This window comes from Triticum urartu, chromosome 7 (genome assembly GCF_003073215.2).
Source record: "Triticum urartu cultivar G1812 chromosome 7, Tu2.1, whole genome shotgun sequence".
Lineage (NCBI taxonomy): Eukaryota > Viridiplantae > Streptophyta > Magnoliopsida > Poales > Poaceae > Triticum > Triticum urartu.
Window position 1 is genome coordinate 564,475,360 of NC_053028.1, and position 72,089 is coordinate 564,547,448.

Genomic DNA, 72,089 nt, shown 5'->3' on the forward strand with positions numbered 1-72,089 from the left:
TCTCCCTAGGATTTTCCCTAGGGAGATCCAATCTGCCCGGTCGTCGCCCCTAGGGGAAACCCTAGGGCGCCTCCCCCTCTCCCCTTGACCCTATATATAGTGGAGGGGTGGGAGGGCAGCCGCACCTCTTCCCTGGCGCAGCCCTCCCTCCTCCTACACCTCCTCCTCCTCCATAGTGCTTGGCGAAGCCCTGCTGGAGAACCACGAGCTCCATTGCCACCATGCCGTCGTGCTGCTGGAGTTCTCCCTCAACTTCTCCTCTCCCCTTGCTGGATCAAGAAGGAGGAGGCGTCCCCGGGCTGTACGTGTGTTGAACGCGGAGGCGCCGTCCGTTCGGCGCTAGATCGGAATCAGCCGCGATCTGAATCGCTGCGAGTACGACTCCTTCATCCGCGTTCTTGCAACGCTTCCGCTTAGCGATCTACAAGGGTATGTAGATGCACTCTCCTTCCCCTTGTTGCTAGATTACTCCATAGATTGATCTTGGTGATGCGTAGAAAATTTTAAATTTCTGCTACGATCCCCAACAAACCTGGGTAAAACATAGTCTCCTTCGTTCCTGTTACCATTGATCCGAGAATCCATAGCTCGGGACCCCCTACCCCGAGACCTGCCGGTTTTGACATCGACACTCCCCCTCCTTTATATACATGGGCAGGGGCACCCCAAAGCACAACAGACAATCTCTTAGCCGTGTGTGGTGCCCCCCTCCACAGTTTAACACCTCGGTCATATCGTCGTAGTGCTTAGGCGAAGCCCTGCGCCGGTAACTTCATCATTACCATCACCATGTCGTCATGCTGACGGAACTCTCCCTCATCCCTCTACTGGATCAAGAGCTCGAGGGACGTCATCGTGCTGAGCGTGTGCTGAACACGGAGGTGTCGTACGTTTGGTACTTGGATCGGTTGGATCGTGAAGACGTTCGACTACATCAACCGCGTTACTAAACGCTTCCGCTTTCGGTCTACGAGGGTATGTAGACACACTCTCGCCTCTTGTTGCTATGCATATCCTAGTTAGATCTTGCGTGATCGTAGGAAAATTTTGAATTACTACGTTCCCCAACAGTGGCATCCGAGCCAGGTCTATGCATAGATGATATATGCACGAGTAGAACACAATGAGTTGTGGGGGATAATAGTCATACTGCTTACCACCAATGTCTTACTTTGATTCGGCGGTATTGTTGGATGAAGCGGCCCGGACCGTCATTACATGAGTGCGTTCATGAGACTAGTTCTACCGACGTGCTTCGCACACAGGTGGCTAGCGGGTGTATGTTTCTCCAACTTTAGTTGAATCGAGTTTGACTATGACCGGTCCTTGTTGAAGGTTAAAACAGCACACTTGACGAAAAAAACGTTGTGGTTTGATGCGTAGGTAAGAACGGTTCTTGCTAGAAGCCCGTAGCAGCCATGTAAAAATTGCAACAACAAAGTAGAGGACGTCTAACTTGTTTTTGCAGTGCATGTTGTGATGTGATATGGTCAAGACATGATGAGATATAAATTGTTGTACGAGATGATCATGTTTGGTAAAAGTTATCGGCAACTGGCAGGAGCCTTATGGTTGTCGCTTTATTGTATGAAATGCAATTGCCATGTAATTGCTTTGTTTTATCAATAAGCGGTAGCGATAGTCGTAGAAGCAATAGTTGGCGAGACGACAACGATGCTACGATGGAGATCAAGATGTCAAGCCGGTGACGATGGAGATCATGACGGTGCTTTGGAGATGGAGATCAAAGGCACAAGATGATGATGGCCATATCATGTCACATATTTTGATTGCATGTGATGTTTATCCTTTATGCATCTTATTTTGCTTAGTACGACGGTAGCATTATAAGATGACCTCTCACTAAATTTCAAGGTATAAGTGTTCTCCTTGAATATGCACCATTGCTACAGTTCATCGTGCAGAGACACCATGTGATGATCGGGTGTGATAAGCTCTACGTTCACATACAATGGGTGCAAGCTAGTTTTGCACATGTAGAATACTCAGGTTAAACTTGACGATCCTAGCATGTGTAGATATGGCCTCGGAACACTGAGACCGAAAGGTCGAACGTGAATCATATAGTAGATATGATCAACATAGAGATGTTCACCATTGAAAACTACTCCATCTCACGTGATGATCGGACATGGTTTAGTCGATATGGATCACGTGATCATTTAGATGACTAGAGAGATGTCTATCTAAGTGGGAGTTCTTAAGTAATATGATTAATTAAACTTTAATTTATCATGAACTTAGTACCTGATAGTTTTTGCATATCTATGTTGTTGTAGATCAATGGCTCGTGCTACCGTTCCCTTGAATTTTAATGCGTTCCTAGAGAAAGCTAAGTTGAAAGATGATGGTAGCAACTACATAGACTGGGTCCGTAACTTGAGGATTATCCTCATTGCTGCACAAAAGAATTACGCCCTGGAAGCACCGCTAGGTGCAAGACCTGCTGCAGGAGCAACTCCGAACGTTATGAATGTTTGGCAGAGCAAAGCTGGTGACTACTCGATAGTTCAGTGTGCCATGCTTTAAGGCTTAGAATCGGGACTTCAAAGACGTTTTGAACGTCATGGAGCATATGAGATGTTTTAGGAGTTGAAGTTAATATTTCAAGCAAATGCCCGAGTTGAGAGATATGAAGTCTCCAACAAGTTCTATAGCTGCAAAATGGAGGAGAATAGTTCTGTCAGTGAACACATACTCAGAATGTCTGGGTACCACAACCACTTGACTTAGCTAGGAGTTAATCTTCCCGATGATAGTGTCATTGACAGAGTTCTTCAATCACTGCCACCAAGCTATAAAGGCTTCGTGATGAACTATAATATGCAAGAGATGGAAAAGACAATTCCCGAGCTCTTCACAATACTAAAGGCTGGGGAGGTAGAAATCAAGAAGGAGCATCCAAGTGTTGATGGTTAACAAGACCACTAGTTTCAAGAAAAAGGGCAAAGGGAAGAAGGGGAACTTCAAGATGAACAGCAAGCCAGTTGCTGCTCAAGGGAAGAAACCCAAGTCTGGACCTAAGCCTAAGACTGAGTGCTTCTACTACAAAGGGACTGGTCACTGGAAGCGGAACTGCCCCAAGTATTTGGCGGATAAGAAGGATGGCAAAGTGAAAGGTATATTTGATATACATGTTATTGATGCGTACCTTACTAATACTCATAGTAGCGTCTGGGTATTTGATACTGGTTCTGTTGCTCATATTTGCAACTCGAAACAGGGGCTACGGATTAAATGAAGATTGGCTAAGGATGAGGTGACGATGCGCGTGGGAAATGGTTCCAAAGCCGATGTGATCGCCGTCGGCACTCTACCTCTACATCTACCGTCGGGATTAGTTTTAGACCTAAATAATTGTTATTTGGTGCCAGCGTTGAGCATGAACGTTATATCTGGATCTTGTTTAATGCGAGACAGTTATTCATTTCAATCAGAGAATAATGGTTGTTCTATTTATATGAGTAATATCTTTTATGGTCATGCACCCTTGATGAGTGGTCTATTTTTGTTGAATCTCGATTGTAGTGATACACATATTCATAATATTGAAGACAAAAGATGCAAAGTTAATAATGATAGTGCAAATTATTTGTGGCACTGTCGTTTAGGCCATATTGGTGTAAAGCGCATGAAGAAACTCCATGTTGATGGGCTTTTGGAATCACTTGATGCTTGCGAACCATGCCTCATGGGCAAGATGACTAAGACTCCGTTCTCCAGAACAATGGAGCGAGCAACTGACTTATTGGAAATAATACATACTGATATATGTGGTCCGATGAGTGTTGAGGCTCACGGTGGGTATCGTTATTTTCTGACCTTCACAGATGATTTGAGCAGATATGGGTATATCTACTTAATGAAACATAAGTCTGAAACTTTTGAAAAGTTCAATGAATTTCATGGTGAAGTGGAAAATCATCTTAACAAGAAAATAAAGTTTCTACGATCGGATCGTGGAGGTGAATATTTGAGTTATGAGTTTGGTCTTCATTTGAAACAATGTGGAATAGTTTCGCAACTCACGCCACCTGGAACACCACAGCGTAATGGTGTGTCTGAATGTTGTAACCGTACTTTATTAGATATGGTGCGATCTATGATGTCTCTTACCGATTTACCACTATCGTTTTGGGGTTATGCTTTAGAGACGACTGCATTCACGTTAAATAGGGCACCATCTAAATCCGTTGAGACGACACCATATGAACTATGGTTTGGCAAGAAACCTAAGTTGTCGTTTCTTATAGTTTGGGGCTGCGATGCTTATGTGAAAAAGCTTCAACCTGGTAAGCTCGAACCCAAATCGAAGAAATGTGTCTTCATAGGATACTCAAAGGAGACTGTTAGGTACACCTTTTATCATAGATCCGAAGGCAAGATATTCGTTGCTAAGAATGGATCCTTTCTAGAGAAGGAGTTTCTCTTGAAAGAAGTGAGTGGGAGGAAAGTAGAACTTGATGAGGTAGTTGTACCTTCTCCCGAATTTGAAAGTAGTTCATCACAAAAATCAGTTCCAGTGATTCCTACACCAATTAGTGAGGAAGCTAATGATGATGATCATGAAACTTCAAATCAAGTTACTACCGAACCTCGTAGGTCAACCAGAGTACGATCTGCACCAGAGTGGTACGGTAACCCTGTTATGGAGGTCATGTTACTTGACCATGACAAACCTACAAACTATGAGGAAGCGACGATGAGCCCAGATTCCGCGAAATGGCTTGAGGCCATGAAATCTGAGATGCGATCCATGTATGAGAACAAAGTGTGGACTTCGGTTGACTTGCCCGATGATCGGCAAGTGATGTCTACTACACAACCTTCTTCTTGTAGATGTTGTTGGGCCTCCAAGTGCAGAGGTTTGTAGGACAGTATCAAATTTCCCTCAAGTGGATGACCTAAGGTTTATCAATCCGTGGGAGGCGTAGGATGAAGATGGTCTCTCTCAAACAACCCTGCAACCAAATAACAAAGAGTCTCTTGTGTCCCCAACACACCCAATACAATGGTAAATTGTATAGGTGCACTAGTTCGGCGAAGAGATGATGATACACGTGCAATATGGATGGTAGATATAGGTTTTTGTAATCTAAAAATATAAAACAGCAAGGTAACTAATGATAAAAGTGAGCCTAAACGGTATTGCAATGCTAGGAAACAAGGCCTAGGTTTCATACTTTCACTAGTGCAAGTTCTCTCAACAATAATAACATAATTGGATCATATAACTATCCCTCAACATGCAACAAAGAGTCACTCCAAAGTCACTAATAGCGGAGAACAAACGAAGAGATTATTGTAGGGTACGAAACCACCTCAAAGTTATCCTTTCCGATCGATCTATTCAAGAGTCCGTAGTAAAATAACACGAAGCTATTCTTTCCGTTCGATATATCCTAGAGTTCGTACTAGAATAACACCTTAAGACACAAATCAACCAAAACCCTAATGTCACCTAGATACTCCAATGTCACCTCAAGTATCTGTGGGTATGATTATACGATATGCATCACACAATCTCATATTCATCTATTCAACCAACACAAAGAACTTCAAAGAGTGCCCCAAAGTTTCTACCGGAGAGTCAAGACGAAAACGTGTGCCAACCCCTATGCATAAGTTCACGAGGTCACGGAACTCGCAAGTTGATCACCAAAACATACATCAACTGGATCACATGAATATCCCATTGTCACCACAGATAAGCACATGCAAGACATACATCAAGTGTTCTCAAATCCTTAAAGACACAATCCGATAAGATAACTTCAAAGGGGAAACTCAATTCATCACAAGGAGATAGAGGGGGAGAAACATCATAAGATCCAAGTATAATAGCAAAGCTCGTGATACATCAAGATCGTGCCAAATCAAGAACATGAGAGAGAGAGAGAGATCAAACACATAGCTACTGGTACATACCCTCAGCCCCGAGGGTGAACTACTCCCTCCTCATCATGGAGAGCGTCGGGATGATGAAGATGGCCACCGGAGAGGGATTCCCCCTCCGGCAGGGTGTCGGAACGGGTCTAGATTGGTTTTCGGTGGCTACAGAGGCTTGCGACGGCGGAACTCCTGATCTAGGTTATGTTCTGGAAGTTTGGGTATATATAAGAGATGTTGGCGTCGGGAACAAGTCAGGGGGGTCTCCGAGGCGGCTAGGAGGTAGGGGTGCGCCCAAGGGGGTAGGGCGCGCCCCCACCCTCGTGGGTGCCTCGGGACTCTTCTGGCCCATCTCCGATACTCCGTGGGCTTCTTCTGGTCCAAAAATAATCTCCGTGAAATTTCAGGTCAATTGGACTCTGTTTGGTTTTTCTTTCCTGCGATACTCAAAAACAAGGAGAAAACAGAAACTGGCACTGGGCTCTAAGTTAATAGATTAGTCCCAAAAATCATATAAAATAGCATATAAATGCATATAAAACATCCTAGATGGATAATATAATAGCATGGAACAACCAAAAATATAGATATGTTGGGGACGTATCAAGCAACCCCAAGCTTAATTCATGCTCGTCCTCGAGTAGGTAAATGATAAAAATAGAATTTTTGATGTGGAATGCTACCTAACATAATTTCCAATATAATTTTCTTTATTGTGGCATGAATATCAGATCCGAAAGATTCAAGACAAAAGTTTAATATTGACATAAAAACAATAATACTTCAAGCATACTAGCCAAGCAATCATGTCTTCTCAAGATAACATGTCCAAAGAAAGCTATCCCTACAAAATCATATAGTCTGGCTATGCTCTATCTTCATCACACAAAATATTTAAATCATGCACAACCCCGATGACAAGCCAAGTAATTGTTTCATACTTTTGATGTTCTCAAACCTTTTCAATCTTCACGCAATACATGAGCGTGAGCCATGGACATAGCACTACAGGTGGAATAGAATGGTGGTTGTGGAGAAGACAAAAAAAGAGAAGATAGTCTCACATCAACTAGGCGTATCAACGGGCTATGGATATGCCCATCAATAGATATCAACATGAGTGAGTAGGGATTGCCATGCAATGGATGCACTAGAGCTATAAGTGTATGAAAGCTCAAAAATGGTGTGCATCTAACTCGCTTGCTCACAAAGACCTAGGGCATTTTGAGGAAGCCCATCATTGGAATATACAAGCCAAGTTCTATAATGAAAGATTCCCACTAGTATATGAAAGTGACAACATAGGAGACTCTCTATCATGAAGATCATCGTGCTACTTTGAGGCACAAGTGTGGTAAAAGGATAGTAGCATTACCCCTTCTCTCTTTTTCTCTAATATTTTTTTGTTTTTTTGGGCCTTTTTTCATGGCCTCTTTTTCTTTTATTTTTCGTCCGGAGTCTCATCCCGACTTGTGGGGGAATCATAGTCTCCATCATCCTTTCCTCACATGGGACAATGCTCTAATAATGATCACCATCGCACTTTTATTTACTTACAACTCAAGAATTACAACTCGATACTTAGAACAAAATATGACTCTATATGAATGCCTCCGGCGGTGTACCGGGATGTGCAATGACTCATGAGTGACATGTATGAAAGAATTATGAACGGTGGCTTTGCCACAAATACGATGTCAACTACATGATCATGCAAAGCAATATGACAATGATGAAGCGTGTCATACTAAATGGAACGGTGGAAAGTTGCATGGCAGTATATCTCAGAAAGGGTATGAAAATGCCATAATAGGTAGGTATGGTGGCTGTTTTGAGGAAGGTATATGGTGGGTGTATGATACCGGCGAAAGGTGCGCGGTATTAGAGAGGCTAGCAATGGTGGAAGGGTGAGAGTGCGTATAATCCATGGACTCAACATTAGTCATAAAGAACTCACATACTTATTGCAAAAATCTATTAGTTATCGAAATGAAGTACTACGTGCATGCTCCTAGGGGGATAGATTGGTAGGAAAAGACCATCGCTCGTCCCCGACCGCCACTCATAAGGAAGACAATCAATAAATAAAGCATGCTCTGACTTCATCACATAACGGTTCACCATACGTGCATGCTACGGGAATCACAAACTTTAACACAAGTATCTCTCAAATTCACAACTACTCAACTAGCATGACTCTAATATCACCATCTTCATATCTCAAAACAATCATCAAGTATCAAACTTCTCATAGTATTCAATGCACTCTATATGTAAGTTTTTATTATACCCATCTTGAATGTCCATCATAGTAGGACTAATTTCATAACCAAAGCAAATTACCATGCTGTTCTAAAAGAATCTCAAAATAATATAAGAGAAGCATGAGAGTTCATATATATTCTTCAAAATAAAACCACCGTCGTGCTCTAAAAGGATATAAGCGAAGCACTAGAGCAAACGACAAACTACTCCAAAAGATATAAGTGAAGATCAATGAGTAGTCGAATAATTATGTAACTATATGAAGAATCTCTAATATTTAAGAATTTCAGATCTTAGTAATTTATTCAAACAGTAATCAAAAAAAATGACGCTCCAAGCAAAACAAATATCATGTGGTGAATAAAAATATAGCTCCAAGTAAAGTTACCGATGAACAAAGACGAAAGAGGGGATGTCATCCGGGGCATCCCCAAGCTTAGGCTCTTGTTTGTCCTTGAATATTACCTTGGAGTGCCTTGGGCATCCCCAAGCTTAGTCTCTTGCCACTCCTTATTCCATAATCCATCGAATCTTTACCCAAAACTTGAAAACTTCACAACACAAAACTTAACAGAAAACTTGTAAGCTCCGTTAGTATAAGAAAATAAATCACCACTTTTGGTACTGTTGTTAACTCATTCTAAATTCATATTGGTGTAATATCTACTGTATTCCAACTTCTCTATGGTTCATACCCTCATATACTACTCATAGATTCATCAAAATAAGCAAACAACACATAGAAAACAGAATCTGTCAAAAACAGAATAGTCTGTAGAAATCTGGAGGTTTTGAATACTTATGTAACTCCAAAAATCCTGAGAAATTAGGAAGTACTAAGAAATTTGTTCATTAATCTACTGCAAGTGGAATTGGTATTTTATCGTTCTCTGGTAAAAATGAAAATTATTCTTGTGAGCGCATACTTTCTGTTTTTTACAGCAAGATCAAATAACAATCACCCAAGAAGATTCTAAAGGCTTTACTTGGTACAAACACTAATTAAAACATAAAAAACACAATAATAACAGAGGATAGATGATTTATTTATTACTAAACAGGAACAAAAAGCAAGGAACGAAAATTGGTTTTCCTCCCAACAAGCGCTATCGTTAAACGCCCCTAGCTAGGCATGATGATTTCAATGATGCTCACATAAAAGATAATAATTGAAGCATAAAGAGAGCATCATGAAGAATATAACTAGCAAATTTAAGCCTAACCCACTTCCTATGCATAGGGATTTTGTGAGCAAACAATTTGTGGGAACAAGAATCAACTTGCATAGGAAGGTAAAACAAGCAAATCTTCAATATTTTCAACACATAGAGAGGAAACTTGATATTATTGCAACTCCTACAAGTATATATTCCTCTCTCATAATAATTTTCAGTAGCATCATGAATGAATTCAACAATATAACTGTCACATAAAGAATTCTTTTCATGATCTACAAGCATAAAAAATTTACTATTCTCCACATAAGCAAAATTCTTCTCATTCAGAATAGTGGGAGTATCATAAGAAACCCGAATACTATAAATGGTTTCCACATTAAAAGAGTAATGTTCAGAAAAAGGGTAATCATAATCATGATAAGTTTTATAAATATAATCATTACTACTTTTTATAGCATAAGTTCATCACAATAATCATCATAAGTAGCAACTTTGTTCTCATCATAATCAATTGAAACCTCTTCCAAAATAGTGGAATCATTACTAAATAAAGTCATGACCTCTCCAAATCCACTTTCATAATTGTCACGATAAGATTCAACACCCTCCAAAATAGTGGGGTCATTACTTCCTAAAGTTGACACTCTTCCAAACCCACTTTCATCAATATAACCATCATAAATAGGAGGCATGATATCATCATAATAAATTTGCATATCAAAACTTGGGAGGTTAGATATATCATGATCATGAAACATAGCATCCCCAAGCTTGGGACAAACATTAATTGCAGCAAATAAATTCTCGAACATGTCATTCTCATCAAACGTAGCATCCCCAAGATTGGGCCCTTGCATATCATAAGCATAATCACTCTCATCATTAATAGTATGGATAGCACCAATAGTATAGCAATTATCATCATCACAATGAGTAATATGAGCAACATCATTTGGGAGGGATACCTTTTTACCTTTGCTTGTCCGTCTTTTCTTTTTCTTCTTCTCATTATGTGTGGGTTTAATCCTCTTTTTGGAGCCCCTCATTATTTAAATTGGTTCAATAGAAAGCTCCTCCTCGTTACCTGATTCATCATAAGAAATAATAGGAGGATATTGGGAAGTCTCTTCCCTTTCATTAGTATTCTCTTCATCTTCTATTTGTTTTCTTGTCTTTATGTAATTGGCAATATAAGGATTTTCAATGCAATTCACCGCACAATACATATACATTTCCTCTAGATCAAAATCAAGAACCGTCTCAAGGGCAAATTATGGAATATTCTTAGTTATACGTTTCATTTCTTCATAACCCAGAAGCAAACTAAGTTCATTATGATGCGCAAGGTAAATCAAGTCATCACGATTTTTGGACACAATTTGATCATGAAACAATTTGCATTGGATATTTAAATGACCACGTTCATTGCAAAGTTCACAAGGATGGCTAAGAAAATTTAAATTTTCAGCACAAACATCTAGCCTTTCTTGCAACCATTTAGTTTCTAAATACTTATGCCTCTTGCAAAATATATCTTCCTTATTTGGTGTGTACTTGCAAACCCTATGCACTCCACAAAAATTTACATGCTTATAAGAGACATTTTCATCATGACTAGTGCAATCATCATTAGTACCATGGATGGTCAAAGAGTTTGTACTAAAAACATTGCAATCATGCTCATCATTCAAAGATTTGGTGCCAAACATTTTAATGCATTCTTCTTCTAGCATTTTGGCACAATTATCGAAATCCTTATTTTCATGAAAGATATTAAAAAGATGAAGCATACGAGGTATCCTCAATTCCATTTTTTTCTAATTTTCTTTTATAGACTAAACTAGTGATAAAACAAGAAACAAAAAGATTCGATTGCAAGATCTAAAGATATACCTTCAAGCTCTAACCTCCCCGAAAAGAGCTTGATGTCTACTACACAACCTTCGTCTTGTAGACGTTGTTGGGCCTCCAAGTGCAGAGGTTTGTATGACAGTAGCAAATTTCCCTCAAGTGGATAACCTAAGGTTTATCAATCCGTGGGAGGCGTAGGATGAAGATGGTCTCTTTCAGACAACCCTGCAACCAAATAACAAAGAGTCTCTTGTGTCCCCAACACATCCAATACAATGGTAAATTGTATAGGTGCACTAGTTCGGCGAAGAGATGATGATACACATGCAATATGGATGGTAGATATAGGTTTTTGTAATCTAAAAATATAAAAACAGCAAGGTAACTAATGATAAAAGTGAGCATAAACGGTATTGCAATGCTATGAAACAAGGCCTAGGGTTCATACTTTCACTAGTGCAAGTTCTCTCAACAATAATAACATAATTGGATCATATAACTATCCCTCAACATGCAACAATGAGTCACTCCAAAGTCACTAATAGGGGAGAACAAATGAAGAGATTATTGTAGGGTACGAAACCACCTCAAAGTTATCCTTTCCGATCGATCTATTCAAGAGTCCGTAGTAAAATAACACGAAGCTATTCTTTCCATTCGATCTATCCTAGAGTTCATACTAGAATAACACCTTAAGACACAAATCAACCAAAACCCTAATGTCACCTAGATACTCCAATGTCACCTCAAGTATCTGTGGGTATGATTATACGATATGCATCACACAATCTCATATTCATCTATTCAACCAACACAAAGAACTTCAAAGAGTGCCCCAAAGTTTCTACCGGAGTGTCAAGACGAAAACGTGTGCCAACCCCTATGCATAAGTTCACGAGGTCACGGAACTCGCAAGTTGATCACCAAATCATACATCAACTGGATCACATGAATATCCCATTGTCACCACAGATAAGCACATGCAAGACATACATCAAGTGTTCTCAAATCCTTAAAGACACAATCCGATAAGATAACTTCAAAGGGAAAACTCAATTCATCACAAGGAGATAGAGGGGGAGAAACATCATAAGATCCAAGTATAATAGCAAAGCTCGTGATACATCAAGATCGTGCCAAATCAAGAACATGAGAGAGAGAGAGATCAAACACATAGCTACCGGTACATACCCTCAGCCCCGAGGGTGAACTACTCCATCCTCGTCATGGAGAGCGCCGGGATGATGAAGATGGCCACCGGAGAGGGATTCCCCCCTCCGGCAGGGTGCCAGAACGGGTCTAGATTGGTTTTCGGTGGCTACAGAGGCTTGCGACGGCGGAACTCCTGATCTAGGTTATGTTCTGGAAGTTTGGGTATATATAAGAGATGTTGGCGTCGAGAACAAGTCAGGGGGGTCTCCGAGGCGTCCACGAGGTAGGGGGCGCCCAGGGGGTAGGGCGCGCCCTCACCCTCGTGGGTGCCTCGGGACTCTTCTGGCTCATCTCCGATACTCCGTGGACTTCTTCTGGTCCAAAAATAATCTCCATGAAATTTCAGGTCAATTGGACTCTATTTGGTTTTCCTTTTCTGCGATACTCAAAAATAAGGAAAAAAACAGAAACTAGCACTGGGCTCTAGGTTAATTGGTTAGTCCCAAAAATCATATAAAATAACATATAAATGCATATAAAACATCCTAGATGGATAATATAATAGCATGGAACAATCAAAAATTATAGATACGTTGGGGACGTATCAGCAAGCCATAGAAAAAAATGGATCTTCAAGAAGAAGACTGACGCTGACAGTAATGTTACTGTCTACAAAGCTCGACTTGTTGCAAAAGGTTTTCGATAAGTTCAAGGATTTGACTACGATGAGACCTTCTCACCCGCAGCGATGCTTAAGGATGTCCGAATCATGTTAGCAATTGCCGCATTTTATGATTATGAAATTTGGCAAATGGATGGCAAAATCGCATTCCTTAATGGATATCTTAAAGAAGATTTGTATATGATGCAACCAGAAGGTTTTGTCGATCCAAAAGGTGTTAACAAAGTGTGCAAGCTCCAGCGATCCATTTATGGACTGGTGCAATCCTCTCGGAGTTGGAATATACGCTTTGATAGTGTGATCAAAGCATATGGTTTTACACAGAATTTTGGAGAAGCCTGTATTTACAAGAAAGTGAGTGGGAGCTCTGTAGCATTTCTAATATTATATGTGGATGGCATATTGTTGATTGGAAATAATACAGAATTTCTGGATAGCATAAAAGGATACTTGAATAAGAATTTTTCAATGAAAGACCTCGGTGAAGCTACTTATATATTGGGCATCAAGATCTATAGAGATAGATCAAGATGCTTAATTGGACTTTTACAAAGCACATACCTTGATAAAGTTTTGAAGAAGTTCAAAATGGATTAGTCAAAGAAAGGGTTCTTGCCTATGTTACAAGGTGTGAAGTTGAGTCAGACTCAATGACCGACAACTGCAGAAGATAGAGAGAAAATAAAGGTCATTCTCTATGCCTCAACCATAGGTTCTATCATGTATGCAATGTTGTGTACTAGACCTGATGTGTGCCTTGCTATAAGTTTACCGGGGAGGTACCAAAGTAATCCAGGAGTGGATCATTGGACAGCGGTCAAGAACATCCTGAAATAACTGAAAAGGAGTAAGGATGTGTTTCTCATTTATGGAGGTGACAAAGAGCTCGTCGTAAATGGTTACGTCGATGCAAGCTTTGACACTGATCCGGATGACTCTAAGTCACGAACCGGATACGTATTTATATTAAATGGTGGAGTTGTAAGTTGGTACAGTTCCAAGCAGAGCGTCATGGCGGGATCTACGTGTGAAGTGGAGTACATAGCTGCTTCGGAAGCAGCAAATGAAGGAGTTTGGATGAAGGAGTTCATATCTGATCTAGGTGTAACACCTAGTGCATCAGGTCCAATGAAAATCTTTTGTGATAATACTAGAGCAATTGCCTTGGCGAAGGAATCCAGATTTCACAAGAGAACCAAACACATCAAGAGACGCTTCAATTCCATTTGTGATCAAGTCAAGGAGGGAGACATAGAGATTCGCAAAATACATACGGAATTGAATGTTGTAGACCCGTTGACTAAGCCTCTCTCATGAGCAAAACATAATCAGCACCAAAACTCCATGGGTTTTAGAATCATTACTATGTAATCTAGATTATTGACTCTAGTGCAAGTGGGAGACTGAAGGAAATATGCCCTAGCGGCAATGATAAAGTTGTTATTTATATTTCCTTATATCATGATAAATATTTATTATTCATGCTAGAATTGTATTAACCGGAAACTTAGTACATGTGTGAATACATAGACAAACAGAGTGTCCCTAGTATGCCTCTACTTGGCTAGCTCGTTAATCAAAGATGGTTAAGTTTCCTGACCATAGACATGTGTTGTCATTTGATGAACGGGATCACATCATTAGAGAATGATGTGATGGACAAGACTCATCCGTTAGCTTAGCATTATGATTGTTTAGTTTTATTGCTATTGCTTTCTTCATGACTTATACATATTCCTCTGACTATGAGATTATGCAACTCCCGAATACCGGAGGAACACCTTGTGTGCTATCAAACGTCACAACATAACTGGGTGATTATAAAGATGCTCTACAGGTGTCTCTGAAGGTGTTTGTTGAGTTGGCATAGATCGAGATTAGGATTTGTCACTCTATGTATCGGAGAGGTATCTCCGGGCCCTCTCGGTAATGCACATCACTATAACCCTTGCAAGCAATGTGACTAATGAGTTAGTTGCGGGATGATGCATTACAGAACGAGTAAAGAGACTTGTCGGTAACGAGATTGAACTAGGTATGATGATATCGACGATCGTATCTCGGGCAAGTAACATACCGATGACAAAGGGAATAACGCATGTTGTTATGCGGTTTGACCGATAAAGATCTTCGTAGAATATGTAGGAGCCAATATGAGCATCCAGGTTCCGCTATTGATTATTGACCGGAGATGTGTCTCGGTCATGTCTACATAGTTCTCGAACCCGTAGGGTCCGCACGCTTAACGTTCGATGATGATTTGTATTATGAGTTATGTGATTTGATGACCGAAGTTTGTTCGGAGTCCTGGATGAGATCACGAACATGACGAGGAGTCTCGAAATGGTCGAGAGGTAAAGATTGATATATTGGAAGGTTATATACAGACACCGAAATGGTTCCAATAAGGTTCGGGGATTTTTCAGAGTACCAAGAGGCTACCGGGACCCCCGAGGAAAGTTATTGGGCCTAATGGGACATAGTGGAGGAGAGGAGGCAGGCCACAGGAGGTGGGGCGCGCCCTTCTTGCCCCAATCCGAATTGGACAAGGGAAGGGAGCGTGGCCCCCCTCTTTCCTTCTCCCTCTCCCTCCTTTCCCCTTTCCCCCTCTCTGTTGGAAGGAAAGGGGGGCGAATCCTACTAGGTTTGGAGTCCTAGTAGGACTCCCCCCTAGCGTGCCTCCCACTTGGCTGGCCTCCTCCTCCCCCCTCCTTTATATACGTGGGCAGGGGGCACCCCAAAGCACAACAGACAATCTCTTAGCCGTGTGCGGTGCCCCCCTCCACAGTTTAATACCTCGGTCATATCATCGTATTGCTTAGGCGAAGCCCTGCGCCGGTAACTTCATCATCGCCGTCACCACGCCGTCGTGCTGACGGAACTTTCCCTCGTCCCTCTACTGGATCAAGAGCTCGAGGGACGTCGTCGTGCTGGACGTGTGCTGAACACGGAGGTGCCGTACGTTTGGTACTTGGATCGGTTGGACCGTGAAGACATTCGACTACATCAACCGCGTTACTAAACACTTCTGCTTTCAGTCTACGAGGGTACATAGACACACTCTCCCCTCTCATTGCTATGCATCTCCTAGTTAGATCTTGCGTGATCGTAGGAAAACTTTGAATTACTATGTTCCTCAACATGTATGAGTTATGTGACCGAATATTGTTCGAAGTCCCGGATGAGATCACGGACATGACGAGGAGTCTCGAAATGGTCGAGAGGTAAAGATTGATATATAGGACGATGGTATTTGGATACCAGAAGTGTTTCGGGGGTTACCGGGTACTTATCGGGTCACCGAAAGGGGTTTCGGGCACCCGCGGCAAAAGATATGGGCCTTATGGGCCAAGAGGGGAAATGCACCAGCCACAAGGGGCTGGTGCGCCCCCCATATGGGTCGCCCTAAGAGGAGAAGAAAGAGGGGAAAGGGAAAGGAAGGAGAGGAATAGGATTCCCCCTTCCTCCCCCCCCCCTCTTTCCTTCCCCCTCCGACATATATTCGGTCCTACTTGGGGAGCCTCCTAGCCTCCCCCTCCCCCTCTCACCTATATATATGTGGGAGGGGGGCACCTAGCACACATCAGATCAATTGTTAGTCATGTGCGGCGCCCCCCTCCACCGTTTACACCCCCGGTCATATATTCGTAGTGCTTAGGCGAAGCCTTGTGGAGATCACTTCGCCATCACCGTCACCACGTCGTTGTGTTGATGGAACTCATCTACTACCTCGATGTCTTGCTGGATCAAGAAGGCAAGGGACGTCACCGAGCTGAATGTGTGCAGAACGCGGAGGTGTCGTGCGTTCGGTACTTGATCGGTTGACGTGAGAAGAAGTTCGACTACATCAACCGCGTTGTGAAACGCTTCCGCTTACGGTCTACAAGGGTACGTAGACACACTCTCCCCCTCGTTGCTACGCATCTCAATGGATAAATCATTGCGTGTGAGTAGAAAAGGTTTTGTTTTCCATGCAATGATTCCCAACACCCTGGGTCTCTTATGGGCAGAAGAGAATCTCCAAGAAGTTTCACTGCATTTGGACTTCGCTTGATATGGATATTATGCGAAGTAAAAAACAAGCAGAAAACAACAACTGGCACTGGGCACCATGTCAATAGGTTAGTCCAAAAAATGATATAAAGTTGCTATAAAATGAATATAAAACATTCAAGAATGATAATATAACATCATGTAACAATAAAAAATTATAGATACGTTGGAGACGTATCAAGCTGTCACGTGTGTTTGAAATCCGACCGCTAGACACGTGTCGGTTCCTTAATGACCCAGGATCATTTCGGACATATCATGTCGGGTTGCCCCCTAACTATAAATAGCCACCCCCTCCACCATAAATTGGTGGTTTCTTAGAGTTAGTGCACGCTTTTTGTCGTTTGAGAGTAACCCACCTCCGGAGCCTTTGAGAGAGAATCCTTGCAGGACAAAACCCAAAACACCCAAAGCCCAAAGAGTGTTTGGCATCACCGAAGTCTTTCTGTCCGCGTGATCTGAAGACTTGTTACACTTGAAGGCTGTGATCTTCCAGTAGGTTAGGCCGTGTTACGAGGATCCTTGAGTCATTGTGGATCGCCGGTGAATGAAGTCTGTGAAGGTTTAGAAGTCTACCTTGAAGACTTACCTGAGTGATTGGGCGAGGACTAAGTAACCTTAGCTCAAGGGGAATAAGATGAAGACATGGTCTTCTGAGTTCAATCTCAGCCTCCCTAACCAGACGTACAGTTGTCACAACAATTGGAACTGGTCTATCAAATCCTTGTATTCGTCAAGCAACTGGTTCTATCTCCTCACTCCTTCACTTATAGTTTAGCCTCGTGAAGTCATTGCTTGCCTGCTCTATTTGACTTTATTGTGTGAAGACATTCTTTCTGATTGCATATTTGGCTTCATATTGTCTTCCTATTCCGATCTGACCTATCTAGCTGCTATTTGTCTTCGTGTTTACTCTGTATTATTTTTTTGACTATGGCATGGCTAGTGTAGTTTATCTTCCGTTGCATACTGTGTAGGTGTCATTTGGTTGTCTGTCTTCGAATACATTGCCTGCCTTGAAGACTGTCATAAAAATCGCCTATTCACCCCCATCTAGTCGATAACTAACACTTTCACCATGTCACACGAAAACACTTTTTGTCCGTTCAAAGCACACTTTTCCATGTTGAAAAAACAAAAAAATACTAGATCAAAATCTGTAGGAAAGTGTTTCCCAATAATCTCGAGTTGGAAGCAATCTCGTTAGCACATGGTAACAAATATCCTTGGTATGAAGCATGATTAATTTGCGCTGGAAATAATTCACCCAGTTGGAAACAAGCATCTTGATATGGAAGCACATTGCATGGCGCTAGCAGTTAGGCCTCGAGAGATTTACGGGAGTGGTTTTATTATGAAATAAATTGCTATTAGTAGATCGTTGCATGGAATTAAGCACCTTTTTCCGGCCCATTGCATGTTCCTGATGCATCCAATCCTATGGTGGAACAGTGGTCTGATGGGAAGCTAAGAATCAGTAGTATGATTTCTAGCGGTTCCCATCTTAATTTACGGTTTATACACACGTGCATATGAGTTTTTCATTGAATCACATATTTCAGGATCATAACAATTATAGCATAGAGTATAAACTCTTAATTATGAGCAGAGAAATATAATAATACAATATTATTGTCTTTAGGGCGTATTTCCAACAACCTTCAGATGATGGTTGGGTCGAAGTGAACTCTGATGAGGCGTGTCAAAGTTTGGTGACAAAGGTGGAGGTGGTGCCATGCTGATGGATCACAATAGAGCTTTTCTGGCTGGAGTTAGCCACTATTTCCAAAACATTTTTGATCTAGAGGCTGCTGAAATTCTTGCTTGCAGGAGACGTATATAGGTAGCGACCGAGCACGAGATTGAGGGGGTCCATCTGAAGCTTGATAACAAGACAGTGGTGCAAATGATCAATGATTCGTAGATGAACCTAGCTGCAGTCGTGTCGTGGATTCAAGAGATAAAGTAGATGCTCAACACGCGTATGGATTTTCGAGTTGTATGGGTTCATCGTTCTGCTAATATTGTCGTGCATAAGTTAGCAAAAGTAGGCGTAGAAGATGAGATTTGTAAGATTTGGTTAGGGACTCCCACGGATTTTGTTTTAGATGTAGTTCCAAAATATATTCCTAGTCATGTTTTTCTTTTGAAGGGAAAGCCTCAAGGCACTTTATTGTGAAATTATCGGAGTTACATCCTTAAAGACACGTGAAAGAAGAAAACTAGATGGTTCATCGTCCCATCAAATACACCAACTGAATATCATAAGCATGCCTAGCTATATAGTGTGCCAAATTATTGGCTTCCCTCGAACAATGCTGGAAACGAATCAAAGGTATACTGTGTGCGAGTTGGAAACAATCCACGAGAGTAGCAGCATACGGTGCCAATACATCTGAGACTCCATTGCACACATCAATTACCTCCAAGCAGTCATATTCACAAATGATCTGTGAACACCCAATTTGATTCCTAGCCATGTTGGCTAAATAAAGCGACAACATTAATCTCGACAAAGAAAGTCTGTTGTGTTAAAAAAAACAAAGAAAGTCGGTTGATTCTCAACCTCAAAAAAAGAAAGAAAAGAAAGTCTGTTCACGCTTTGGTGCGTCCGGGGCCGAACCCGAATGGAAACTCGGGTGCCTTCCGGCACCAACTCGCGAGTCAGGGGGATATTTGCGTCTCCACCTCTCGCAGCCGCGAAAGCCGCCGTGCCGGCCCCCAACTCCTCGATAGGCCCCAGCCTATTTTACCCTCACAAAAAACACCAAAAATACCCAGAAAAGACTAGTAATAGAGGGAGAGAGCAGCGTTCTCTCGCTCTCCTATCCTCCCCTCCCCTCCGGGCCATCCCACCCCCATGGCCTCCTTCCCCTCCCCCTCCGTCGTCGCCGCGGCAGCGGCCGCGCCCCCGCGCCTCGCCCCGGGCCTCTCCCTCTCCGCCGCCGCGGTGCACCACTCCTCCCACGCCTTCCGCCCGCGCGCCTCCCTCGCCCTGCGCCCCTCCGCCACCGCCGCGCCGGCCAACCCCCTCCGCTGCTCGCACCGCCGCGCCGTCACGCCCAGGCGAGCACGGACGCACGAACTCCCCCACGCCGCCTGCGAGGGTTCACCGGGTTTGTTAGCGAATTGCTGATTCGTCTTGCTGTGTGTGTGCCTGCAGGTCGAGGAGGCGGACGCAAGGGCTCGGCGCGGCGTCAGCGTCGGCCGCTGGGATTCTCGGCGAGGAGAGGGACGGGTGCCTCTCGTGCTTCCCGAGGAGCCGGAGGCGGGGGCGGCCGGGGCTCGCCAGGTTCGCGCCCTGCGCGCTCCCGCACACCTCGGGCTTATCGCTGCACAGCCAGTGGAGCGGGCCTAAGGTTCGTTTCATCTGAGTTGATAGATTATCAGGCAGCTATTTTTTTCCTGTTATGGATTGCACGTGATGACTGCTAGGAAAAGTGTTTTGTTCCTTACTTCTCTTGGAGTATATAGGTTCTGCTTGGTTCCGTAATTAGTGGTGCAAATTATGGGGGGTATATGAGCAGCGCAATAAATGTGGACCGACCATCAGTATAGAAGTGTAAAAGATTTAAGCGTTAGTTTTTGCACTAAAAGGATTTCCCTGGTTTCGATGTCCATAAAGCCTGCACATGTTTGTTTTTTCATTAACTGTCAAGCTAAATGTTGAGCTTCACTAGTGGGAGGCAAATATTTTGTATCAAGCAACATATAGCGAGAGGGCTGTTGCTTGTCGCCTTGTCGGTATTTGAGTATGCAGCAAGCAAAATGTTGAAGGCATTGACTTAACTATTTGATGTTTTTCAGACCAGGCGTAGTCATATATTACGTGCTGCTGGACCTGACGAACCACATGTTGCAAGTCCAACATGGTCTGAGACGGCTCTTGATAAACCTTATGATCCCACGATTACAAACGGGGCGCTTGAAGATGTCCTGGACACTCCTCTTCCGTCCCATCCAAAGCTAATACGTGGTCAATTGAAGAATGGCCTCAGATATCTTATTTTACCTAATAAAGTTCCAGCGGACAGGTGAGGAAACTTCATTTTCACCTCATTTTATACACTGTAATACAATTACCAGAAGTGGGTATGACATGGCCGTACTGCCATAATCATTTCCCTTGCAACTGAATTTTTATTGAACCCTTTCTACATTCACAACCACAATTTCCCAGTGAACTAGCAATTTGTGTTGTCTTTTCTGTTTCACTTCAATGCAGTTTCAAAGATACATGGCAGAATGATTGCTGAAACTCTTAAATAGTTGAACAAGTACATGGTTTCAACCTGTCTTGATTTCTGGACCATAAAATTCTCATGCTTGTATATGGATGCATCATCATACATTGTGGCTTCCATTGCTCTCTTATTATTTTAATTTACTTTAAGAGACATTTTAAAGAACTATAGGTGAATCCGTTGGAGAATTAACCAGGACAGTGTTGATTTGAGTCCCTGAACATGGAAATTCTGCTCCGGTGTATGGATCCGCAGCAGCCAGTAAATATTAAACCATGCTTAATTCATGCCACACTTAAACTTTAGTTAAGTCAGACTAAGCAAAATTACTTTGATATACATATTTAAATATGTGCATGGTTCTAAGTATTTTAGTTTGCAGGTTTGAGGCTCACATGGAAGTTCATGTCGGATCAATTGACGAGGAAGAGGACGAGCAGGGAATTGCACATATGATCGAGCATGTTGCATTTCTTGGGAGTAAAAAGCGTGAGAAACTCTTGGGGACAGGTGCAAGGTCTAATGCATATACAGACTTCCACCATACAGTCTTCCATATCCATTCTCCAACTAAAACAAAGGTCCTTACTTTTGTGGCTTTTCTCAGTGTCAATTTTGGGTTGGAAATTAACTCTTGATGGTTTATTCGAGGCCATTGTTACTTTCCTATTTGCATACTTTCTTTGACAAGCACTTTCATCGAATGGATTTGAAAATGTATATGTTAGCTGCCAGACTTATATTCTGTGAATACTGATGGTTGAAATTAGATGTCTTCTCTTGTTTGTCTAGGGTCTGACATTTAGTTTGTCTTCGGTGTGGCAGGAATATGGTGAATCCTTACTCCCTTCTGTGTTGGATGCTTTGAATGAGGTAAGATCTTACTCAATTGCATTCCTATTTGGAGTTATAGGATGTATGCCAACCATAGGCTATCTATTTTTGTTAAAGATATTTGAAACCACAAGCATATTCATTCTTTCTGTTAAAGATATATGAAACAGCAAACATATTCAAAATGGTCGGAGCAAATTAAAGACTACCCACCACTGTCATTTAATGTTATTTGATACAACATTATCTTCAAACTGGTAGCTAAAATTTTGATGCATGCTGCAATGGCATGATATTAGTCTGTATGACAAATCTCTTAATGCTATTACGTAGATATATGAACAGGTTCTTCAATTTATTCCTTTCAGATAGCTTTTCATCCTAAGTTCTCATCGTCTCGCGTTGAGAAAGAGAGAAGAGCAATTCTTTCAGAGCTCCAGATGATGAACACAATCGAATACCGTGTTGATTGCCAGGTAAGTTTTTGTTCTTATTCTTTTTGGCCATGTTCCTGGGACAGTATTGAATCATTAAGACACTATCTTTCTGTACAATCAGTAATTATGGTTCCTATGCTTGTAGTTGTTGCAACATTTACACTCCGAAAACAAATTGAGCAACAGATTTCCTATTGGACTTGAGGAGCAAATACTTAAATGGGATCCTGATAAGATCCGCAGATTCCATGAGCGATGGTATTACCCTGCCAATGCCACTTTATACCTGGTAGGAGAAATTGATGATATTCCCAGAGCAGTGCGGGAGATAGAGGTAGTTAGAAATTACATCCTTTTAAGTATTGTTGTTGATTATTTAGCTGATTCCCCTATAGGATTAAGTTGCAAGCTGGTTAGCTGACCCATTTCAATGCAGGCTGTGTTCGAACATACACTTTCAGGAAACGAAGCAGCCCCTATGTCGTCTGGAAGTCCGTTTGGTGCTATGGCAAGCCTCTTTGCACCAAAGCTACCAGGTGGCTTGGCCGCAAGCCTAACTGGTGAAAGATCACCTGCCACAGATAAACTAAAACCTATAAAAAGGGAAAGACAGGCAGTCAGACCTCCTGTAGAGCATAAATGGTCTCTTCCTGAGGTTGATCAGGCTGCCAAGCCTCCAGTGATTTTTCAACATGAGTTGATTCAGAGCTTCTCTATTAACATGTTCTGCAAGGTATGGTTGCCTGCTACTCTTTACTCTTACAGTTATGTTCTGCGCCCTGTGGTTAGTTTACCACCAATCGTTCCATTAGTGTTCCTAGGGACTGGTTTCCGTTATAATATTTAATAGATATAAGCAAGCTGTATCAGCATTGCTGTAACGTGCACCACGTATGTTTCAATAGTGCAATTTTTTGCTAGGGTTAGAAAGTGTCATGTTGACAATAGTGCACTTAATTGTTCACCTTTAAAGATATTTGAATGGATTGTCTTTTTATTGCTACGAAAAAAATAGGAGGATTTCTGCAGTCAGGTTACTGCTTCTGTCTGTGAAGTTCCTTAATCATGCTTCGTATGTCTGACTTGCTTTCCATTTTTGGACAGATACCCGTCAACCAAGTTCGTACATACAAAGACCTGCGCAGTGTACTGATGAAACGGATATTTTTATCTGCTCTGCACTTCCGAATAAATACACGATACAAGGTTTGTGGTTTGGAGAAACGTTCATGATATATGTATAAGTTTTTCCATTTTGTTTGTTGCGTCAGAACATAATATTTTCTGTGGTTTATAACTTTGTATCCTCGCATAAGCAGATTAATTCAAGCACTTCATACTTTCATATGTATGCACATTTGCACATGTTATTTTCTCGTTGTTAGGATCTTTACGCCCACCAGTCTACTACAACTCACATTAAATGTCACTCCAGTCCATACATAATATAATTCATACTTGTTTTGGTCTTTTAGGCTTTTAGCCGAGCTATTAGCTACTCAGGATGCATTATACTGGATATTGGACTTGAAATGCGAGTCAAATATCCAAGATTTCCAGTGAGGAATTAGCACACGTTAGCACTTAGCACACTATTATGTATTTTACAAGGAAATGGAACATATGAGTTAGTTACATGGTTTCTCTGACTGAATAAAGTTTTTTTTCCTTCTTTTATTATACAGAGCTCAAATCCTCCCTTTACATCAGTTGAGTTGGATCACAGTGACTCAGGAAGGGAAGGATGCACTGTCACTACTCTAACAGTAACAGCTGAACCCCAAAATTGGAAGAGTGCCATCAAAGTTGCTGTTCATGAGGTTTGTTTGTGCCTTCATGGCTCAATTACTCTGTATGTTTTACAAATATAGTTTGAGCTGACTGTATTATGTCATTCAAATATGGATCAATTACCTAGAGAACATGAGTTTGAATCAGTACACTACCATCTATATTCATCTATTGCAATTGGCATATGAGGAAAGTCCTGTGAAATTTAAGTGTTGGTTTAGCACGTACATCAAGAACATTACCCTTTTAGCTACAAGAAATGTTTTAGGACAACATTTGTTGAAGAGAATAAATGATAATTGAATGGAAAATATTACAGCAAGGTTGTCCTAGCATGACAGCTTCACAAGTCAAGCCTGTTAGAGTTATAATATAAGTCATGTACCCCGTTGTATTTATCCCGTTGTATAAGGGGTTTCCTGCATATGTTCCACACCTGTACATGTATATATATCGGCCTATGGCCTCATGGGAATACAAGTTGCATATTCCTAACATGGTATTAGAGCCCTAGGGTTTTTTTTTTCGCACGTGCAACTCGTGCTCTTCGTTCCAATTTCCGGCGTCGATTGCCGCTGCTCCTCTCTCCGGCCGACTGCTGCTGCTCATCTGTGTACGCACAACCACAACTCTCCTGATCGCCGTTGTGTTCGTCCGCACCCGATTCTCCGCTGGCCGCCGCTGCCCCGATCCATCTGCCTGTCCGGATCGGGTCGCACCCTCCAGTTCGGGTCGCGCCCTCCAGATCGGGTCGCCTCGATCCACTCCCCGCCTGCTGGGTCACCCGCCGCAGCCCAAGACGTGTAGTCTGAGGTGTTCGTCCGCTGCTGCCGTTCTCCAGCCCCAGCTCTTTTCTTCGTCAAAAACAAAGGAGCGTACTGCTCCTATCTGGTGCTGCTACGTGCTACTTGCTGCTACGTGTTGTCTCCTCAATTCCTCTCGATCTGGTGGTGTACGTGCTTCTACGTGGTGCTACTACTGCTCCTTGGTGCTGCGTGGTGCCTCAGCCGCCGATTGTCAGAGTAAAAAAAAATGATGCTTTCCTCGCGTATGCATCTCACTCGCTGTCCGCCTACTCTTGACGGTGTTCCTTACTTTGATCCCGTCTCGCATATGCATCGTTCCTCGGTGCTTGATGCTCCTTCGTCTATGACGTCCTCCTCTTCGGCGTCTTCTGCAGGCTGTGTTGGTCGCTCTTCTGCGGCTCCTCCTGTTACCCCCGCACATGATGATAGTCGCTCTACATCGACTCCTCTCGCGACTGTCATCGGTGAATGTCGCTCTTCCCCGACACCTCCCGCGACTTCCACTGGTGGTGCTGGTGCATATGACTCCATTGACCGCGCCTTGCACACGCGTCTTCCCTTCGCGCTTGGTGCTTGTCTGCATACGGTCTCGTCTTCACCACCGGTCCTTGTGGATGCTGCTGGTCATTCTACACCGCCACATCTAGCGGCTTCCACAGATGGTGGTGGTCGCTCATCTCCCGGTATTACTGCGTCGACTACTTCAACTGTGTACTTCACTAAGGAGGAGATTGCGCGACTTCGCGCCTTGCTGAGTACCTCCGGCTCTCCATTGTCGGGTGCATCTACATCGACCTCTTCAGTTCAGCCCCTGACCGAGCAGGAGATTGTGCGACTTCGATGCCTGCTAGCTCCATCTTCCGGTTCTTCATCGACAGGTTCTGCTGGTTCTGCTACTGAGTCTTCTGGCATTGTGAGACCACCTTCTACACAGTCAGGTACATCTTCGTGGATTCTTGATACTGGAGCATCTTTTCATATGACTCATGATTCATCCACTTTGTCTTCCATTCGTGCTCTCGATTCTCCTGTTCATGTTCATACTGCTGACGGTACCTCCCTCCCGGTTAATGGGCGAGGCATTCTTAGCACCTCATCTTTTCATGTTCCTGATGTTGCTCATGTTCCTCGACTTACCATGCAGCTTCTTTTTGGTGGTCAGATTGTTGACTCTGGTTGTCGGGTCATTCTAGACTTTGACTCCTGTTCTGTTCTGGACCGTCACACTGGTACTCTCCTTGGTGCTGGCCCTCGGCGCCGTGACTCTCAGGGTCTCTGGGAGCTTGACTGGCTTCACCTTCCCTCCGCTGCTACCGCTGCCAGTCTCTCCGCCTCGGTCACCTTGTCTACTAGCTCTTTTCAGCAGTGGCATCATCGCCTTGGTCATTTGTGTGGCTCTCGTCTCTCCTCTTTAGTTCGACGTGGCCTTCTTGGATCCGTCTCCGGCGGTGTGTCTTTAGACTGTCAGGGTTGCCGTCTTGGCAAACAGATCCAGTTACCTTATCCTCATAGCGAGACTGTGTCTCAGCGTCCTTTCGACCTTATTCACTCTGATGTTTGGGGTCCAGCTCCCTTTGCCTCGAAGGGAGGTCATCGCTACTATATTATCTTCATAGATGATTTCTCTTGGCACACATGGATATATTTTATGTCTTCTCGTAGTGAGGTCTTATCTATCTATAAGCATTTTGCTGCCATGGTCCACACTCAGTTCTCTACGCCTATTCGTGTGTTCCGTGCTGACTCTGCTGGAGAGTATACCTCCAAGATGTTGCATGGAGTTCTTGCCGAGCAAGGTACTCTTGCTCAGTTCTCTTGTCCTGGTGCTCATGCTCAGAATGGCGTGGCTGAGCGCAAGCATCGTCACCTTCTTGAGACGGCTCGTGCGTTGATGATCGCCGCCTCTCTTCCACCTCACTTTTGGGCCGAGGCTGTTTCCACTTCCACCTATCTCATCAACCTTCAGCCTTCCACTGCTTTGCAGGGTGGCGTTCCTTTTGAGCGTCTCTTTGATCGTTCTCCTGATTACTCGGCGCTTCGTTTGTTTGGTTGTGTTTGCTATGTTCTTCTAGCCCCTCGTGAACGCACCAAACTGTCCGCTCAGTCTGTTGAGTGTGTCTTCTTAGGCTATAGTGATGAGCATAAGGGCTATCGTTGTTGGGATCCTATCGGTCGTCGGATGCGTATTTCTCGGGATGTAACTTTTGATGAGTCTCGTCCTTTCTACCAGCGTCCATCTTCCTCAACCTTTTCAGTGGAGGATACCTCTTTCCTCACTTTTCCTGACACACCTCCCTCTGTGCCCAGTATTCCTATTCCTCGTCCTGCTGTTGCAGATCCGACGCCATCCTCTCCTACAGGTTCTTCTCCACCTTCATCACCGACACATTTCCCATCTCCACCTTCATCACCGATACCTTCCTCTTCTCCACCTTCGTCATCGCTACATTCCCCGTCTCCACCTCCAGTGATTCCACCTCTTCCCTCCTTTCTTTTTCATTATACTCGACGTCCACGTGTTCTGGATAAATCCACTGACGTGCCATCTACTTCTGGTGCGTTGTCCTCCTCATCCCAGCCGCCTTATGGTCTTCGGGCTTGGCCTCGCCCTCCCCCTGACCGCTATTCTCCTAGTCGATATGCTCTTTCGACTATACTCGAGCCTACGTCTTATCGCGATGCTCTTATTCATCCTGAATGGCAGTTTGCGATGGCAGAGGAGCTTGCTGCTCTTGAGCGCACCGGCACGTGGGATCTTGTTTCTCTTCCTCCTGGTGTTCGTCCCATCACTTGTAAGTGGGTCTACAAGGTTAAGACTCGCTTTGATGGTTCTCTTGAGCGTTACAAAGCTCGTCTTGTGGCTCGTGGTTTTCAGCAGGAGCATGGTCGTGATTACGATGAGACATTTGCTCCTGTGGCCCATATGACCACTATCCGCACACTTCTCGCTGTGGCCTCTATTCGTCATTGGTCTGTTTCTCAGCTTGATGTTAAGAATGCCTTTCTTAATGGTGAGCTGCGTGAGGAGGTATACATGCAGCCCCCACCTGGGTATTCTGTACCTGATGGCATGGTCTGTCGTCTTCGTCGCTCTCTATGGCCTTAAGCAAGCCCCTCGCGCCTGGTTTGAGCGTTTTGCCTCTGTGGTGACTGCCGCTGGTTTTTCAGCGAGTGATCATGATCCAGCGTTGTTTGTCCACATTTCCACTCGTGGTCGGACTCTTCTTCTTCTCTATGTTGATGACATGATCATCACTGGCGACGACCCTGAGTATATTGCCTTTGTAAAGGCTCGTCTTAGTGAGCAGTTTCTTATGTCTGATCTTGGACCTCTTCGCTACTTTCTTGGGATTGAAGTCTCTTCTACCTCTGATGGCTTTTTTATATCCCAGGAAAAGTATATCCAGGATCTTCTTGCTCGTGCTGCTCTTACTGACGAGCGCATTGTTGAGACTCCTATGGAGCTCAATCTTCACCTCCGTGCTACTGATGGTGATCCTCTCCCTGACCCGACGCGTTATCGTCATCTTGTTGGCAGTCTTGTCTATCTAGCTGTCACTCGTCCGGACATCTCTTATCCGGTTCATATTCTGAGTCAGTTCGTCTCTGCTCCCACATCGGTTCACTATAGTCATCTCCTTCGTGTTCTTCGATATCTTTGGGGCACGATCTCTCACCGTCTGTTCTTTCCTCGCTCCAGTTCTTTACAGCTTCAGGCCTATTCGGATGCTACGTGGGCTAGTGATCCTTCAGATTGCCGTTCACTTTCTGCCTACTGTGTTTTTCTTGGTGGTTCTCATTGCCTGGAAGACGAAGAAACAGATTGCAGTTTCCCGTTCGAGTGCCGAGGCTGAGTTGCGAGCAATGGCTCTTTTGACGGCAGAGGTGACTTGGTTACGGTGGTTACTTCAGGATTTTGGTGTTTCTGTCACTACACCGACTCTGCTCTTATCTGACAGTACAGGTGCTATTAGCATTGCGCGCGATCCTGTGAAGCATGAGCTCACCAAGCATATTGGTGTTGATGCTTTCTATGTGCGCGCTGGTGTGCAGGATCAGGTTATTGCTCTTCAGTATGTGCCTTCTGAGTTACAGTTGGCGGATTTCCTGACGAAGGCCCAGACTAGAGCACAACATGGCTTTTATCTCTCCAAACTCAGTGTTGTTCATCCACCATGAGTTTGAGGGGGGGTGTTAGAGTTATAATATAAGTCATGTACCCCGTTGTATTTATCCCGTTGTATAAGGGGTTTCCTGCATATGTTCCACACCTGTACATGTATATATATCGGCCTATGGCCTCATGGGAATACAAGTTGCATATTCCTAACAAAGCCTAGCTTCGTCTGTGACCTGCCTAAGCCTACTAGCCCAGTCTAATATGGCACGATCCAAGTTCAATCTTGGAAATCCAGGCCAAATGCGAGCTTTGAACCAACTGTAGCCAGATCAAGTTTGACATTAACCCAGGTCAAGCTTGAACTCAAGCCAACTCAAGAATTTGTATCAGTAGAACTGATGGATGTGCAGGTAAACGGTTTCTACTGGTTTGACGCAATGCACAAAAGTTTCTTGACAGTGAGATTTGTGCTGCACAAATGCCTTTTACCTTTTATTACTTGAGCCATTTTGTCGCAAATGTTTCTTTACTGTTTACCAACTTCTCCTTGTGCTATTTTAGGTTCGGAGACTCAAGGAGTTTGGTGTCACAATGGGAGAAATGACCCGTTATATGGATGCACTGATAAAAGATAGTGAGCAGCTGGCTATGATGATTGATAGTGTGCCCTCAGTTGATAACTTGGACTTCATTATGGAGAGTGATGCACTTGGCCATACAGTCATGGATCAGTTGCAGGGACATGATAGTTTGCTTGGGGTTGCCGAAACTGTCACACTTGAAGAGGTGCTAACATAATCATTTCTCATATATATGTCATATTAGAAACAAATGACATAAATGCATTTTACTGTCTATTACTCCCTCCGTTCCAAATTACTCGTCGCAGAAATTGATGTATCTAGAACTAAAATATATCTAGATACATCCATACCTGCGACAAGTAATTTGGAACGGAGGGAGTAGCTTTTAATGATACTATTAAACACATTTTTGCCATATGTAGGTTAACACCGTTGGTGCAGAAGTACTTGAATTTATTTCGGACTTTGGGAAGCCCAGTGCACCACTTCCTGCTGCTATTGTGGCGTGTGTACCTAAAAAGGTCCATATCGATGGAGTAGGTGAAAGTAGTTTTGAGATATGCCCAGAAGAAATAACCGAGTCCATGAAGGCAGGTCTTGAAGAACCCATTTACCCAGAGCCTGAGGTATCTTAGTTATTTCTGATATCTTTTCTTGGTTCTGAAACTATACTAACTTGGCTGTAGATGTATTTTGGTGTCACTAATAACTGTAAAGTAACATGTTATTGATTGTTATTATGATTGCAGCTTGAGGTGCCAAAAGAGTTGATTACTCAATCAGAACTTGAAGACTTGAAAGTGCAACACCGACCATCATTTGTTCCTTTCAAAGAGGATGATGTGGTGAAAGTATTTGACAATGAAACCGGTATAACACAACGTCGCCTTTCTAATGGAATTTCCGTCAACTACAAGGTACTTTAGTTCACTTCTAGAGATGGAAGTTCTGATGTAATTTAGCTTTTATCTCACGTTCCAGACTAACATTTTAATGATGATTCATGATAGATCACACAAAATGAGGCAAGGGTTGGTGTCATGCGGCTGATAGTAGGTGGCGGGAGAGCCACCGAAGATTCTGAATCGAAGGGATCTGTTATCGTTGGTGTTCGTACTTTGAGTGAAGGTGGCTGTGTTGGTAACTTTTCGAGGGAACAGGTACCCCCTACTATTCAGTTTTATGTCCATGCCAGTCAAGCTTCCCAAACTTCAAACTTACCGATTATGTATGCATAAACATTTAGACTAGTCACTAGTCACATGATATAGTCTTTTATGTAATTCTAGCTTCAAATTATAATTCATAAATCGTATAATATACAATGCCCTATGGTTTAATTTTCTTACAATAGCCTATGGTTTTTGTTTATATCTATCCCGTTCATCCCCACTAGCTTTGATAATATTCATATTCATGCATGTAATCCACTTGTGATGTTCACATATTGTTTTCCTTTTATCTTATTACTGCTGAGAAATCGTTTGATAACATTTTCTTATAATCTGCATATGATTTTTATTTCAGGTTGAACTTTTCTGTGTGAATAATCTTATAAACTGCTCGCTGGAATCCAATGAGGAGTTCATATTTATGGAATTTAGGTTTGCTTTGAGAGATAATGGCATGCGTGCTGCTTTCCAGCTCCTCCATATGGTCCTTGAGGTGTGGGTTTAACTTACTACATATGTCACCTGTCTTGCTATAAAAATATGAGTTTTCTGAAACATGTAGGTCTTCCCCTTACATATATATATTTCACTTTGTGTTACAGCATAATGTGTGGCTAGAAGATGCATTCGATAGAGCTGCTCAACTATATTTGTCTTACTACCGGTCTATTCCCAAAAGTTTGGAACGTGCCACGGCTCACAAACTTATGGTAGCCATGTTGAACCATGATGAAAGGTTTGTAGAACCATCACCACATTCATTGGAGAAGTTGACTCTTCAATCAGTTAAAGAAGCTGTCATGAACCAGTTTGTGGGTAGCAACATGGAGGTTTGTTGAGTAGTTTGTCCATTCTGAATCTCCTTTCTCTACATCTCTTTGTTCTAACATTCTTTTAATCCTTTTTTTAACTTAATGTTGAAAATATTTTTTTCAGGTCAGTGTAGTTGGTGATTTCACAGAACAAGAGGTAGAATCTTGTGTTCTTGATTATCTTGGGACTGTAAGCGCTGCAAAATCTTCAAACAAAGAGGAACATATTGAGAAGATTTCCTTCCTGCCATCCCCATCGGATCTGCATTTCCAGCAAGTATGAACTGTCATGCAGCCTTCATAACCATCTTTTTAATATGTTGAAGCATTCATGAAAAAAAGATGGATATTTTGGTACTTCATTAAAATCATGTGTTTTAAGCCTCAGGGTGTGTTTGGTTCTAGCCCAAGCTTGCCCTGCCAATTTTTTTGCTAGCCTAAGTTCTGGTTGAGCTTTTGGTTGCCATGAGCTGGCTAAGATTGGCAAGAAAAATGAATTTAATAGGCAAAGAGCAATTAACATGCCAAAAAACAGTAGCCATCCTAACAAAAGACCAAATCTAAACATATTCATTTAACCGTGAATTCTTTCCCAGGTATACATAAAGGATACAGATGAGAGAGCTTGTGCATACATTGCAGGCCCGGCACCTAACCGATGGGGGTTTGCTACTGAAGGAAAAGATCTCTTCAATGACATTCGAAGTTCCAGCGCAGATGGTAACTATAATTCAATATGTGTGCTATTCTCTGACATGAGCCACACGACTGACTCCAACTCAAGTGCCATATCTTGAATTAGACCTAATTTTTGTTTTTGTTTGAGGATTTTACTACTCATCTGTTAATGACCTTGTGGGTATAAACATGTGCACTGATAATTGTCGTACCATCTTAGCAGAAATCTCTGCACCGGCTAACTCGGGGAAGACACATATTAACGTTCGCAACCATCCTCTTTTCTTTGGCATCGCTTTGAGTTTGCTGGCTGAAATTATAAATTCCAGGTAAAGCATTTCAGTGCATTTTTTTTGTTACATCATTGTAAAGCTCTTCCATACACAGTACACGCATAATTCTTTTTTGTTAAATCGTTATGAAGCTCTTCCATACACAGTACATGCTAATATGCTACAAAGTGCATGGTGTGCTTACTTTCGTGTCCCACCCTTGGATAACTGGGTCATGAGTTGTTGCTTATGCAAAAATCGTGATGATGCCCTATGTATTCTATTAAGCGACATTCATGGTTTCATGTCTTATTGATGTCCCTGCGAGATGCTTGGTTGCGTGTCATGATTCACTTTGATGTTCTGTTGGTTTTTACCTGATAAGACTAACATGATGGGCTGCACCTTTTTTCTCTCAGGCTATTTACAACAGTGCGAGATTCAATGGGATTAACCTACGATGTTTCTTTTGAATTAAATCTTTTTGACAAACTGGATCTTGGTTGGTATGTGATCGCGGTAACTTCAACTCCGAGCAAGGTAAAAGCTGTGATCTTGAGCTTGTCTTACTTTGTTCTTCCGCTGCTAATATCTGCATTTTGCGATCTTGATGCCAGGTCCATAAGGCTGTTGATGCGTGCAAAGGTGTTCTCAGAGGTTTACATCACAATAAAATTGTTGAAAGGGAGCTGGATCGGGTTAGTCAAAATTCCGTACCACCTCCGAGCCATAATATGTGTCGCAGTTTTAAACTAACCACAGTTCAAAACTGCAACACTTATTTTGGATCGGAGGGAGTACTATTTTTCATCTGTGACAATTCTTGCTAATCAGGGCCATGTTGCTTAAATGGTAGTCTAACAGAAGTGCACATTTTTATGATTGCATATGTTGTTCAATTTTTCTGTACTCAAGTTGAATCCACATCTTAAAGAAATGCATATGTATTGTATTACTAAGCTCAGAGCTTTAAACGTAACTATGAGAACATACTTCTTTGCTTGTTAATTTGGTTAGCATTTTTTTGCATGTTTCAGGCAAAGAGGACACTGCTGATGAAACATGAGGCAGAGACAAAAACAAATGCCTATTGGCTTGGTTTGCTAGCCCATCTGCAGTCTGCATCCGTGCCGAGAAAGGTATTCTGTATGTGAGGTTTATAAGTGCATATTCTATAGGAAACTAGAACAGAAATAGACCGACTCTCCAAGCCCTGGTTTCACGGAGACTCCGGCTGCATCATCCTTGTGCCACTTTACTGTGGTGAACTCCATGTAGTTACTCTGACTAGATTTTCTTGATGCAAGTTTTCTAGACGAACTTCTGAAAGCCTGCTGACCCACGACCATCTCGATGATAGTTATGATCATGTAATTATTGGTTGAGAAGTTTGTTGATATATCAAGAAGTTCCAGGGGTTGCTGTATGAGTAGCAGAAGGAAAACAAATAAATCTACTCCCTCCGTCCCAAAATAAGTTGTACTAAATCGGCGACACTTATTTTGGGACAGAGGGAGTTCTTTTTCTTTTTTTCGAGAAAACGCAGAGGACTCTTGCGTTTCATTGCATTGAAAAGATAGGGAGGGGACAGAGGGAGTATGTTCTATGCTCTTGGTTATACTCCACCAGGCTGCAAGTATGACTCTATGGTTTGGCTGACACTTGGCCATGCACTCAGGGCATTCAGTGTGTTTACTGAACCAAGTATAACTAAACCTTCTGCTTTAAAAAAAATGCTGACTTGGCCAAGACCCTGCCTCTGAATAATTCGGGCTGTAGAGCCTTCCCCAGAGGAAATTTTTAACAGCAGTTTGCATTACATGTATCTGCCAATGTATGATCACATGTTAAATCTGTATAGATTGTATCTTTTTCGTGTTAGATATTATCATTTGTTGGATCCCAGTCCATATCTTATCCTTCATTAGTTTTTTGTGCTATTAGTTTCCATACTAGTTTCATTTCCTCTTCTCTTGTTGTATCACTGTCTTACTGTAGTTCATCTCTTCCAATTAAATGCAGGATATATCCTGTATTAAGGAATTGACAACATTGTATGAAAGTGCCACAATTGAGGACTTGTATCTTGCATATGAGCACTTGAAAGTTGACGATTCATCTTTATTTGCCTGCATCGGGATTGCTGGTGCTGAATCTGGTGAAGAAGTGAACGGTACGTAATAAAAACATTGATGATAAAGTTGCACAGTTTGTATGAATCTTATTCGGATTTGAGCAAAGTTTAGTACATGAAAATGGCCGTATATTGTTTATTTGTTTGCTGTATGGTAGATGCATTTTTTACATCAGAATTTGTAGTTTCATCCATTTATTTTTCATTTAATTGTCAGCAGATGATGAGCCTGAGTTGGGGCTTCCTGGTATGGTTCCCATGGGAGGTCGGGGTCTATCTACTATGACCAGACCAACCACATGATCTCTACACATTTTCACGCCCCAACTTTCTCAAGGTGTGTAACATTGTTATCAATTGAATCATTCCATATCCAGTGTTATACAATGCTTTTGTGAAACCTGCAGACTTTTTTTTTCTTCTGATTATAACTGGCCCCATACACAGGTATCAAGTATCAACCTAGCTCCTGAAGAGGGGATCTGCATTGCCATGTGGAGACTAGACTGATGGCAGTCGTTTGCTAGCGGGTAATGTCCACCCACTGGTTTGATTGGATCAGGCCGATAGTTATTCAATGCACATTGCAACAGAAAGCGTTGGTTGTTGCATTTTGTCCGAGAAACATTGAGTTGATTGTTGGCAAGGTCTTGAAAGGTTTACTTGGCAGGCCATGCCCACATGTATAGCGGTGAACGATTTGATTCTTGCAGGTTCCTCGGTTGTTGTAACTTGTAACTAGGATTCTTCAGGTCATTGCAGAAGATATAGGATGACAGTAGAGAATCAATCACTCCCAAGACACTGTGCAACGGCTAAGTAGCACAGGTCATTGTAACACAATAACGGTGAAATAATAAATAGCATAGGCTCGTGTAAGTTTTTACTACTGTTATTTCTTCTCACAGTTGTAATACTTGAGGTATTTATAATGAGAAAGATACAGAGTTTTGGTTATAGCTACTCTGGTTCCACTATTTTGGGAGCCTTGGCTGAATTATGTTTTGAGCCTGAGGTGTCAAATTGAATGCTCGCGGCCACGGGAGCCCCTCAGGGGCATCCGATAAAATATCAGGGAAAAGATCAAGTTGATTATTCGCTGATGGAGTTTCGTCCAAAAGCTCGGGTTGACGGGGAGAGACGACACTGCTGGTTTGCTGAAGTGGTAGGTTGTCATTCACGTAGTTGATCCTGTTGGCCACATGAACGCTACCTGATGCCGCCGCAGTCCACGGTCCGCGTGGTCCATGCGGGGACGGAAGCCGTACCCGTACGCCTGCCTCTCGTCCACTCACCGCGGGTCAAATGCGTCAGCCAGGGCTTCCAGAAACAACGCCCGCCGTGCAAGCATCATGTGTGTGTGCCACGACCAAGTCTGAAGTCCCCCTCTCGCCAGCACGAGCAAGGGCAATGGACATGAAAGAGAAACCCAGTCGGGGAACGAGCAATTTGCAACTCGCTCGTTCAAACTTCTCCCGTGTCCAGTTTTTTCAAAAAGAATGCATGCATGTAGCTAGCATGTTGAGAAGACCAGGAGCTGTTGCCACTGGCACTGCGACTTTGTGATCACGGAGGGAGGCCTTTTTTACAGCTCAGACTTCCAGTGGGGGCGTCGGTGAGATGCTCGTGCCCGTTCAGCCTAGCGCCGATTCTCTCAGCGGAAGTCGTACAATCTGGTCGGCACTCGGCAACCGACGGCACAGACCAAAATTAAGTCAAACAAAAGGATATTACATTCAAAAAGAAAAGGTGAAGCAAATATATGAACGAAAAAACTGTGTCAAGAGTGGGATTTGAACCCACGCCGAACGAAAAAACTGTGTCAAGAGTGGGATTTGAACCCACGCCCTTTCGGACCAGTACCTGAAACTGGCGCCTTAGACCAACTCGGCCATCTTGACTTGGTGATATAGCTGCGTATAAAGTTTATTTGTTAGTGTAGCAGCCTGTGCGCTCCACCAACGATGCGCATATCCACCTGCCGTTTGGCTGACCAGACCAGTACCTTCTCCGTCAGTTGAAGTCCACAAGATGATTTCGACATAGCTAATCCGTACCCACCACTAATTCTGCCACGAGAGATGCTCGATGCTTCAACTATTTCCATTTTCTAAAGTCTCCTCCCCCCAATACAAAATAATCTTAGGCATCACGACACAACGGGGACAAAAAGAAGACATGCGCGATAGTCAACCGAATATTATCACATGATCTAAAGCCGACGCCTTTGACCACTAGCCCAACACAATCAACAAAAGTAGAAGTATGAACAAATCATATATGGGACCACATTTCAATTCCCTTTGTTACCAAATACTAGTACATGTACAATGGCAAATCAACCAAACGACATCCCTATCTACCTTTTTTGAATTTTCCTCACCAACACCACTGTTCCAAAAAATGGTTAATGCGAAAACAATAGTACAGAAAAAATTAATCCTATCACAAAATCTTGTGATTTCCTTCCATTTTATCACTCGGCGTCGCCTGCCTTTTTTTCTTATGAGCATTGCGTCACTCCGCATCTTCTTGGATGGTGCTGAGCGGCTTGAGGGCCTTCCTCGCCGGCGGAAACGCAGCCACGGCAGCCTTCTTGCCGATCCACGCCGGACCACCCGAGGCCGTCGCAGAGTACTCCCCAAGGGTCCTCTCGTTCAGCTTCGCGTTGACCTGTGCGTCCACGTCGCCACGCCTACCCTCGGCGTGCACCGGCGTGACGCGCACCTTCCTGATGCCGGCGCCGCGCCCACGCGGCCGCGCTCTAGTCGCCAGCGCCTCGCTAGCCCGCACCGCCATGGCCGCCATGTCGGCGCTCGAGAGGGGCCGCCCGAGCATCGCCTGGGGGAGCACGAAGTATATCTGGCCGGGACGGAGCAGCTCGCCGCCGCCGAGCGCCGGCACGTCCTCGTCGAAGTAGAGCGCGTCGGAGCTGCACAGGAAGAACGAGTCGCCCGCATTGCCTGCGCGGAGGACGTCGGAGACGCTGACAGGCGAGGAGGCGGCGAACTCCGTCAGCGAGCCGTCGGCGGCGATGACGCGGGCCGACGACGGCTGCTGCTGGGGCGCGACGCTGCTCCGGTGGTTGTGAGAGAGACCTGATCCCATCCACGGTTTTCTGAATACAGGTTGAATGGTTTTGGTGTTTGGTGACGACGGGACGCGGAAAGAAGCTGTATATATAGCCACGACGCGCCCAACATGGAGGACAGTAGGAGTCCAGGGACAAGGGTTTAATTGGAAACGAATTGTTGTCATGCCTTTTACACGCCGCTCCCTTGCTTTTGGTGTTATTGTGAGCTTGTCGCCCTTCTCGATTCTCAGTTTCTCATGGTGGGCACTCCTTTCTTTATTTATTGCCAAAGCAATCTTGTTTTCTGCCACTTAAATGTTGCAAATAGTGCCTGAGTATAACTGTATAAGGATACATGTACTCTAATATTTCCCATCTATATACGAGAGTTAGACGCATCCTAGTTTGTTCTTCGAAATCCGGCAAATAAGATTTTCACTTAGAGAGCCAATGGTGTGATCGCGACAAACTTTTCATATAAAAATATTCCCTCTGTTATATTGGTGTAAAAAGGTTAGCCAAGGAAAAATTCCATGGTATTGTTGGTCGAAAAACAAAATAAACACTATATAGAAGTTACTACTCGCATTTTTTTGTCCTTGAGATCCCCCCCCCCCCCTCCAAGCCAACAGGAATTCTTTTCCTCGCAAAACATTTTAGGTATAACAAAAGGTCAAGTTTATTTCAGATTGTTTTTAGAAATTTTGACTTTTTTCAAATTACTATTTTTTCTTTCATACCAAGTGTATATGCACCTAGGAACCGGAGAGTATTTCATCGCAGAAACCGGCCAATAGACTAGTCGCAAAGATAAAGAAAACACATGCATTCTAATTTCCAATTAACGAAAGATGAAGCCAATCAAAAAATTCTACTGGATCCGCTTCTGGTGTAAATGATAGTCCACTTCTATTCCTCAATTATAAGCATTATGTATTATCATAGGATTTGCTAGATGGCATCGGGATGTGGGATCAACACAATGCCTCTTTTTTTCACGTAGTAATACGTGTCTCATTAATAATATAAAATTTTAGTTACAAGCCACGTAAATATCGATATTACAGGACTGAAAAGATATGATAATCCTATGCAAAAGACCAGCGCCTGACCCTCTCCACTATGAAAAAGGAGATAGATCACCTCTTCACCCGAGCTCGACGCGGCTCCATCACTGATCAGCAGCTTTACGGATCTCTAAAGTAGTTTGCCTGAAGTAAAACCATTGTCGTTGAAAGAATCAGACCGAGGCAACGTGTTCTCGGACATGCCATCGAACTCCAGAACTGACACCCCCACATGACTACGCGTCGGAGAAGGAAACCAGAACTGTCAGCCTTCAACCACAAACGCAGCACAAGATGCACCATCTTTTAGCTGTCACTTGCGTAGACAAACGTCTGCGCGTACTCCTGGACGACAAAACCTCTCTGCTCCACCATGACGTCGGAGACAACGCCTCAGCAACGGGGACGGAGCAGAAGGAGAGACACACCTGATGGAGTCGCCGTCGCTGCCTCGCCGACACCATCCATGAACCCTAACATCGCCGATCTGAAGGATCGACAAATACATGATGCCAGCAACTCTGAAACGCCGCCATGAAGGACACCGCCGGTGTGAAAGTGGAGTTGAGGCAAATTTATTCATCCGGATGCCGCTCCCACTACTCCAACGACGCACCACGACCTACAAATCCAAATCCTAACTACAGAGCGAATGAACGGGTCCTCCATCCCTCCTGCCGCCAGAGCAGCAACCGGAGAAAGGGGGGGCCAGCGCCCTCGCCGTGGGAGATCGGTAGAAAAAGATCGCCTCCCCGTGGCGGCGGCTAGGGTAGATCAACACAATGCCTCGTTGTAGGCTTGTAGCTGTCTCCACCCTGCAGCAAACAAGATACGTAGAAATGTACAAAACACCGACTCATCCCATGAAGCTCTACCATTAGTTTATTTTTTTCGGCAAAATCTCTACCATTAGTTAATGTGTACGAAAGTCAGCCTAGCCAGCACATATATTTTATTTTTCCAAGTCAACCTTGTGAATTTTACTATAGTTTATCTCATTCATAGCCAAACTACAAATTTCATAGCCTCTCCCCCAAGAAAGAAAGCCACCTGGTTCATCTTGTAAAATAGCACCTCCGAAGGGACCGGGTTGCAAAGTCTCCACGGACGAAGCACGAGCAAAAACGGCCGGCTGGGGTGCTGGGGTTGGGGCGTGGGCGCTGACGCGGCGGCGAACCGAACGCATCGCCGCACCTTGTTTTCTTGCGGATATGTACGCACTGTCATACATACGGCTACTCCTACGTATACTAGGTATAAAATATTTTTTCGGAAACTATTTTTTCCCTCTTAAATTGCCGTGCGTTTCGCTCGGTCCGCGTGTGAGTGACTCACGCACGGAACCGCACGCCGCTGCTGCCGCAGTGCCTGCCGCTTTGCGCTGTTGCGGACGGGGTGCGGCGCGCTGTGCGCCCCGCGCCGCGGCACTGCCGGTCCGGTCGGCCGCCACAGCTGGTGCGCGCTCCACTAGCGCGTATCGTATTCGTGTCAGCCTACGGCCTACGCGACGCGACCGGTTTTCCTTTCACTTTCCGGCCGGCTTCTCCTGTTTCGGGACGAAGGAATGCCATGCGGTGCGGTGCCGGTGCGGTGGTGCTTCTTCTGCGCCGCATTTGTCAACTTGTGCCATGATCAGAAGAGGGGATATGCGGTGCGGCGTTGTAGCTCGCTAGTACTCCTACTAGCTATGGCCGGGCTGGAGGTCACTGCCTGTAAACCGTGTGCCGCGCAAAACATAAGCTGAGAGAGAAGCGGAAAGCACTGCACGTTTGGTTTCGTTTATATCTCCTCCGCCTCCGGGTGGGTTTTCTTCTTCGTGCGCAAGCTACCTGTGCAGGGCAGCAGGGGTCATTGGAGTACAGTGTGTATCTTACGTATTTTTTTTAATGATTTAGAGCAACTCCAATGGGTGACCTAAACAGACGACGATTTCATCCGCTTTTTGTCTGTCTGATCGGTCGCCCGCCCGGTGTCCGTCCTGTTTTAGATGTGGATCGGCAACGCGCCCAACGTGCCGACCCATATGTACCGGCATGGCCGGCCTATTTTGCATTGATGAAATTACATTTAAACATATACTGTAGTTAATAAAACGAATAAAATAACATAGTTTTATAAGCTGAATAAAAATAAAAATGTCTCGTATAGTTCTCACATAGGTTTACAAATGAATAAAAAAAGATACATCTATTGGTTGTCAACATGAGCCCACATATGCTTAACCGATTCATTTTGTAGTTGCACGTGGATTTCCCTTTCACGCATGTCATGATGAAATTGGATGAACTGTTCAAACGTTGCCGCTCCTCCTGTAAGTGCATCTAGTGCCACCCCTAATTGGTTTTGGAGTATTGACGACAAACCTAGTTGAGGACAAACCATGTTTTGAAGACTTTCATAAAAATCGCCTATTCACCCCCCCTCTAGTCGACCACTAGCACTTTCACCTCCATACTCAGGCACAACATTCTTACTCTGAAACTGAAACCCTTGATCGTACAGACGTTCCAGGCGCTCGTCTTCTACGATCATATTGTGCATGATCACACAAGCAATCATCACCTCCCACAGTTTCTGCGTGCTCCAGGTATTAGCAGGATACCGAACGATGCCCCATCGAGATTGCAAAACACCAAAGGCACGCTCGACATCCTTCCTAACACTCTCTTGCTCTTGGGTAAATCTTTTCCTCTTCTTTCCGACAGAGTTGGGTATTGTCTTGACAATAGTGGTCCACTGAGGATAGATACCGTCATCCAGGTAGTATCCTTTGTTGTAGTTGTGGTAGTTGACAGTAAAGTTCACCGGTGGGCTGTTGTCTTTGGCAAACCTAGCAAACACCGGCGAGCGCTGACGCACGTTGATATCATTGCGTGATCCAGCCATGCCGAAGGAAGAGTGCCAGATCCAGAGGCATGTAGACTCGCTCATACGGACGTACTCGTCAATGAGATCACCGGGCACTCCGTATGCAAGCATTCGGATGGCAGCAGTGCATTTCTGATAAGAGGAGAAACCAATCTTGCCAACGGCATCCTCTTTGTACTCGAAATAATCATCATAGCCGACCACCCCCTCTCTAATACGGTTGAAAAGATGCCTACTCATACGGAAACGACGGCGAAATTTTTGATGTTTGAACAACGGGTTTGTTGTATCAAAGTAGTCCTTCCAAAAAAGGAAATGCCCGCTCTCTCGGTTGCGACTAACGCCGGAAGGTGGCCCGGAATGGAGCTATGGAACAACGACCGCTAGCTGTTGAGGTGGTGATGGACCAACACGGCAGCCAATATCTCCTCCTCGTCATCGAACCACGAATCGTCGGAGTCGCAAAGGAAATTGTGAAAAAAGAACTCGTCGGCGGAGTCCATTTTGTATCTTGACAAACCGTCGAACAACTTGCGGCCGTCGACGAAGGAGACGGCCGATGAAGGGAGTCACGACGCGCACGGACCAGCTAGCTGCCCTGCCGGCGTCCGACGAGCGTGCCGGGGGCGGCTGTGTGGTGGGGGACGCGGGGGTGGGAAGCAGTCGGCTCCCCGGCAGCAAGACGGCGATGGCGGGCGAGGTTGGAGTGGGCAGCTGGCAGAGTCGCGGCAAAAATTGGCGGCGTCGGCGACGAAGGAGGCGGACGAGGGTTGTTGTTGGACGGGAAGGCCAATATGCCACCGATCAACGGGCTCGGAAAAAGAGAATGCGAGCGTGCACGCGTTCGTCACGTGTCTACGCTGATTTAAATCCGGCTTAAAAATGAATCGAAAATGAATCACTCGCGGATGAAAAGCGGACGCGCATTCGTTTGAATCGACGCGACGGCGGCGGACGAAATGGATCGCTCATTGGAGTTACTCTTACGGTGCATTGGATCGGGGGCCGTGAGATCCCGCGAAATCCTGGTACGACATGCAGTGAAGGCTTGATCGATCTTGCGTCGCCAGGACAGAACGGAGGGAGTATTAGCATTAGCGTACGTCGATCGCCTCGTGCTCCCTGTCCCCGATCGATCGTTGACTACAATCATCACAGACAAGCTAGCGCGGCTGTAGCGGATCGGTGGGCGAACGAAGCAGGTTTCTTGGCCTGGTCTTCATGCTCCCGATCGACCATTCCACGTTTTTGTCGTTGCCAACATAGAGATAGAGGGTCCAGTCCAGTGTTCGATCAACGGCAACAACAAAATAATAAACCGTGCCCGTACGTACGTACTCGGTTCCTACGTTTCTTTCCCACCTGGGGCATGGACTGCAGGTGTGACCCCATCGTGCTTCCAAGATGTACTACTGTCCGTGCTCCGCATGTACGCGCACGTATATCACACCCTTCACACTTTTTCTTCAGTCGTACTAGATGTCTGTGCTTGCATTTGCATGTACGGGCGTCGTCCTTCTGGAGCTGGAGGTGGTACACTTCGAATGGTATTTCTCCACCTGCCTGCCGTGAGCCGTAACAAGGACCGTGGACCAACGCCGTATGTACGGTACGGCGCTCCTTGGTAGTGTACAGAAACTGAAAGTTCAAAAGCTGCGTCTCTTCCAACACCGCCTTGATTGCGGGTTTCATCAGTCGGTTCACTTTAGTGATAACAGTGGTGAAAGAGATCGATGCAACGGGACTCGCGTGAATGGAGAAAAATACTACTCCAGAATGGACAGCTCAAAGTCGAGCCCTGTCACGTCTCCTGCTGCCGGTGGACGTGGCCACATGCTCTGAACCCGCACTTGACCGCACCAAAGTTTCTCTCCGCCTCCGCCTCCGCCTCCGCCTCCGAAATTGATCAATTCCGCAGCTTCCCTCGCGTCCTTCCTACGCTGATTTTAAAACAAAATTCAAATCAATCCCCAAATTCAAACGCGGTTCTGCAACATGCTGAATTGCTGATGGGAGCAGACCAGCGCCCATTCTGGAGTAGTACTAGTATATCGTACTAGTAATTAATTAGGGCTGATCTCTATCAGAAAATGTTATCATCAGCGCCGCGGCCGGCAGACAGTGACCTCAACGGCTGTGAACTCTCGAGCCTGACGGCTCCTGCTGGGAACCACACCTTTCTTTCAGGAGACACAAGCATCTATCCCATCCCATGTTTTTTTTTGTGAAGTGTGTCCCATTCAAAGTTTCTTTCTTGGCCATCTAAAAACAAAGTTTCTTTCTTGGATAGGAAGTGTGCGACATGTTGATCTGGGAGGTGGCTTTTCTGGACGTTGGAACTGTTGGGCTCGTTAGTAGTTAGTTTAGTTGGTTGGGGGTACTTTAGAGCATCTACAGCGGGGCGCCTTAAACCCGTCTCATAGGTCCAGATGGACCGTCCGGTGACTAACCGGTCACGAAATTTCAATCCAAACAGGCTCCTTAAACGGGTTTCAAATGTCCGGACTGACCGGCATCCCTCATATCCAGCCCAAATACGAGGCGCCTGGACATGCTCACCACGTTGAACCCGACAACCCGTCCCCACTGCAAATTGCACCAAATCCACCAAACCCCTCCTCCTCTTTCCGCAGCCCTCCAACCTTTCCCGCTCCCGCGCCTGAGCCCTCGCCGTCCTCCACCCTTGCTCCTCATCCTCACCACCGGTCTCGATCTACCGCCAGAGATGTCGTCCAGCCCGCCCCCGACCGCCGCCACGGATACACGGTCCACCTTCTCCGTTGGCGTCCCTTCGCCGACTCCATCTTGCAAGGTGGAGAACGTCACCCGAAAGTTGCGGCGACGCTAGCAGCGAGAGAGGGAGGCGACGGCGACGACATAGGGAGGTTCAGACATGGTGGAGTAGTTGTCTCCTTCGCCCCGGCCGGAACCCCGCACCCTTCCATCTGAGCACCGACGCGGATTGCGCCGTCCGACCCCATCGGGGAGGTGGCTTTTCTGGACGCGGATTTGTCGGCCGGCTGGGCCATTCCGAGGAGCTTTCTACCCACGCAGATGCCGTTAGTCGACATATGTGACTCACCGCAGCCCGTTCGGGCGTGGATGAGCACGGGCACTGGCGGCGCACGGGCTGCCCTTGACATGTTCGATGGAATGACAGAACAAGAGTCTCTACGTTTTCTTTTCTCCTGTCTAATCAATTTTTTTTGCATAGACCACTAGTTCATTTCGCACATGATGAATGCTTGTAAATGAAGGAAATATGCCCTAGAGGCAATAATAAAGTTGTTATTTATATTTTCTTATATCATGATAAATGTTTATTATTCATGCTAGAATTATATTAACCGGAAACTTAGTACATGTGTGAATACATAGACAAACATAGTGTCCCTAGTATGCCTCTACTTGACTAGCTCGTTAATCAAAGATGGTTAAGTTTCCTGACCATAGACATGTGTTGTCATTTGATGAACGGGATCAGATCATTAGAGAATGATGTGATGGACAAGACCCATTCGTTAGCTTAGCATTATGATCGTTTAGTTTTATTGCTATTGCTTTCTTCATGACTTATACATATTCCTCTGACTATGAGATTATGCAACTCCCGAATACCGGAGGAACACCTTGTATGCTATCAAAAGTCACAACGTAACTGAGTGATTATAAAGATGCTCTACAGGTGTCTCCGAAGGTGTTTGTTGAGTTGGCATAGATCGAGATTAGGATTTGTCACTCCGTGTATCAAAGAGGTATCTCTGGGCCCTCTCAGTAATGCACATCACTATAAGCCTTGCAAGCAATGTGACTAATGAGTTAGTTGCGGGATGATGCATTACGGAATGAGTAAAGAGACTTGCCAGTAACAAGATTGAACTAGGTATGATGATACCGATGATCGAATCTCGGGCAAGTAACATACCCATGACAAAGGGAATAACGTATGTTGTTATGCGGTTTGACCGATAAAGATCTTCATAGAATATGTAGGAGCCAATTGAAGGAAATATGCCCTAGAGGCAATAATAAAGTTATTATTTATTTCCTTATATCATGATAAATGTTTATTATTCATGCTAGAATTGTATTAACCGGAAACATAATACATGTGTAAATACATAGACAAACAGAGTGTCACTGGTATGCCTCTACTTGACTAGCTCGTTAATCGAAGATGGTTATGTTTCCTAACCATGAACAAAAGAGTTGTTATTTGATTAACGGGATCACATTATTAGGATAATTATGTGATTGACATGACCCATTCCATTAGCTTAGCACCCGATCGTTTAGTATGTTGCTATTACTTTCTTCATGACTTATACATGTTCCTATGACTATGAGATTATGCAACTCCCGTTTATCGGAGGAACACTTTGTGTGCTACCAAACATCACAACGTAACTGGGTGATTATGAAGGAGCTCTACAGGTGTCTCCAAAGGTGAATGTTGGGTTGGCGTATTTCGAGACTAGGATTTGTCACTTCGATTGTCAGAGAGGTATCTCTGGGCCCTCTCGGTAATGCACATCACATAAGCCTTGCAAGCATTGCAACTAATGAGTTAGTTGTGAGATGATGTATTACAGAACGAGTAAAGAGACTTGCCGGTAACGAGATTGAACTAGGTATTAAGATATCGACGATCGAATCTCGGGCAAGTAACATACCGATGACAAAGGGAACACCGTATGTTGTTATGCGGTCTGACCGATAAAGATCTTCGTAGAATATGTAGGAGCCAATATGAGCATCCAGGTTCCGCTATTGGTTATTGACCAGAGACGTGTCTCGGTCATGTCTACATTGTTCTCGAACCCGTAGGGTCCGCACGCTTAAGGTTTCGATGACAGTTATATTATGAGTTTATGAGTTTTGATGTACCGAAGTTGGTTCTGAGTCCCGGATGTGATCACGGACATGACGAGGAGTCTCGAAATGGTCGAGACATAAAGATTGATATATTGGACGGCCATATTCGGACACCGGAAGTGTTCCGGGTGATTTCGGAGAAAACCGGAGAGCCGGAGGGTTACCGGAACCCCCTCGGGAGAAGCAATGGGCCATATGGGCCTTAGTGGAGAGAGAGAGGGGCAGCCAAAGGTGGGACACGCGCCTCCTCCCCCCTGGTCCGAATTGGACTAGGAGAGGGGGGGCGGCGGCGCCCCCTTTCCTTCTCCCTCCCCACTTCTTTCCCCCTCCTTGTAGGAGTCCTACTCCTACTAGGAGGAGGACTCGTCCTTGGCGCGCCATAGGAGCCGGCTGGCCTCCTCCCCTTGATCCTTTATATACGGGGGCAGGGGGCACCCCTAGACACACAAGTTGATCCACGTGATCATATTCTTAGCCGTGTGTGGTGCTCCCTTCCACCATAATCCTCGATAATATTGTAGCGGTGCTTAGGCGAAGCCCTGCGACGGTGGTACATCAAGATCGTCACCACACCGTCATGCTGACGGAACTCTTCCCCGACACTTTGCTGGATCGAAGTCCGGGGATCGTCATCGAGCTGAACGTGTGCTAAAACTCGGAGGTGCCATAGTTTCGGTGCTTGATCGGTCGGGCCGTGAAGACGTACGACTACATCAACCGCGTTGTGCTAATGCTTCCGCTGTCGGTCTACAAGGGTACGTAGATCACACTCTCCCCTCTCGTTGCTATACATCACCATGATCTTGCGTGTGCGTAGGAATTTTTTTTGAAATTACTACGTTCCCCAACAGTGGCATCCGAGCCTAGGTTTTATATGTTGATGTTATATGCACGAGTAGAACACCAGTGAGTTGTGGGCGATATAAGTCATACTGCTTACCAGCATGTCATACTTTGGTTCAGCGGTATTGTTGGACGAAGCGGCCCGGACCGACATTACGCGTACGCTTACGCGAGACCGGTTCTCCCGACGTGCTTTGCACAAAGGTGGCTAGCGGGCGACAGTTTCTCCAACTTTAGTTGAACCGAGTGTGGCTACGCCTGGTCCTTGCGAAGGTTAAAACAACACCAACTTGACAAACTATCGTTGTGGTTTTGATGCGTAGGTAAGATTGGTTCTTGCTTAAGCCCGTAGCAGCCGCGTAAAACTTGCAACAACAAAGTAGAGGACGTCTAACTTGTTTTTGCAGGGCATGTTGTGATGTGATATGGTCAAGACATGATGCTAAATTTTATTGTATGAGATGATCATGTTTTATAACCAAGTTATCGGCAACTGGCAGGAGCCATATGGTTGTCGCTTTATTGTATGCAATGCAATTGCGCTGTAATGCTTTACTTTATCACTAAGTGGTAGCGATAGTCATGGAAGCATAAGATTGGCGAGACGACAACGATGCTATGATGGTGATCAAGGTGTCGCGCCGGTGATGATGGTGATCATGACGGTGCTTCGAAGATGGAGATCACAAGCACAAGATGATGATGGCCATATCATATCACTTATATTGATTGCATGTGATGTTTATCTTTTATGCATCTTATCTTGCTTTGATTGACGGTAGCATTTTAAGATGATCTCTCACTAATTATCAAGAAGTGTTCTCCCTGAGTATGCACCGTTGCGAAAGTTCTTCGTGCTGAGACACCACGTGATGATCGGGTGTGATAGGCTCTACGTTCAAATACAACGGGTGCAAAACAGTTGCACACGCAGAATACTCAGGTTATACTTGACGAGCCAAGCATATACAGATATGGCCTCGGAACACAGAGACCGAAAGGTCGAGCGTGAATCATATAGTAGATATGATCAACATAGCGATGTTCACCAATGAAACTACTCCATCTCACGTGATGATCGAACATGGTTTAAGTTGATTTGGATCACGTAATCACTTAGAGGATTAGAGGGATGTCTATCTAAGTGGGAGTTCTTTAGCAATATGATTAATTGAACCTAAATTTATCATGAACTTAGTACCTGATAGTATCTTGCTTGTTTATGCTTGATTGTAGATAGATGGCCCGTGCTGTTGTTCCATTGAATTTTAATGCGTTCCTTGAGAAAGCAAAGTTGAAAGATGATGGTAGCAATTACACGGACTGGGTCCGTAACTTGAGGATTATCCTCATTGCTGCACAGAAGAATTACATCCTGGAAGCACCGCTGGGTGCCAGGCCTGCTGCTGGAGCAACACCAGATGTTATGAACGTCTGGCAGAGCAAAGCTGATGACTACTCGATAGTTCAGTGTGCCATGCTTTACGGCTTAGAATCGGGACTTCAACGACGTTTTGAACGTCATGGAGCATATGAGATGTTCCAGGAGTTGAAGTTAATATTTCAAGCAAATGCCCGGATTGAGAGATATGAAGTCTCCAATAAGTTCTATAGCTGCAAGATGGAGGAGAACAGTTTTGTCAGTGAGCATATACTCAAAATGTCTGGGTATAATAATCACTTGATTCAATTGGGAGTTAATCTTCCAGATGATTGCGTCATTGACAGAATTCTCCAATCACTGCCACCAAGCTACAAGAGCTTCGTGATGAACTATAATATGCAAGGGATGAATAAGACTATTCCCGAGCTCTTCGCAATGCTGAAAGCTGCGGAGGTAGAAATCAAGAAGGAGCATCAAGTGTTGATGGTCAACAAGACCACTAGTTTCAAGAAAAAGGGCAAAGGGAAGAAGAAGGGGAACTTCAAAAAGAACAGCAAGCAAGTTGCTACTCAAGAGAAGAAACCCAAACCTGGACCTAAGCCTGAAACTGAGTGCTTCTACTGCAAGTAGACTGGTCACTGGAAGCGGAATTGCCCCAAGTATTTGGCGGATAAGAAGGATGGCAAGGTGAACAAAGGTATATGTGATATACATGTTATTGATGTGTACCTTACTAATGCTCGCAGTAGCACCTGGGTATTTGATACTGGTTCAGTTGCTAACATTTGCATCTCGAAACAGGGACTACAGATTAAGCGAAGATTGGCTAAGGACGAGGTGACGATGCGCGTGGGAAATGGTTCCAAAGTCGATGTGATCGCAGTCGGCACGCTACCTCTACATCTACCTTCGGGATTAGTATTAGACCTAAATAATTGTTATTTGGTGCCAGCGTTAAGCATGAACATTATATCTGGATCTTGTTTGATGCGAGACGGTTATTCATTTAAATCAGAGAATAATGGTTGTTCTATTTATATGAGTAATATCTTTTATGGTCATGCACCCTTAAAGAGTGGTCTATTCTTATTAAATATCGATAGTAGTGACACACATATTCATAATGTTGAAACCAAAAGATGCAGAGTTGATAATGATAGTGCAACTTATTTGTGGCACTGCCGTTTGGGTCATATCGGTGTAAAGCGCATGAAGAAACTCCATACTGATGGGCTTTTGGAACCACTTGATTATGAATCACTTGGTACTTACGAACCGTGCCTTATGGGTAAGATGACAAAAACACCGTTCTCCGGTACTATGGAGAGAGCAACAGATTTGTTGGAAATCATACATACAGATGTATGTGGTCCGATGAATGTTGAGGCTCGTGGCGGATATCGTTATTTTCTCACCTTCACAGATGACTTGAGAAAATATGGGTATATCTACTTAATGAAACATAAGTCTGAAACGTTTGAAAAGTTCAAAGAATTTCAGAGTGAAGTTGAAAATCATCGTAACAAGAAAACAAATTCCTACGATCTGATCGTGGAGGAGAATATTTGAGTTACGAGTTTGGTGTACATTTGAAACAATGTGGAATAGTTTCGCAACTCACGCCACCCGGAACACCACAACGTAATGGTGTGTCCGAACGTCGTAATCGTACTTTACTAGATATGGTGCGATCTATGATGTCTCTTACTGATTTACCGCTATCATTTTGGGGATATGCTCTAGAGACGGCCGCATTCACGTTAAATAGGGCACCATCAAAATCCGTTGAGACAATGCCTTATGAACTGTGGTTTGGCAAGAAACCAAAGTTGTCGTTTCTGAAAGTTTGGGGTTGCGATGCTTATGTGAAAAAGCTTCAACCTGATAAGCTCGAACCCAAATCAGAGAAATGTGTCTTCATAGGATATCCAAAAGAAACTATTGGATACACCTTCTATCACAGATCCGAAGGCAAAAACTTTTGTTGCTAAATTTGTAAACTTTCTAGAGAAGGAGTTTCTCTCGAAGGAAGTAAGTGGGAGGAAAGTAGAACTTGACGAGGTAACTGTACCTGCTCCCTTATTGGAAAGTAGTACATCACAAAAACTAGTTTCTGTGACACCTACACCAATTAGTGAGGAAGCTAATGATAATGATCATGAAACTTCAGAACAAGATACTACTGAACCTTGTAGATCAACCAGAGTAAGATCCGCGCCAGAGTGGTACGGTAATCCTGTTCTGGAAGTCATGCTACTAGATCATGATGAACCTACGAACTATGAAGAAGCGATGGTGAGCCCAGATTCCGCAAAATGGCTTGAAGCCATGAAATCTGAGATGGGATCCATGTATGAGAACAAAGTATGGACTTTGTTTGACTTGCCCAATGATCGGCAAGAAATTGAGAATAAATGGATCTTCAAGAAGAAGACTGACGCGGACGGTAATGTTACTGTCTACAAAGCTCGACTTGTCGCAAAAGGTTTTTGGCAAGTTCAAGGGATTGACTACGATGAGACCTTCTCACCCGTAGCGATGCTTAAGTCTGTCCGAATCATGCCGCATTTTATGATTATGAAATTTGGCAAATGGATGTGAAAACTGCATTCCTGAATGGATTTCTGCAAGAAGAGTTGTATATGATGCAGCCGGGAGGTTTTGTCGATCCAAAGGGAGCTAACAAAGTGTGCAAGCTCCATCGATCCATTTATGGACTGGTGCAAGCCTCTTGGAGTTGGAATAAATGCTTTGATAGTGTGATCAAAGCATTTGGTTTTATACAGACTTTTGGAGAAGCCTGTATTTACAAGAAAGTGAGTGGGAGCTCTGTAGCATTTCTGATATTATATGTAGATGACATATTACTAATCGGAAATGATATAGAATTTCTGCATAGCATAAAGGGATACTTGAATAAAAGTTTTTCGATGAAAGACCTCGGTGAAGCTGCCTACATATTGGGCATCAAGATCTATAGAGACAGATCGATACGCTTAATTGGACTTTCACAAAGCACATACCTTGACAAAGTTTTGAAAAAGTTCAAAATGGATCAAGCAAAGAAAGGATTCTTGCCTGTGTTACAAGGTGTGAAATTGAGTAAGACTCAAAGTCTGACCAATGCAGAAGATAGAGAGAAAATTAAAGATGTTCCCTATGCTTCAACCATAGGCTCTATCATGTATGCAATGCTGTGTACCAGACCTGATGTGTGTCTTGCTATAAGTCTAGCAGGGAGGTACCAAAGTAATCCAGGAGTGGATCACTGGACAACGGTCAAGAACATCCTGAAATACCTGAAAAGGACTAAGGATATGTTTCTCATATATGGAGGTGACAAAGAGCTCATCGTAAATGGTTACGTTGATGCAAGCTTTGACACTGATCCGGACGATTCTAAATCGCAAACCGGATACGTGTTTACATTAAACGGTGGAGCTGTCAGTTGGTGCAGTTCTAAACAAAGCGTTGTGGCGGGATCTACATGTGAAGCGGAGTACATAGCTGCTTCGGAAGCAGCAAACGAAGGAGTCTAGATGAAGGAGTTCATATCCGATCTAGGTGTCATACCTAGTGCATCGGGTCCAATGAAAATCTTTTGTGATAATACTGGTGCAATTGCCTTGGCAAAGGAATCCAGATTTCACAAGAGAACCAAACACATCAAGAGACGCTTCAACTCCATCCGGGATCTAGTCCAGGTGGGAGACATAGAGATTTGCAAGATACATACGGATCTGAATGTTGCAAACCCGTTGACTAAGCCTCTTCCACGAGCAAAACATGATCAACACCAAAGCTCCATGGGTGTTAGAATCATCACTGTGTAATCTAGATTATTGACTCTAGTGCAAGTGGGAGACTGAAGGAAATATGCCCTAGAGGCAATAATAAAGTTATTATTTATTTCCTTATATCATGATAAATGTTTATTATTCATGCTAGAATTGTATTAACCGGAAACATAATCATGTGTGAATACATAGACAAACAGAGTGTCACTGGTATGCCTCTACTTGACTAGCTCGTTAATCGAAGATGGTTATGTTTCCTACCATGAACAAAAGAGTTGTTATTTGATTAATGGGATCACATTATTAGGAGAATTATGTGATTGACATGACCCATTCCATTAGCTTAGCACCCGACCGTTTAGTATGTTGCTATTGCTTTCTTCATGACTTATACATGTTCCTATGACTATGAGATTATGCAATTCCCGTTTACCGGAGGAACACTTTGTGTGCTACCAAACGTCACAACGTAACTGGGTGATTATAAAGGAGCTCTACAGGTGTCTCCAAAGGTGAATGTTGGGTTGGCGTATTCTGAGACTAGGATTTGTCACTCCGATTGTCAGAGAGGTATCTCTGGGCCCTCTCGGTAATGCACATCACATAAGCCTTGCAACTAATGAGTTAGTTGTGAGATGATGTATTACAGAACGAGTAAAGAGACTTGCCGGTAACGAGATTGAACTAGGTATTAAGATACCGACGATTGAATCTCGGGCAAGTAACATACCGATGACAAAGGGAACACCGTATGTTGTTATGCGGTCTGACCGATAAAGATCTTCGTAGAATATGTAGGAGCCAATATGAGCATCCAGGTTCCGCTATTGGTTATTGACCAGAGACGTGTCTCGGTCATGTCTACATTGTTCTCGAACCCGTAGGGTCCGCACGGTTAAGGTTTCGATGACAGTTATATTATGAGTTTATGAGTTTTGATGTACCGAAGTTGGTTCGGAGTCCCGGATGTGATCACGAACATGACGAGGAGTCTCGAAATGGTCGAGACATAAAGATTGATATATTGGACGGCTATATTCGGACACCGGAAGTGTTCCGGGTGATTTCGGAGAAAACCGGAGAGCCAGAGGGTTACGGGAACCCCCCGGGAGAAGCAATGGGCCATATGGGCCTTAGTGGAGAGAGGGAGGGGCATCCAAAGGTGGGCCGCGTGCCTCCTCCCCCCTGGTCCGAATTGGACTAGGAGAGGGGGGGGGCGCCCCCCTTTCCTTCTCCCTCCCCACTTCTTTCCCCCTCCTTGTAGGAGTCCTACTCCTACTAGGAGGAGGACTCCTCCTTGGCGCACCATACGAGCCGGCCGGCCTCCTCCCCTTGATCCTTTATATACGGGGGCAGGGGTCACCCCTAGACACACAAGTTGATCCATGTGATCATATTCTTAGCCGTGTGCGGTGCCCCCTTCCACCATAATCCTCGATAATATTGTAGCGGTGCTTAGGCGAAGCCCTGCGACGGTTGTACATCAAGGTCGTCACCACACCATCGTCCTGACGGAACTCTTCCCCGACAGTTTGTTGGATCGGAGTCCGGGGATCGTCATCGAGCTGAACGTGTGCTAAAACTCGAAGGTGCCGTAGTTTCGGTGCTTGATCGGTCGGGCCGTGAAGACGTACGACTACATCAACCGCGTTGTGCTAACGCTTCCGCTATCAGTCTACAAGGGTACGTAGATCACACTCTCCCCTCTCGTTGCTATACATCACCATGATCTTGCGTGTGCGTAGGAATTTTTTTGAAATTACTACGTTCCCCAACACCAATATGAGCATCCAGATTCCGCTATTGGTTTTCGACAGAAGATGTGTCTCGGTCATGTCTACATAGTTCTCGAACCCGTAGGGTCCGCATGCTTAACGTTAAATGACGATTTGTATTATGAGTTATGTAATTTGATGACCGAAGTTTGTTCGGAGTCCCGGATTAGATCACGGACATGACGAGGAGTCTCAAAATGGTTGAGAGGTAAAGATTCATATATTGGAAGGTTATATTTGGACATCGGAATGGTTCCAAGTGATTAGGGTATTTTTTCGGAGTACCGAGGGGTTACTGGAACCCCACGGGGAAGTATTGGGCCAACATGGGCCTAAGGGAGAGAGAGGGAAGCCTGCGGGGGTGGCCGCGCGCTCCCCCTCCTTGGGAGTCCTAATAGGAAAAGGAGGAGGGGGCGGCGCCCCCTTCCCTTTCCCTCTCCCTCTCCTTCCTATTCCCTCCGGTGGAAGAAAGGAAAAAGGGGGAGGGGGCGAATCCTACTTGGACTAGGAGTCCAAGTAGGACTCCCCCCATGGTGTGCCCCTCCTGGCCGTCGGTCTCTTTCCCCTCTCCTTTACATACATGGGCAGGAGGCACCCCAAAGGCACAATAGACAATCTCTTAGCCGTGTGCGGTGCCCCCTCCACGGTTCAACACCTCGGTCATATCATCATCATCGCCGTCACACCAAAGGCACAACAGACAATGTCTGAGCCCTGCGTCGGTAACGTCATCATCATCGCTGTCATGCTGTCATACCAACGGAACTCTCCCTCACCCTCAACTGGATCAAGAGCTCGAGGGACGTCATCATGCTGAACATATGCTGAACACGGAGGTGCCGTACGTTCGGTACTTGGATCGGTTGGATCATGAAGACGTTCGACTACATCAACCGCGTTACTAAACGCTTCCGCTTTCGGTCTACGAGGGTACATGGACACACTCTCCCCTCTCGTTATTATGCATCTCCTAGTTAGATCTTGCGTGATCGTAGGATTTTTTTTTGAATTACTATGTTCCCCAACAGTGGCATCAGAGCCAGGTCTATGCGTAGATGATATATGCACGAGTAGAACATAAAGAGTTGTGGGCGATAATAGTCATACTGCTTACCACCAACGTCTTACTTTGATTCGGCGGTATTGTTGGATGAAGCGGCCTAGACCGATATTACATGACCGCGTTCATGAGACTGGTTCTACCGACGTGCTTCGCACACAGGTGGCTAGCAGGTGTCCGTTTCTCCAACTTTACTTGAATCAAGTTTGACTACGACCGATCCTTGTTGAAGGTTAAAACAACACACTTGACGAAAAATTGTTGTGGTTTTGATGCGTAGGTAAGAACAGTTATGGCTAGAAGCCCGTGGCAGCCACGTAAAACTTGCAACAACAACGTAGAGGACGTCTAACTTGTTTTTGCAGGGCATGTTGTGATGTGATATGGTCAAGACGTGATGAGATATAAATTGTTGTATGAGATAAACATGTTTTGTAAAAGCTATCGGCAACTGGCAGGAGTCTTATGGTTGTCGCTTTATTGTATGAAATGCAATCGCCATGTAATTGCTTTACTTTATCACTAAGCTGTAGCGATAGTCGTAGAAGCAATAATTGGTGAGACGACAACGATGCTACGATGGAGATCAAGGTGTCAAGCCGGTGATGATGGAGATCATGACAGTGCTTTGGAGATGGAGATCAAAGGCACAAGATGATGATGTCCATATCATGTCACATATTTTGATTGCATGTGATGTTTATCCTTTATGCATCTTATTTTGCTTAGTACGACGGTAGCATTAGAAGATGATCTCTCACTGACTTTCAAGGTATAAGTGTTCTTCCTGAGTATGCACCGTTGCTATAGTTCGTCGTGCCGAGACACCATATGATGATCGGGTGTGATAAGCTCTACGTTTACATACAACGGGTGCAAGCCAGTTTTGCACGTGCAGAATACTCGGGTTAAACTTGACGAGCCTAGCATATGCAGATATGGCCTCGGAACACTGAGACCAAAAGGTCGAACGTGAATCATATAGTAGATATGAGCAACATCGAGATGTTCACCATTGAAAACTACTCCATCTCACGTGATGACCGGACATTGTTTAGTTGATATGGATCACGTGATCACTTAGATGATTAGAGGGATGTCTATCTAAGTGGGAGTTCTTAAGTAATATGATTAATTGAACTTTAATTTATCATAAACTTAATACCTTATAGTAGTTTGCATGTCTATGTTGTTGTAGATATATGGCCCGTGCCGTTGTTCCGTTGAATTTTAATGCGTTCCTAGATAAAGCTAAGTTGAAAGATGATGCTAGAAACTACACGGACTGGGTCCGTAACTTGAGGATTATCCTCATTGCTGCACAGAAGAATTACGTCCACGAAGCACCGCTAGGTCCAAGACCCTCTGCAGGAGCAACTTCGGACGTTATGAACGTCTAGCAGAGCAAAGCTGATGACTACTCAATAGTTCAGTGTGCCATGCTTTATGGCTTAGAATCGGTACTTCAAAGACGTTTTGAACGCCATGGAGCATATGAGATGTTCCAAGAGTTGAAGTTAATATTTCAAGCAAATGCCCGAGTTGAGAGATATGAAGTCTCCAACAAGTTCTACAACTGCAAAATGGAGGAGAATATTTCTGTCAGTGAACACATACTCAGAGTGTCTGGGTACCATAACCACTTGGCTCAGCTGGGAGTTAATCTTCCTGATGATAGTGTTATTGGCAGAGTTCTTCAATCACTGCCACCAAGCTATAAAGGCTTCGTGATGAACTATAATATGCAAGGGATGGAAAAGACAATCCCTGAGCTCTTCGCGATGCTAAAGGCTGCGGAGGTAGAAGTCAAGCAGGAGCATCAAGTGTTGATGGTGAACAAGACCACTAGTTTCAAGAAAAAGGGCAAAGGGAAGAAGGGGAACTTCAAGAAGAACATCAAGTTAGTTGCTGCTCAAGGGAAGAAGCTCAAGTCTGGACCTAAGCCTGAAACTGAGTGCTTCTACTGCAAAGGGACTGGTCACTGGAAGCGGAACTGCCGAAGTATTTGGCGGATAAGAAGGATGACAAAGTGAAAGGTATATTTGATATACATGTTATTGATGTGTACCTTACTAATGCTCGTAGTAGCGCTTGGGTATTTGATACTGGTTCTATTGCTCATATTTGCAACTCAAAACTTGGGCTACAGATTAAACGAAGATTGGCTAAGGACGAGGTGACGATGCGCGTGGGAAATGGTTCCAAAGTCGATGTGATCGCTGTCAGCACGCTACCCCTACATCTGCCGTCGGGATTAGTTTTAGAGCTAAATAATTGTTATTTGGTGCCAGCGTTGAGCATGAACATTATATCTGGATCTTGTTTAACGCGAGACGATTTGATGTCTACTACGCAACTTTATTCTTCTAGACTCGTGTTGGGCCTCCAAGTGCAGAGTTTTGTAGGACAGTAGCAATTTTCCCTCAAGTGGATGACCTAAGGTTTATCAATCCGTGGGAGGCGTAGGATGAAGATGGTCTCTGTCAAACAACCCTGCAACCAAATACAAGAAATCTCTTGTGTCCCCAACACACCCAATACAATGGAAAATTGTATAGGTGCACTAGTTTGGCGAAGAGATGGTGATAAAAGTGTAATATTGATGGTAGAAATATATTTTTATAATCTGAATAAATAAAAACAGCAAGGTAGCAAATAGCAAATGGGCACAAAAATGGTATTGCAATGCTTAAAAAGGAGGCCTAGGGTCCGTACTTTCGCTAGTGCAATCTCTCAACAATGCTAATATAATTGGATCATATAACTGTCCCTCAATGTGCAACGAAGAATCACTGAAAAGTTCCTATCTAGCGGAGAACATAAGACGGAATTGTTTGTAGGGTACGAAACCACCTCAAAGCTATTCTTTCTGATCAATCTATCCTAGAGTTCATACTAAAGTAACACGAAGCTATTCTTTTCGATCGATCTAACCAAGATTTCGTACTAAAATAACACCAAAGCAAATTCAAATTCATAATATTCAATCCAACACAAAGAACTTCAAAGAGTGCCCCAAGATTTCTACCGGAGAAACAAAGACAAGAACGTGCATCAACCCCTATGCATAGATTACCCCAATGTAACCACGACAATCCGCTAGTTGAGTGCCAAAACATATATCAAGTGAATCAATACGATACCCCATTGTCACCACGAGTATTCAATTGCAAGACATATATCAAGTGTTCTCAAATACATAAAAGTATTCAATCCAATAACAACGAAATCTCAACAGGAAAAACTCAATTCATCACAACAAGATAGAGAGGGTAAAACACCATATGATCCGACTATATTAACAAAGCCCGTGATACATCAAGATCGTGACATCTCAAGAACACGAGAGAGAGAGAGAGAGATCAAACACATAGCTACTGGTACAAACCCTCAGCCCCGAGGGTGGACTACTCCCTCCTCATCATGGTGGCCGCCGGGATGATGAAGATGGCCACCGGAGATGATTCCCCCCTCTAGCAGGGTTCCAGAAAGGGTCTAGATTGGTTTTCGGTGGCTACAGAGCCTTGCGACGGAGGAACTTCTGATCTAGGTTAACCCCGAAGGGTTTTTGAAATATTTGTGAATTTGTAGGGTAAAGAGGGGTGCGGGAGGCCACCGAGGTGGGCACAACCCACCTGGGCGCGCCTGGGGGCACGCCCAGGTGGGTTGTGGCCCCCTCGGGTCATGGAATTGTCACGGCAGATGTCCTAGTGTGAGGACTTAATCGCGAGGCCAACGCATCTATGCGGTAGCTTGAAGGGGTTGGTCGGAATGAGAGACGCGAGGCGGATCAACACATAAGACAAGGGTTTAGACAGCTTCGGGCCCCGGGAAACATCATCCGGAATAGCCCTACATGATGTTTGTGGCTAGGTCTCATTATGATCATGAGGAGCCGCCGTAAACCGGCTCTCCTAGTTGTGTCTAGCCCTAGAGATTATCTTCTTGCTTGTTGCTTCTCCCTCTTGGGGTGCCCTGCCCCTCCTTATATAAGCTGAAGGGGCAGGTTACATGTGGAGTCCTATTAGAATTAGGACTAGTCTGTTACAAGTGGAATCCTAGTCTGCCCCCTTAAGGGAAAACTCCTTATGCCTTTGCTCGTAAACCGACCCACCATAACATGCGTCGGCCTTCTGGGCCTTGGGCCTCGTCATCCATCTAAACCACCCATCGGGTCACCAATGAGTCACCAAGCTAGTGAATCGCCAGCTAGTGAACCGCCAGTCCTCCGGCGGGTTACCGATGAAGTGCCAAGTCCGGTCGGGTTATACTTCCGGCCGGGTTAGCCGCGGGGTATATCCCCGACATTAGCCCCCAAGTTTAGCTTGGATTTATCCATGGTAAACTTCTACTGCAAAATAAACACAAGAACACATTTGACAGGTTGTACTCCGGGTTAGGAATTCTTGTAAACCGGCACCTGAACATCCTTAAGTCCTTGTCATTTCCTTCTTCTAGAAAACCCGGGTCAATAAGCCAGCTTCATAATCAATTTGCTGACATTGATTTGTCACAGAGAAATATTGTGAAGAATAACTCCTTTGACTCAACTCCATTGCTTTAACAGAAATATTGGTCCTTGAAATACTCATCTGATCTTCAGCCGATTTAAGAATGTAGAACTTGCCGGTTTATCATTGCAAAAATTGCCGGTTTATAAATATTGATGGCACCGGGTCATAATTGTAGTTAACATCAAACTTGAAAATATACCTCTTATATGCCTGTCACTTGTAGCCCCCAAATCTTAAGAAGGGAACATAGTAATAACTTAAGACTTGCTTCAATATGAATGTCACAAGCTTGAAGAAATCCATATTGTTCATCTCAATCACTAGTCAGAACTGAGTATTCCTCATATGTAGCCCCCAAGTGCCGAGTTGTCATGCTTGCAGCAACCTGGGACTTGTAATTGCCTTATGCTCATAAAAACTTCAACCAACGTAGCCCCCAAGGGCCGGGTCATTATGCAATAATGAGCAGGGACTTCATAAATATAATCATGTATACCTGAGTAGCGACGTGTAGCCTCCAAGGGCCGGCTCAGTAAGATAATACTGAACTGGGACTTTTCATTGAAAATAATATCATATGATGTAACCCCCATCCTGGGGCTTGAACCCACGTCCACAAGGTTAAGAGCTTTGTGCTTTACCAACTGAGCAGTGGATCCTTTAATATAATGGAATAAGGCTTGTGTACCTTGAATTTTAACAGGAGCAATTGGTAGCCCCCAAGGGCCGGCTCATTACAATGTGATGAGTCGTGTCTTCAATAAGGCCAGTAAAAATGATTTTGCATTAGCCCCCAGGTGCCATGGTGCATGCTGGCAGTGACATGGGACTTGCATATTTGATGTAATCTCAACTTGAATAATGTAGCCCCCAAGTGCCGGGTCATAAGCCTGTAGCAACTCGGGACTATTCCTTCAATTGTAGACTAAATCATATCCATTGATAATATAATAGCCATTGCGCTAAAGCGACTTTTAAAAACCTTAATCATAATACAGGTTATTGATAACCATAATAAACTCCAGCCATGTTGGCTATTTGAAGATTTGAATAATATAACCCAATGATTTATAAGCGCATGATTCCAATGGCGCAATCCAAATATATAATGGTGACTTATAGTCCCAAGCCATGCCGGTTTTAATAAAAACCGGATAATTTATCATCATACTGGTGACTTATAGTCGAAAGCCAGGCCGAGTTAATAAACACCGGATAATTTATAATCATGCTTTATTCAACATGTTTCTCCATACAACAAGTTTAAAGTGTCCTGTGACATTGAATCACATCGTTGGTTTACCAACTTTTTGTAGTAAGGGTGATAACCCAAATCTTGAGTACTGATAACTCCTCCCATATTTGCCGGTTTATAACAAAACCGTACCAGGTTGTAATAAACACCGGATTATCCATATATAATACTGGTGACTTATAGTCAAAACAAGACCGTGTTAATAAGCACCAGATTATAAGTGATCATGTACAAACAACTTGCCGTTGAAAGTCAAGCCGGGTTAATAAACACCAGTATATCCATGCACATATGATACATGCTATGATGATGCAACGTATGATGCAATATATGATGATGTATATGTATGATCAAGAGGGATTAAGCTACGGTTTGGATATGACCAGAGCCCCCATGTAATCATAATTGTGGCATTGCGATGATCAAAAGGTGTAGCTATGGTTCGAATACGACCAAGCCCCCAAGTGATTTCCCTAGTGCCCTTATGCCTATCAAGAGGTGTAACTATGGTTCGAACCCATAGCCCCCAAGTGATTTCCCTGGTGCCCTTATGCTGATCAAGAGGGTATAAGCTATGGTTCGGATACGACCAGAGCCCCCAAGTGATTTCCCTGGTGCCCTTATGCTGATCAAGAGGGTATAAGCTATGGTTCGGATACGACCAGAGCCCCCAAGTGATTTCCCTGGTGCCCTTATGCTGATCAAGAGGGTATAAGCTATGGTTCGGATACGACCAGAGCCCCCAAGTGATTTCCCTGGTGGCCTTAAGCCTATCAAGAGGTGTGACTATGGTTCGAACATAGCCCCCAAGTGATATTGTGAGTTGTGCTCAAGGGATACCCATGTTTGAGCTGTGCTGTGTAGCAGACTCTCTTTGGCCCCTTATGATAATATTGGCTTGATAGCCGGATCAATATGTAATCAGAACTCCGCTTTATAAACAGAAGCACCCATGTGATCAATAATATGATAAGCCAATAAGGCATGATAACCCTTGTTTGAACCGCGCATCATGGCAATAGGTCCTCTTCGGCAACCTTTAACTTTTCTGAGAACTCGAACTTTGCGAGAGATATTTCTTCTTGAACCGGATGTTAAATCGGATATTAAGAGCTTCAAAGCTTTATGGGAGACATCTTTCCCTTGAATCGGATTTTGAACCGAAATCTTCATTTTCAGCCGGAAATTTTCTGACAGCCTTTAAACTCGAACTTGCGAGAAGTTGATGTCTACTACACAACCTTCTTCTTGTAGACGTTGTTGGGCCTCCAAGTGCAGAGGTTTGTAGGACAGTAGCAAATTTCCCTCAAGTGGATGACCTAAGGTTTATCAATCCGTAGGAGGCGTAGGATGAAGATGGTCTCTCTCAAGCAACCCTGCAACCAAATAACAAAGAGTCTCTTGTGTCCCCAAGACACCCAATACAATGGTAAATTGTATAGGTGAACTAGTTCGGCGAAGAGATGGTGATACAAGTGCAATATGGATAGTAGAAAAGGTATTTGTAATCTGAAAATATAAAAACAGCAAGGTAACTAATGATAAAAGTGAGCATAAACGGTATTGCAATGCGTTGAAACAAGGCCTAGGGTTCATACTTTCGCTAGTGTAAGTTCCCTCAACAATAATAACATAATTGGATCACATAACTATCCCTCAACATGCAACAAAGAGTCACTCCAAAGTCACTAATAGCGGAGAACGAACGAAGAGATTATGGTAGGGTACGAAACCACCTCAAAGTTATTCTTTCCAATCAATCCGTTGGGCTATTCCTATAAGTGTCACAAACAGCCCTAGAGTTCGTACTAGAATAACACCTTAAGACACAAATCAACCAAAACCCTAATGTCACCTAGATACTCCAATGTCACCTCAAGTATCCGTGGGTATGATTATACGATATGCATCACACAATCTCAGATTCATCTATTCAACCAACACAAGAACCTCAAAGAGTGCCCCAAAGTTCTACCGGAGAATCACGACGAAAACGTGTGCCAACCCCTATGCATAGGTTCATGGGCGGAACCCGCAAGTTGATCACGCAAAACATACATCAAGTGAATCACGTGATATCCCATTGTCACCACAGATACGCACGGCAAGACATACATCAAGTGTTCTCAAATCTTTAAAGACTCAATCCGATAAGATAACTTCAAAGGGGAAACTCAATTCCATTACAAGAGAGTGAGGGGGGAGAAAACATCATAGGATCCAACTATAATAGCAAAGCTCGCGATACATCAAGATCGTATCACTCAAGAACACGAGAGAGAGAGAGAGATCAAACACATAGCTATTGGTACATACCCTCAGCCCCGAGGGAGAACTACTCCCTCCTCGTCATGGAGAGCACCGAAGATGGCCACCGGAGAGGGATTCCCCCTCTGGCAGGGTGCCGGAACAGGTCTAGATTGGCTTTCGGTGGCTACGGAGGCTTCAGTGGCGGAACTCCCGATCTATTATCTGTTCTGGAAGTTTTAGGGTACGTAGGTATATATGGGTGAAAGAAGTACGTCGGTGGACCGAAGGGGGGGCCACGAGGCAGGGGGCGCGCCCTAGGGGGGTGGGCACGCCCCCACCCTCGTGGGAACCTCCCTTCTTTCCTGACGTGCACTCCAAGCTTTTCCGGTAGCTTTCCTTCCAAAAATAACTTCTCCAGTTGACTTCGTTCCGTTTCGCCTCCATTTGATATTCCTTTTCTTCGAAACACTGAAATAGGCAAAAAACAGCAAATCTGGGTTGGGCCTCCGGTTAATAGGTTAGTCCCAAAAATAATATAAAAGTGGATAATAAAGCCTAATATTGTCTAAAACAGTAGATAATATAGCATGGAGCAATGGAAAATTATAGATACGTTGGAGACGTATCAAGCATCCCCAAGCTTAATTCCTGCTTGTCATCGAGTAGGTAAATGATAAAAACAGAATTTTTGATGCGGAGTGCTACTTGGCATAATTTCAATGTAATTCTTCTTAATTGTGGTATGAATATTCAGATCCGAAAGATTCAAGACAAAAGTTCATATTGAGATAAAAATAATAATACTTCAAGCATACTAACTAAGCAATTATGTCTTCTCAAAATAACATGGCCAAAGAAAGTTCATCCCTACAAAATCATATAGTTTAGTCATGCTCCATTTTCGTCACACAAGAATGCTCTCATCATGCACAACCCCGATGATAAGCCAAGAAATGGTTTCATACTTTAGTAATCTCAAACCTATAAAATTTCACGCAATACATGAGCGCGAGCCATGGATATAACACTATGGGTGGAATAGAATAATGAGGGGGTTATGTGAAGAAGACAAAAAGGAGAAAGTCTCACATCAACGAGGCTAATCAATGAGCTATGGAGATGCCCATCGATTGATGTTAATGTAAGGAGTAGGGATTGCCATGCAACGGATGCACTGGAGCTATAAATGTATGAAAGCTCAACAAAATAAACTAAGTGGGTGTGCATCCAACTTGCTTGCTCACGAAGACCTAGGGCACTTGGTGAGGCCCATTGTTGGAATATACAAGCCAAGTTCTATAATGAAAAATTCCCACTAGTACGTGAAAGTGACAAAAAAAGACTCTCTATCATGAAGATTATGGTGCTACTTTGAAGCACAAGTGTGGTAAAAGGATAGTAACATTGTCCCTTCTCTCTTTTTCTCTCATTTTTTTCTTTTCTCTTTTTTGGGCCTTTTTCTTTTTTATGGCCTTTCTCTTTTTTTGGGCCTTCTCTTTTTTATGGCCTTTCTCTTTTTTGGGCCTTCTCTTTTTATGGCCTTTTTTTATATTCCTCACTTGGGACAATGCTTTAGAAAATTATGATCATCACACTTCTATTTATTTACAACTCAATGATTACAACTCGATACTAGAACAAAGATGACTATATGAATGCCTCCGGCGGTGTACCGGGATATGCAATGAACCAAGAGTGACATGTATGAAAGAATTATGAATGGTGGCTTTGCCACAAATACTATGTCAACTACATGATCATGCTAAGCAATATGACAATGATGAATGTGTCATGATGAACGGAATGATGGAAAGTTGCATGGCAATATATCTCGGAATGGCTATGGAAATGCCATAATAGGTAGGTATGGTAGCTGTTTTGAGGAAGATATAAGGAGGTTTATGTGTGAAAGAGCGTATCATATCACAGGGTTTGGATGCACCGGCGAAGTTTGCGCCAACTCTCAATGTGAGAAAGGGCAATGCACGGTACTGAAGAGGCTAGCAAGGATGGAAGGGTGAGAGTGCGTATAATCCATGGACTCAACATTAGTCATAAAGAACTCACACACTTATTGCAAAAATCTACAAGTCATCAAAAACCTCGGCACTACGCGCATGCTCCTAGGGGGATAGATTGGTAGGAAAAGACCATCGCTCGTCCCCGACCGCCACTCATAAGGAGGACAATCAAATAACACCTCATGTTTCAAATTTGTTACATAACGTTTACCATACGTGCATGCTACGGGACTTGCAAACTTCAACACAAGGATTTCTAAAATTCACAACTACTCAACTAGCACGACTTTGATATTATTACCTCCATATCTCAAAACAATCATCAAGCATCGAACTTCTCTTAGTATTCAATACTCTATATGAAAGTTTTTACTATTCTTGGATGCCTAGCATATTAGGATTATTTAAGAAAATTACCACGCTATTTAAGACTCTCAAAATAATATAAGTGAAGCATGAGAGTTCATCTATTTCTTCAAAATAAAACCACCACCGTGCTCTAAAAGATATAAGTGAAGCACTAGAGCAAATGGCAAACTACTCCAAAAGATATAAGTGAAGATCAATGAGTAGTTGAATAATTATGCAACTATGTGAATAATCTCTAACATTTAATAATTTCAGATCTTGGTATTCTATTCAAACAGAAAGCAAAGCAAAATAAAATGACATTCTAAGAATGACAAACATCATGTGAAGAAGCAAAAACTTAGGATCAACCGAAACTAACCGATAGTTGTTGAAGAAGAAAGGTGGGATGCCAACTGGGGCATCCCCAAGCTTAGATGCTTGAACTTCTTGAAATATTATCTTGGGGTGCCTTGGGCATCCCCAAGCTTGAGCTTTTGTGTCTCCTTAATTCCTCTCATATCACGGTCTCCCTAAATCTCAAAAGCTTCATCCACACAAAACTCAACAAGGACTCGTGAGATAAGTTAGTATAAACCATTGCAAAAACCTTATCATACTCTACTGTAGCAAATCACTAAAATTATTATTCAACATTGCATACTAAATGCCTCTACATATTTAATAGTCCTATCCTCAAATAGAATCATTAAAGAAGCAAACATATGCAAACAATGCAAACATAACAGCAATCTGCCTAAACAGGATAGTCTGTAAAGAATGCTGCAACATCCATACTTCCCTAGCTCCAAAAATTATGAAAGAAAATTCCCACTGTATTAAATTTATCAGAGCTTAATATGCAAAAGGTTTCAACATTTTATCACATTCTGACTTTTCTAGGGAATTATTGCAACAGCGGTAAACTTTCTGTTTCAAACAGCAACATGTATACTTGTAACATAGGCATAGTAAAGACTTATAATGCCACTTTTATTGAAATAAAAGATGCAAAACATTTGTTCTAAATAACAGCAAGAAAATCTAACAAAATAAATTGACGCTCCAAGCAAAACACATATCATGTGGCGAATAAAAATATAGCTCCAAGTAAAGTTACCGATGAACGAAGACGAAAGAGGGGATGCCTTCCGGGGCATCCCCAAGCTTAGGCTCTTGGCTATCCTTGAATATTACCTTGGGGTGCCTTGGGCATCCCCAAGCTTAGGCTCTTGCCACTCCTTATTCCATAGTCCATCGAATCTTTACCCAAAACTTGAAAACTTCACAACACAAAACTTAACAGAAAACTGTAAGCTCCGTTAGCGAAAGAAAACAAAAGACCACTTCAAAGGTACTGTAATGAACTCATTTTTTTTTATATTGGTGTTAAACCTACTGTATTCCAACTTCTCTATGGTTTATAAACTATTTTACTAGCCATAGATTCATCAAAATAAGCAAACAACAAAAACAGAATCTGTCAAAAACAGAACAGTCTGTAGTAATCTGTACTAACGCAAATTCTGGAACCCAAAAATTCTAAAATAAATTGCTGGACGTGAGGAATTTATCTATTAATCATATGCAAAAATAATTAACTTAAATAGCACTCTCCAAATAAAAATGGCAGTAATTCTCGTGAGCGCTAAAGTTTCTATTTTTTACAGCAAGATCAACAACACTTTCCCCAAGTCTTCCCAAAGGTTCTACTTGGCACAAACACTAATTAAAAGCATAAAACCACATCTAAACATAGTCTAGATGAATTATTTATTACTAAACAGGAGCAAAAAGCAAGGAACAAAAGTAAAGTTGGGTTGCCTCCCAACAAGCGCTATCGTTTAACGCCCCTAGCTAGGCATGATGATTCCAATGATGCTCACATAAAAGATAAGAATTGTAACATAAAAAGAGCATCATGAAGAATATGACTAGCACATTTATGTCTAACCCACTTCCTATGCATAGGGATTTTGTGAGCAAACAACTTGTGGGAACAATAATCAACTAGCATAGGAGGGTAAAACAAGCATAATTTCAAAACTTTAAGTACATAGAGAGGAAACTTGATATTATTGCAATTCTTACAAGAAGATGTTCCTCCCTCATAATAATTTTCAGTAGCATCATGAATGAATTCAACAATATAACCAGCATCTAAAGCATTCTTTCATGATCTACAAGCATATAATTTTTATTACTCTCCACATAAGCAAATTTCTTCTCATGAATAATCAATATCGGGATATCGCTTGTCGTTAACTTATCGGTCGACCCAAGAGAAGAGATAAATCGGCTTATCGGCCGATTTATCGTTTTTATCGGCCGACCATTTATCGGCAAGTTTTTTTTAAAATCTCAGGTTTTCCCAACCAAAATAATGTAAAATATGCCATAATATTACACACACATGACAAATAAATTGTCCTCTAAGCCTTAAAAAATATGCTATATTAATATATTACACAGTGCACACATACACAAGCACATACATGACCATCTACCATCATGTTGTGCTCCAAGACTTAAAAATGATATATCAGTATATTAAACAGTACACACACGCACACATGCACAAGGACATACATGACCATGTACCATTAGTTGTGCTCCAAGCCTTCAAAAATCAAATAAATTGCAAAATGTAGGTGCACACACATGACAAACAATGAGAAATAAACATAGTCCAACAATACATATTACATAGTAAGGTCATAAATAACCATAGCTTTGCATAGTTGCATCATTGCACGACAAAGCAAAATAGGAAACTAGCAAACAGCACACATAGTGGTTCATAGATCTCTCACAAGTCACAAGTTCACAACTGAAATAAATAGCTAGCAAACATAAAAAAGCACACATAGTGCAAATCACTGAAGGCTTGAAGCCCCATTAAGGCTCCATCGGCCCCCCTCCTCATCTTCATTGGCACCTTGTATCACCCCATCATCATCGGACTCAAAGTCTATGTCATCCTCATTGACAAGCCCGTGATCAGATTCTTCCCCATCGGAAACAAATTCTTCCACTTCATGAAGTTCTCTCACTCTTGCACTTCTACGTAGCTCAACAAACTCGGAAGCTCCCATTGCATCAACCTCCTCCGCAACATCAACGTAAGCACCTTCACATATCCAATCTTGTGCCATGGAAGCATCTTCACCAAGAAGAACATCACAAGATGAGGAGGACTTCTTCCTCTTGTCTATCATTCTTCCATTGAATTGAATATAAACTAGATCGTCCCTACGATGCACGTCTAGTTTATTTCTCCTCTTTGCATCCACCTAAAAATTGTGAAATGAAGCTTAGTGATTTACATTCTGTCAAAAATAATATATGGATCAGATTTGAGTATTTGCAAGTTGAGACTTACTTGTTCAAAAACACTCCAATTTCTTTCACATCCGGATGAACTTGTGGTCAAGTTGAGTATCCTCAAAGCAATGTGCATCAATGTAGGAGTTTGTAGTCCATAAGTTGCACACCACTCCCCTACATTTCAAGGAAAAATAGAAAGTATTATGCATCAGCCCAAAAAATTCAGAATTGCAATATGACAATATTATCTTGGGAACAAGCTTACCGGCATTGAAATTTGCATTGCTAATTGCTTTGGTGGCAGCCACCTTCCCAAACATGCCTTCCTTATTTTTAAATTTGGGCAAGTCAATGTTAAGCACTTTGTTTTGCTTCTCATCATCATCGAGATAAAATTGCTCAATAACTTCCATCAAGCCGGACATGACTTCCACATCGGTAAAGATGCTTGTGGTAGCATAACTATAATATGGATTCAAGGCATATGCAGCCATGTGCAATGGGGTATCTAGCCTCCCATTCATCTTGCTCTCCATGGCCGTTGTGATCGCTTTATATTCCTTGTCCGAATTATCAACCGCCACCAATATTGCCTTCTTTGCCTCTATTATTTCTCCATACATAGAGGCCATGGACTGTCCATCGCCATCAGCCAACCGAAGTATCTTCACCAATGGCTCAAAAACCTTCCATTCCAAGTTTCCAACATACCCAAGCACAAGTGCACCACATTAGTATTTAACATATACACATGCATTCCAACATACACAAGCACAATTTGAAGTTTAGTAAACAATACCTTAATGCAAAGAGACACATTTTTCCAAAATGCCCTACTCATTATTACGGCATGAGCCACCTTCCCTTTCTTTGTTCTCATGTGCTTGCATCCTTCCCAAGTATCACTACAACACATTTCCTTTAGTTGCTTCCTCTTAGCATCAAGACTTTGCAAGGTAAGAAATGTCGAAGCAAATCTAGTCACCCCCGGTCTAACAATGTCTCTCTCTTTTGTATAGGACCTAATCAAGGCCAATGTAGTATGATGTGCATAAAGGAAAGTAGTCATTTCTTTGGCTTTGGTTATTGTAGAACCAAAATGCTTCAACTTTTCAACCGCTTCTACCATCAAGTTGATGGTGTGAGTTGCACACGAGGTCCAAAATAACTTGGGCCTTTTATCTTTCAACATCACCTTTGCTCCCATGTTGTTCGAAGCATTATCCGTGACTACTTGCACAACATTTTCAGCACCTACAAAACACAATAAGTAATTTTCGTCAAGCAATAAGCAAGTACTAAAATTTAGCAAGTAATAAACTTGAAAAGAAACGAATGAGAGCAAGTTGAAGATGATTCATACCTATTTTCTCAATGCATTCATCCACATAATTGAAAATGTATAGACTTGTATGTGCATCGGCCGACGCCTCCTTTGATCCAAGATAGACGGTCCCCAACTTGCAATGCATGCACAAGTTCATCATGCTCCTCTTTTTCTTGTCCGTCCAAGCATCAGTCATGATAGAGCGCCCCATATCCGCCCTCTCGACCTCATGTGGCTTCAACAAATCCCTAGTCCTTTCCACCTCCTGCACCAACATCTTCTCCCTGATCATATATTGCGAGGGTTGCTTCCAATCAGGACCATAGCGACCAAGAGCCTCACAAAACTGTTTGAAATCATCATCATTGATAGCATTGAAGGGTACATTTTTCTTGTACATCCATCTAGCCAAATATTGCCCAACTTTGTAGCTTCTTTCCTTATCAACACTATCATTTATAGTATGCTGTTTTTTAGATTTCAACGGGATCGAAGGATCAATTGGTGCAAGATATTGATCCATTGCCCCCTTCTTTGGAGTACCTTCACCAACTTCATTCAGCTGTTCTTGATCATCCTCGTTGACCTCTATGGTGACTGCAGCTTTAACTTCTTCTTCACGCTTTTGCTTTGCCAATTTCTTCCTCTTTGGTGCCTCGTGTGATGCAAAAGCTCGAGTAATCTGATCTTGTGTAGCTTTCATACAGCTGGGCACAGCGCCTTTGATCTGCCCAATGTGCTCCTTCATCCTAGTGACCCCTCCCGACATAACTTTTCCACAAAGCTTGCACTTGAGCCTTTGTGGATCACTAGGATCAATCAACTCGGCAAACTCCCAAGCCATGTCATCCGACTTCCTCTTAAGTGATGAACTTGCAACTTGAGATGAACTTGAACCAGCCATCTACATAAATAAAAGGAAACAACCATGCATTAGCATCTACATAAATAAAGGAAACAACCATGTATCAGCCATCTACATAGTTTACTAATGAAGCAATAATTGACTAATATAATTAAAATCTGCCTAATACAATCAGCCATCTACATAACTCAACCAAAATAAATCAACAAGCATGCATCACTACTTCTCCAGAGAATAGAATCGGGAATGAGAAGAATCCATGCCGTGGCGTGTGGAGCTTCTGCTGCTCTCGATCATGGACGAAGGGTTGGCGGGGGGTTGAGGCACGCCGTTGCTGGATCCTGGGGAGGGGTGTGGGCGGGGAGCTGCTCCAGACGTCCTGCTCCTAGGCGCCGCCGTGTGGAAGCCTCAAGGACGGGGCGCCGCTGTGTGGAATCCTCAAGGACTGGGCGCGGCCGGCCGGTG

At 43.6% G+C, this 72,089-nt stretch overlaps 2 protein-coding genes and 1 non-coding gene across 4 annotated transcripts; 1 reads left to right on the top strand and 2 right to left on the bottom strand.

The window, feature by feature from the left end:
- The first annotated feature begins 19,885 nt into the window (after positions 1-19,885).
- Positions 19,886-35,934, top strand: LOC125519826 (stromal processing peptidase, chloroplastic). 2 transcript variants are annotated; one of them, XM_048684598.1, is made up of 25 exons: positions 19,886-20,157; positions 20,255-20,450; positions 20,899-21,125; positions 21,718-21,916; positions 22,161-22,208; positions 22,538-22,645; positions 22,752-22,940; positions 23,043-23,339; positions 23,711-23,812; positions 24,292-24,426; positions 29,885-30,109; positions 30,330-30,533; positions 30,657-30,824; positions 30,918-31,067; positions 31,435-31,572; positions 31,682-31,909; positions 32,016-32,168; positions 32,488-32,611; positions 32,790-32,898; positions 33,261-33,381; positions 33,459-33,539; positions 33,879-33,980; positions 34,864-35,014; positions 35,196-35,312; positions 35,423-35,934. In XM_048684598.1, exons 1-24 carry the CDS (start codon positions 19,952-19,954, stop codon positions 35,276-35,278), a joined length of 3,744 nt encoding a protein of 1,247 aa, XP_048540555.1. In that variant the 5' UTR covers positions 19,886-19,951; the 3' UTR covers positions 35,279-35,312; positions 35,423-35,934. The 2 variants fall into 2 exon arrangements, with proteins under 2 accessions (XP_048540555.1, XP_048540556.1); XM_048684599.1 differs by having other exon boundaries at positions 32,793-32,898.
- An 861-nt stretch (positions 35,935-36,795) lies between these two features.
- TRNAL-CAG lies at positions 36,796-36,876 on the bottom strand. The gene has a single exon. It is a non-coding gene; the product is annotated as a tRNA-Leu (tRNA).
- A 378-nt stretch (positions 36,877-37,254) lies between these two features.
- LOC125521488 lies at positions 37,255-38,136 on the bottom strand. Its single transcript, XM_048686537.1, has one exon. It carries the CDS (start codon positions 38,081-38,083, stop codon positions 37,493-37,495), a length of 591 nt encoding a protein of 196 aa, XP_048542494.1. The 5' UTR covers positions 38,084-38,136; the 3' UTR covers positions 37,255-37,492.
- Positions 38,137-72,089: the final 33,953 nt, after the last annotated feature.

What these genes read in the sequence shown, in the direction of transcription:
- LOC125521488 (XM_048686537.1), bottom strand. Translation starts at nt 38,083, where the DNA reads ATGGGATCAGGTCTCTCTCACAACCACCGGAGCAGCGTCGCGCCCCAG.
- LOC125519826 (XM_048684598.1), top strand. Translation starts at nt 19,952, where the DNA reads ATGGCCTCCTTCCCCTCCCCCTCCGTCGTCGCCGCGGCAGCGGCCGCG. An exon ending in TCAAAGTTGCTGTTCATGAG is followed by an intron (nt 24,427 to 29,884) that starts GTTTGTTTGTGC and finishes GTGCTATTTTAG; the next exon opens with GTTCGGAGACTCAAGGAGTT. An exon ending in GTAACTTTTCGAGGGAACAG is followed by an intron (nt 31,068 to 31,434) that starts GTACCCCCTACT and finishes TTTTTATTTCAG; the next exon opens with GTTGAACTTTTCTGTGTGAA.